Source organism: Neoarius graeffei, chromosome 11 (genome assembly GCF_027579695.1).
Source record: "Neoarius graeffei isolate fNeoGra1 chromosome 11, fNeoGra1.pri, whole genome shotgun sequence".
Classification (NCBI taxonomy): domain Eukaryota; kingdom Metazoa; phylum Chordata; class Actinopteri; order Siluriformes; family Ariidae; genus Neoarius; species Neoarius graeffei.
The window spans coordinates 48,855,791-48,927,879 of NC_083579.1; the positions used below are offsets into that span (position 1 = coordinate 48,855,791).

At 41.4% G+C, this 72,089-nt stretch overlaps 1 protein-coding gene across 2 annotated transcripts; it reads right to left on the reverse strand.

Moving 5' to 3' along the window:
• Positions 1 to 204: 204 nt before the first annotated feature.
• nhsl1a (NHS-like 1a) lies at positions 205 to 57,082 on the reverse strand. 2 transcript variants are annotated; one of them, XM_060934090.1, is made up of 8 exons: positions 57,023 to 57,082; positions 21,307 to 21,459; positions 11,829 to 11,959; positions 8,107 to 8,299; positions 7,786 to 7,917; positions 3,668 to 6,904; positions 3,000 to 3,126; positions 205 to 2,661 (listed from the first exon to the last, which is right to left on the reverse strand). In XM_060934090.1, the coding sequence occupies exons 1-8, from the start codon at positions 57,036 to 57,038 to the stop codon at positions 2,067 to 2,069; spliced, it is 4,584 nt and encodes a 1,527-aa protein (XP_060790073.1). In that variant the 5' UTR covers positions 57,039 to 57,082; the 3' UTR covers positions 205 to 2,066. The 2 variants fall into 2 exon arrangements, with proteins under 2 accessions (XP_060790073.1, XP_060790074.1); XM_060934091.1 differs by lacking the exons at positions 11,829 to 11,959; positions 21,307 to 21,459; positions 57,023 to 57,082 and adding an exon at positions 10,463 to 10,650.
• Positions 57,083 to 72,089: the final 15,007 nt, after the last annotated feature.

Genomic DNA, 72,089 nt, shown 5'->3' on the forward strand with positions numbered 1-72,089 from the left:
GGGTACATGGCATCATGGACTCCATGAAATACCAAGACGTTTTAAATCAAAATCTGGCTGCCTCTGCCAAGAAACTAAAACTGCGTCATCATAGGATCTTCCAGCAGAACAATGATCTGATGCATATATTCAAATCAACACAAAACGGGGCACTGCTATTCAAGTAAAACATCACAGGAAAATCAGTCAACAAACTTTATTGCAGTGAAAAGACGTAGTCATAAATTTCACCCCAACAATTTTAATTTCTCTACTCTGACTATTACAGTTAAGGTAAACTGTGTCCTTGAACTAGAACAAAATAGAATATACAAGGCTCTAATGTGAAAGCCCTGAAGTGCAAAATAAAGTAACAATGAAATACCACTGCATAAAACAGCGGTAAACAAATATTCAGGGGGAAAAAAACAGTCAGTTCTCAAATTATTAAAGCTAACTGAAGAGTAATCTCAGTGTAAAAGATTTGGGCATTTCTGTCAATGCACTTACTATACTGGTGCTTATTTCCTTCAAGTGGATTACTGTCTGTGTGGAGTTTCACTTGTGCTGTTTTTTTTTCATCCAGGAGTTTCAGTTTTCTCCCACCTCCTAAAAACACAGCCTAGTTGTGGATGTGACCAGAATAAAGAAGTTACTAAACTTGAATATGTGACAGCCATATGATCAAACAGTAGATCGGCGGTTACCAAAAAGTGCATTCCATCAGAAAGTGCCCAAATGATTTACTCTCATATTTAATCACTCATATTAATGCACACAAGTCAGCGATGAGCAAGTAAGCTTTATTTTTTATTTTCCCGTTGTTGTTTGGTTTGAGAACTCTTGAATTTGGTTTTCAGAATTGTTACTGGCGTCTTCTGATTTACTATCATGTTTTTAAATTTGCTTTTGTGGTTTTGAAAATGCTTTACAAACTTAACATTGTGAGGTTTTTTTTTTTTTTTCCACTTATGTTCCTGGATTTGCTGTTGGAGGATTCAATTTGTAGCGTTTTTGCATTCTGTATTGCTTTTGGAATTGTCTTTGTTGTTTCTTTTGCATTTGTGTTCTTTATGATCCTGTTATGGTTTTCGTCAATTTGTTTTGCACTTCAAGGTTTCCATACTACACAGTACCTCTGAAGCAATATTAATACAAAAGTGTATAAATTTTCACTGAGGTCCAGTACTAGCAATATATTTGTTTTAACCTCAGCAGTCTGAGTATGCACCATTTATGATATTGAGCTTTTAGCACCTGTATTCTTTTCATAGTGGTAAAATGCAGAAGATTAGTGTGCTTAGTGATATTTTACCTTTAATTTTTTTATTTTAAAAAAAAATTAAAGCATTTGTTGAACATGTGCCCATCTAAAACATTTTTTTTTAAATAAACTGAAAATTGTTGCACACAATAGAAATTAGCATCTGAAATGTAGTGCAAATCTACATCGTTGAATTCGGTCTTTCAAAATACCTCCGAAAACTCTTATTTTATCTGATCGCGCATATATACACTTCTCCATATACGTTCCTCAGCAACTTCACTATAACAGTTATTTGTGTTCTCATCTTAACATAGACTCTCCCAAATGTATCATTTCACTTTTGACCCAAGCCTCTTTAATTTGTAATTTGTGTTGGTAGGATGTGCTGCTATTTCTAGCACATGCTTGATTGGGTCAAGATAGGTGCACTAACCAAGAACAAGCCATTAAAAACCTCTCTCATTTCAGCTAAACCCTTCCATCTTATCATGCCAAAAGGAAACTTACATTTATCCTGCATTTCCTAACCTTCAAAAAAAAAAAAGACGACAGATGGACATATGGAAAAAGGGTAATCCTCAGGAAATATTTTGAGGCAGTATAAAATTTCATGTGAAATTTAAAATGCTTCCTATGGAGAATAATGAAAATAAAGTGGTAGAATCCACTTCCCCTTTCCCATATCTCTCTTCGGCTACAGCGGGCCAGTACAAGCGTGTGCAGTGAGCAAGAATTTAATGCTCTGAAGTTGATGAACAACCATTTGCTTTGGTTGTTAGTTGGTGAAAAGTATCTCTAGGTTGCTTCGAACAGCTTTGGTCTAAGTGCTGCCCTGAGCACACACTGTGCCACTAGAGGACAGTGAAACAGGGAAAGGAATGTTGCAGCAGTCTGATGACTCAGTGAGCTCACCTTCCTTCTCACATATCACAGTCATGGGCCCACTAGGGATGCGACTGCGGGAGTTATAGCGGCTGCTAGCAGCACAAGGTGGAGTACTGGAGCGCCCATATTTGGAGTGTGTTAGTGAGGGCGAAAAACGAGGCAAGACACCCTCTGTACGTGCCCACTCCTCGGATGCTCTCCTGCTTCTCCCTGGAGAGGTGCACTGAGCTGAAAAAGGAGATGAGGCCTCTGCATTGGATCTCTGTAGCCGAGGGTCAGTGCATTTTAACATCTCCATAGCAGACATGCGGAAACCAGGCTCTGAGCGGCTGCCCTTCTTCAGGAGCAGAGCTTTGAAGCTGTCATTGCTGGTGGTGGAATGGCGCAGCCTACGGTGGATGTGGCTGCTCTGACGGGGCATCCAAGTCATGCTGGGGCTGGAACTTGTGGGTGTGGTGGGCGGCGTGGTAATGAAACCACGGGAGCGTTCTTCCTCAGACTCACAACGCCCAAGAACCTTCCTCTTTGACCTGTGTGATGATAAAGAATTACAGCTTAACAGATAGGTATGACAGTGTGCCATTATCAGTTCTAAGTGGAATCCTTTTATGAAGCCAAGAACACTTGATAGCCCTCACTACAGTACCAAATGTCCAGAGGGTGGAGCCATGACTTTTGGCTCTGTAGTGAGGGGTGCTTGAGTTTTATAGGTATAATCCACAGCCCTAACCACACAATACAGGAAAACCACAAGTCATTAACAGTTATTTGCCAGTCTACGCAATTCAAAACCCATTAAAAGGCATAACCTAATGCTGTATCCAAATCATTTTTATCATAAAAAAAGACAATATAAGATTTGGGGTACCTGTGGATTGCTGCAAATAGGTCATCAGTAGTACGTGGACGTGCAGGCATCTGCAATTCCTCAGTATCTTCTCCGGTACTGCTGAAAGTTGGAGAGGAGCTATCTGTTCCAGAGTCAAATACAGCATCTAGGACATACAACACCAAAATATCCTGGTCACTTTTCTTTTACAATGAAATAAGACCAGTATGCCAAGTCTGAGTGAAATGCAGGATGGTCTAAAAATTCAAGACTACACTACCACAAATATTTCTATTTGCTATAACTATTCACATTCTACTGGTACTGCTTCTGCTTCACTGTATCTTCAATTTGACAAGATGTACAATGATTACAAGTGTTACACTTTAGGGCTGTATCCATTAACCCATTCTTCTCAATTTTATCCTTCCTAATATTATAGTCAAAAAGGGTTACTGATAACAGATGCATTAGGAATAATTAACTCTTTCAGTTGGATATCACATGAAAAGGCATCGGAAAATGGTGGAGGATGAAGGGAGTGATGAGAGTAATATACTGAATAAAAGTAGACAGACAGTGGGTTTGGGGGTAACTGAGGTCATTTATCGTTGCCATTATAAAGAGAAGCTTAGTTATGTTGTCAGTTAGGAGCACATTACTGAAACACAACAGAATTTCATTAAAAAAATATTTAAGAATCTCACCATTTTCATCATTTTCTTCCTCTTTGAAGATGACGGATCCTGAGCTGCTACTTAAACTATCATCTGTAATGCATTTATCATCACTTAGCACAAGGTCTTTATCACACAGTCCAAGATCTGTATCACACAATCCAATGTCTTGGTCACTGAGACTGAGGCCAGTGAGTTGAGGGTCAGTCAGACTGTCTGAGGAGATTTCACTGCTGAGTGAGTGTCTTCTTGGACTCACAGGAGTAGAATTCTGAGAATCACTTTCAAACTCAAACTCGAGTTGTAGTGGAATCTCATGTGGATTAACAGTGTCTGCCAGAGATGTACTGTTTTGGGTTTCTGGCTCAAAAGACATTGCTGAGTCAGTAACTTCAAGATGCTCAAGACCATTCAAAGCAGGTTGGTGCACAATGGGTGGCATATTCAGAGAGTGATTGGACTTTTTAGGTGATATTAGAGTCAGCTGATCTTGGAGTATACCATTAGATGTACATGGAGTAGCTGTGGAATGTAGAACATTGGAGGAGCCAGGAGTTGTAATTACAGGTCCAATGTCAAGTGAAAGCTCTAGAATGCTCTCACCAGAATGAGTATTGCTGGCCGGTTCAAGTAAAACAGAAGGTGGATTAGAGACCAGTGTAGTAGGTATGGACTCCTTTGATGGAAAATGTGGATTGACAGAGTCAGGTGTCAAAATATTTTTGACAGTCTCTGTTTCTACAGTTTTGTCTGTGCTAGTTCTGGGCTCCTTGTTATTTTCTTGGTTTTCTGGACCACACACTGTTGTAATGATATCTGTGAAAATATTTTCCAATTTCATAAGTTTTACTGGTCTGAGCTGTACCCTCTGAAGAGCTTGGGCAGTAATTACTGGCCTCTCATGTCTTGCAGGTTTGTCAGATTGCCTAGAGTTTAGTTCTTTTCTATTTTCCATTGTATCCAAAGATATCGGAGACTTTGATGCTTTTAAAATGGTTACTGCTTGATTGAGACCTGTCCCAGGAAAAGGTGGGGTAAGAGGCTGGGTGTGAACACTTAACGAAAGAAGTGGAGGAGGTGGTGGGAGTGGTAGAGGGCTCATTTTATTTTCATTCAGCATCAGAGGAGATGAGACTTCTGATGTAGGAGAAGGAGAGTCAGGAGAAAGGTGTATGGATGTTTTACATTCCTCTGGTATTGGGGATGACACTGGGGGAGAATTTTGCTTTTTCTCAGGAGTAGAGCTTATAGCCAGAAGAGACGATACTGGTGTGATAGGGGATATATTGGACATAACAAAACTGGGCATAGGGCTAGTTGAACTAGACTGAAGGCTTACTAAACCAGGCAATGTTTTAGGTAGAGGTGGAGGCATTGGAAGGCTCTTGACAGAATCTGATGTGTTTGAGGACAGAGGTGTAGAGTAAGAGGAAACAGAGGACAGAAGTGAGGACTTCCTCTCTGGAACTTTTGGTTTGGGCCTTCCTGCTGGAGATTTGGCTCTCAGAAGTGATATTACTGGGGTACCTGTAGTTGGGGTAATGGACTGACTTGAATAACCACTAGATGGTGAAGTCATAAGTTGGATTTTGTCTGGTGATGCAGCCATCTTGGAATTTATCCCAGTCTTGTTGCAAGCAGTTAATGGAATTCCATTACTGTCTGAGCCTCTTGAATTCTCTTTGATAAGTACAGGCCTCGTAATTTGAGAGGATGGTACATGTTCAGTGCAAGAGTGGGGAAAATTCATCTCAAAGTCCCATGACTCAGTGTATTCTGAGTGTTGACTGCTGCTATCACTGTGTGTGGGTGTGATTGGACACATGGCAGCTGGTGCGGACATTCCACTGCTTGCTACACTAACTGTGCTTTGGCTTCTAGGACCTAGTACCCAAGGGTCCTCTAATCCACTGAATGGCATCTGGCTGGAGAAAGAGGCACTGTGACTTTTCAGGGATTCATGGAGACTGGAGATCAGCTGCTCATTAAGGAGCTTATCATTGTGGTATGGTTTTTGCTGTGGTTTGCGTTGCAATGAGTCGGTCCTTTTGGGAGGTAGTGGGGGCTTTTTGGCTTTCCGCAGGGAAATGCTGCGGGTTAGAGAATGATTACTGTGCAGACTTGCACGGTCTTCATTACTGTGGTGCTCCTTGCACTCATAAAATTTATGTCTTGTATTACGTGCTTTGTTGATGCAACCATGACTGTATGATTTACAATCTGATGCTAAATGCATAGAGCTATTGCATCCCTCAGTATCAACAGAAAACAATGAGCTGGTGTCTGTCTTTTTGGGTGAATATTCCAGACTATTACAAGCATTATTTATAGGGGAGGAACAGCTTGAGGTACACTGGTCCATTGGAGCAAGTTTATACATCCAGTGGTCAGTGGTCAGTGTGCTGCAACTATGAATGCTGCTCTCTGACATGTCAGAGTCTTCATAGACAGCACTGGGACTGCAGTTCCTTCCATCAAGGGTACTACATTGAGACTTAGTCTCTGTAGCCATGTGGAAGGAGGCTGGAGACTGGCAGCAGGAGGAGCTAGCAGAACAAGAGGTACCGCTACTACTGAAAGGCTGGTCTGAGGGACAAGTTGACATAGAATGTAGTGGGGCCTCTTTTGTGTCAAAGCTTTGTGATGAGTGGACAGAACTAAAGTTTCTGGCATTTTGCAAAGTATTCAAGGAGGATGTGCTACTATTGTGAATGGAACCCATGGAGTCTGAAGTTGCCTTCTGGCATTCGTTCTGGAAACCATGAAATTCATCAGACCCGGAACTGATTGATGTATTTTTTCTTAAATCAGACATGAGCTGTGAGTCTGGGCTGGCATGTTGCATGGTAACCTGGTAGGGTAAGGAGCTTGTGGAGCCAGAGATCATCAGGTATGGAGAACTGCTGCAACTGGGTTCAAGTTTTTGAAGACAAATTCGAGCACCCTGACGAGGCAGACTATGAAAACCTTGGTCACTGGCATTAAGTGGACGAGTACAGATAGCACCATTGCAGTCACTCATGTTGGAGATACTACCAGAAGATGAGAGAGACATGTTTGCCATTTGAGTAGTAATGCCTTGGCCCTTCTGTGAACGGATTCTTCGCATTGAAGGGGGTACAATCTTTATGTCATCTGTCTGGCAGCCAGAGTCACGGGTGACTAAATGCTTGAGGGAAGAGTTAATGCTCCCTGCATGGCCAAGGGTGGAGTACTGGCCGGTGGTGGATACAGGCTGAGCTCTGATGCCAGTTTGTTCATTGTTTGCTGTAAGAAGAGTAGTAAAGACATGTCAGATTAGCTTGCAAAGTCTTTACTGTCTACTACAATTCAGCAAAATAAACAGAAGCTAGGTTTAAACATGCGCACACTCAGAAAACAAAGTACATCATTGTACCTTTAGAGGTACAATGGCTTGTTACTGGAGCAGTACCCTCTAAGGTACTTATTTGTACCTTTTATGTACTGATCGGGACCATATGTGTGCCTTTTTGACCCTAAAAAGGTACACATAGTTACCTTGAAGTCCAATAATGAGCCCTTGGGAGGTACATTAGTGTAGATTGTACCTTGGGGGACAGAAATGGACTCCTACTGTTCCCCTATTTCTGCCCCTGCAGCTTAATATATGGTAATGAATCTCCTATATCTAATGAAGGATTTCACATTTGTCTATATACCCAAATATTACTAAGGTTCTCACTGGCATTCTATCATAAAACAGAATACCAGACAGAATAAATAAGCTCACAATGTGCTAACAGCAATTTCTACTTAACAGTGAATATTTTGTGTGTAAAATCAACACTGGGATACACACAGCAAATACTGTTATTAAGTTGGTGTGAGAAATGTTAAGTGAGATTACCAAAGCAAACAAAATATATAGAGTTAATGGCTTTTAATAGACGAAAGACACTGGGAATAATTTCTTTCATTTCGTTATATGTAAAATACAGTTTTATGCATAGATGCAAATGTACCAGATTTACAGAACATCAAAAACATTACCAGTTAATGTTGATGCTTTTTAGGTCTACTTCCCACACTGTATGGCTTGTTAATCTTGGGAATTTGATTTGCTTACTGCATGGATGTCAACAGAATTAAAATAAAAACAAACAGAAGAATTTAATAGATTGCCATACCTAATTCTCTTTTGATGTTGTCTGGAACCCCTGTTATTGTCTTCCTTCGTTTCACCCTTTTTGACCTCCGTATTATAGTGTCAGTGTTAATTATGGTACGACGAAAACTTGCCTGCCGGTCAAAGTTTTCTCCTGTTATAAGGTGGCGAAAACAAGCAAGTTATGGTAAGTTAAAGCAAGTTATACTTGATGATTCATTTTTACAGTTACTGTACCCAAAGCCCTGGAGATTATTCAAAGATTAAATTATAGTATAGAATGAATACAAACCTCACAAAATTGGCAAAAATGTTTCAAGAATATTACACTGAAATACTCTACCTGTGATGTTGATGGGGATGATGTCAGTGGTCACAGACTGTGCTTGCTGCCTCATCTTCTCCTCTGGTGTTGGTAAGGGCAGACATTTACTCCAGCTGTTATGGTTGTTTATATCACTAATGTTATCCAGTAGAGGGGTCTGTGGCCTGAAGGAGTACACCAGCTTCTCTTCTTCAGCTGACGTCTCTGATGACTGAACACAACATATACATTCATACTTGCAGTTAATAGAACTCAGTGTTTGGTGACTGAGTCTGAGTCCAGAGAAGGAAATCGAATTATACTTGGTCATTTTCCAGATTTGGTCAATCGAAAGGCTAAAAAACAGGAGAAAAGGAACCGAAGCCACCCCTTGAACTCTGCTTGTGCGAGAGACTAAACTGTGAATTAAATATTTCTCAGTGCAGAAAGCTCTGGCATAGGCCTCTAAATTATTCATGCTAATTTGAGCTCAGTGTTACAATGGCTGCTTCACACTGAGTCTTCACGCTGGTTGTAATGGAGCAAAGTTACCCAATCAAAATATAAACCTTCTATTAATATGCTGACGTCATTGTTTCTAAGTGCACTTAGATTATACTCATCCAGAAATATAATCAGCTCTAGATCCTTGGTAAAGATGGGTCTTTGTGGGTAATTAGCTTAATCTCCCACTGAAAATTTCTTCTGGCCCTTTTTCCAAATAGCTTGTTGGAATGGAGTTGGTGTCTAACTGCAGGTTTGGACAACTCGTGACCCCAAAATGCAACCATCTTCTACAAATCTGGAAATGATTTTGAGTCTCTAACCATCCTCTTCACAGTGCATGGGGGCAAAACAGACTTGCATTCTCTTTCAGCATCTTAATTATTGCCCTAATAATAAATTTGGGCATTTTCAGGTGTGGCTTTTTGTAGTCATTGTCTGTTTTATGAAAATCAACACAGAACACTCATTTCATTTTTGTATTTCCCAATCTTCCCCATGTTTCCAAGGATGCCAATAATTGTGACGTGATTTTGATATACAGTACTGTGCAAAAGTCTTGGGCACCCTATTTTTTCATACAAACTTTGTTATAGATTTCGATTTTATGATGTCCACATTATCAAGTCAGTAAAAACATTTTAGAGTTCCAAACATTTGTTTTCCAGCACAAAATTAAATGTTACAGAAAAAAAAAAAAGTTTGTATCTGAGCAGCATATTACATAAGAGACCACTTTTAAGCTTAAAAAAGAAAACGTAATGAAGGCTGTTGGGTTTTGGTGCAAAATTAAGAAGCGAGTGTGACAGTCAAAGTGTCCAGAAGAACTGTGGCTGGTTCTGCAAGATGCTCAATAAAACCTACAGCTCATTTCCTTATAAAACTGCACTCATTGTACCTGACACTACTATTTTTATTGAAAGCAAAGGGTCGTCTCACACCAAATATTGACTTTGTTTCATTTATTATGGCTTACTGCAGTTTACAGTATTTTTTAATGTTGAAACATTTCATTTCAGTATTTTTAAGCCAATTTTGGTCTACAGCATTTCTTTACATGTGCCTAAGACTTTTGCACAGTGCTGTACATATTTTACTTTCTTAGAAAAATGTGTTTCATTTAAACGTTAGATTTCATACATATTTTGAGTGCATTATTAAGATAATTAACCATAGACATTTTTCATACACTTTTTACCCATCTTTAATGAGGGTGTCAATAATTCTGGAGCTGACTGTAAACATCCATCCATCCATCCATCCATCTTCTGTAGCTGCTTATCCTGTTCTACAGGGTCGCAGGCAAGCTGGAGCCTATCCCAGCTGACTACGGGCGAAAGGCGGGGTACACCCTGGACAAGTCGCCAGGTCATCACAGGGCTGACACATAGACACAGACAACCATTCACACTCACATTCACACCTACGGTCAATTTAGAGCCACCAGTTAACCTAACCTGCATGTCTTTGGACTGTGGGGGAAACCGGAGCACCCGGAGGAAACCCACGCGGACACGGGGAGAACATGCAAACTCCGCACAGAAAGGCCCTCGCCGGCCGCTGGGCTCAAACCCAGAACCTTCTTGCTGTGAGGTGACAGTGCTAACCACTACACCACCGTGCCGCCCCTGACTGTAAACAATAAATGGATAATAAAGTGTCTGAAGTGACATAGAATATGCACAATATAGACAAGGTAACAATGGTCATGTAACATGTGATTTTTTTCCGGCAAAAGTTTAAAACTACTGAATTATTTCTACACAAGTACTGGATGCTAGACTAGTGCACGAAGCAACTAGAAGGTTTTTTTTTTTTTAAGGATGATGAGCTAACTTTTGTCAGACATGAACACAGTGCTATAGGAGCCTAGAGCCAGCAATAACAGTACCTTTTTTCTGCAAGGTTGCAAGTGACAGCAGAAAGAGAGGCAAGAATCTAGCAAGCTGCCTAGTGTTCTAGACTGCTGATGAGAGGAAAACAAAGATAAATGTGACAAATATATTAAAAAAAAAACTAATATATACATAAAATAAAAATCTGGATTCAATTCTCAAATAGGGAACATATGACATAAGTATACTTTTATACTAAGGTTTACATATTACTGTCAATGCGTTCCAATATCAAATTTCCACTAGAGGGCAGTACACAATAATGTTTTACACAAAGGGTTCAAGTTTCAAAGGATGGTAGAAAGAATATTCTGTCAGGTGCATATGACTGTAATTCATGTACCCATGAGTAAACTGATTGTCAGATGTATTCCATACAGAATGAAAAGAATAAAACTGGGAATATCCACTACGGGCCAGAAACATAGAAGCGAGTTGTTTTACAACTGAGTCAACAACCAAGCTGCCAACGACCATTGTTTATTGGCATCTGCTGTAACATCAGGAGGCTCCTCCTCACCCTCAAAATATTTCATCTGTTTTACATTGACCAGTTATGAATTAGTTACAAATATCTAATTTAGCACATTCAATCCAGGCTTTACACTGCATCTGAAGCTATACATTTAGGAGCATTGGTCTGTCATGTACATGAAGAGTGAGAGTTAGTTGGAGGCAACTACAGCATTTAGCCATCCATCCATCCATCCATCCATCCATCCATCATTTGTAGCCGCTTATCCTGTTCTACAGGGTCGCAGGCAAGTTGGAGCCTATCCCAGCTGACTACGGGCGAAAGGCGGGGTACACCCTGGACAAGTCGCCAGCTCATCACAGGGCTGACACATAGACACAGACAACCATTCATACTCACATTCACACCTACGGTCAATTTAGAGTCACCAGTTAACCTAACCTGAATGTCTTTGGACTGTGGGGGAAACCGGAGCACCCGGAGGAAACCCACGCGGACACGGGGAGAACATGCAAACTCCACACAGAAAGGCCCTCGCCGGCCACGGGGCTCGAACCCGGACCTTCTTGCTGTGAGGCGACAGTGCTAACCACTACACCACCGTGCCGCCCTATTTAGCCAAACAGTGGTGTTTTATGTTAATAAATGTATTACCATCTGTTATATATTGAATAAAATGCATTTTTTTACAAAAGTAGTGTTTTGTCAAAGGTTTTGGCTTCTATGAATAGTTATAATGAGTACTATGAGTAGTTATTATTAGTAGTAATCAATCAGATCATATAAACTATTCCTAATATGTCCTTGTGTAGTTTTGACAGGTAGGTAGCATATTTGGTGCTGGATTTGGAGCGCCGAGTGGCTACAAGTGTACTTGAGAAGTTTACCTTTTTTTTCTTCTCCGTCTCATCATGGTCCAGTTGTCGATCAGCATCAGACAGCAGGGGTGAGGAGAATGTTGGGCCTTGAGAATAGTACTGGGAACTACGAAAGCCATCTTTCCTCAGCTTGTCACATTCTGAGGGGAAAGTAGCATATTAAGCTGTTGCCAGACTACAAAAAAAAAAGGAGTGTTCAATGACTGTAGAATCACAAACATATCAAACATTTCAGATTGCTGGCATTTCATAGCGATAAATTTAAGCCTTGTAACATGGACGCCAAAGTCAGCTAACAAGGCCTCATGCTGAAACGAATGAGGCATTGTTATTAGAAGTTCATTAGAACTCAAATATAAGATTATTTCACTTATATTTAGATGCTTTTACTCATTTCAAGCTTTAAAATGTCTTCTATTAGCAGATAATTTTGCCCATTTTGAGCATTTAATTCTAGAAAGAACCAAAATGATCTGCCAATAGAATAAGAAAATTTAAAGGAACAGTCCACCCTACTTCCATAATGAAATATGCTCTTATCTGAATTGAGACGAGCTGCTCCGTACCTCTCCGAGCTTTGCGCAACCTCCCAGTCAGTCAGACGCAGTCAGACGCGCTGTCACTCCTGTTAGCAATGTAGCTAGGCTCAGTATGGCCAATGGTATTTTTTGGGGCTGTAGTTAGATGCGACCAAACTCTTCCGCGTTTTTCCTGTTTACATAGGTTTATATGACCAGTGATATGAAACAAGTTCAGTTACACAAATTGAAACGTAGCGATTTTCTATGCTATGGAAAGTCCGCACTATAATGACAGGCATACTAACACCTTCTGTGCGCTTCGGCAGCGCATTGATACGGAGCTCAGATATCAATGCGCTGCCGAAGCGCGCAGAAGGTGTTAGTACGCCTGTCATTATAGTGCGGACTTTCCATAGCATAGAAAATCGCTACGTTTCAATTTGTGTAACTGAACTTGTTTCATATCACTGGTCATATAAACCTATGTAAACAGGAAAAACGTGGAAGAGTTTGGTCGCATCTAACTACAGCCCCAAAAAATACCATTGGCCATGCTGAGCCTAGCTACATTGCTAACAGGAGTGACAGCGTGTCTGACTGACTGGGAGGTCGCGCAAAGCTCGGAGAGGTACGGAGCAGCTCGTCTCAATTCAGATAAGAGCATATTTCATTATGGAAGTACGGTGGACTGTTCCTTTAAAGCATGAAATGAGTAAAAGTGTCTAAAAGTAAGCTAAATAATCTTAAATTTGAGCTCTAATTATCTTCTAATAAAAATTATTACATGAATTCACCCATATTAAAGATATTTTCTCTTAACAAGGTATTTTTTGCAGTGAAGGTTAAAATGGACCACAACAATGTTGCTTGTTCCCAATATCATTTGTACACTGTAATTTTAGGTCAAATATAAAAGATCTTAATAAAAGCCAAGGTGGTTTGAGTAACTATTAATAAAAATCTGTTTTAAAACGTTTAAGAAAGGCTTACTGGCCTGTGTGTGATATTTTGTTGTCACACACACAGAGAAAGGTTGTATGTGTGAAAGAAAGCCAGAGGTCTTTGGGGGAACACAAGCGTTCATGAAAAAATACGGCACTTCAGAAATATTTTACTCACTGAGACATAGTGCTGCATGCTTCAAATTGCTCCATGATCAAAAAAAGAACATTATCATCAAGGTATATACAGCATCTTTTGCTTTAAGATTTAACCTGATTATATGCTATATGAATGTTGTGTTATGAGTCTACAGACTGGGGTCCCTGTCTGCACCTCCACCCACTGACACTGACACAATGATTTATTTCAGATGATGATCTCAATTCACTGCTTGTCTAATAAAACATTTATTTCTCATATATAGTGGGGTCCAAAGCTCTGAGAGCACATTGAAAATCTGGGATTTTGTTTCCATTTAAAATTAAAATGAACAGAAGGTTTTTAGAATTTTGAAATATTTAAAACCAAGAAAGTAAATGTTCAATATCAAGAATATTTAATATTAAAGATTCTGCACTATTTCTAGGTCCCTATTTAAATGTAACTTAAGCAAACTTGAGATATTGACCATGTTAAGTCCTTTGTACAAAAGATTTTCCTCATACCTCGTCTCTTTTACTGAAGCATGTGTTCAGCCGACACTCTGATGGATCTGATCTAAAATGGATCATAAAGTTTTGCACAAACTTGTGGAGTCCATCCCAGCTCGAGTGCACAGTCTTTAAAGTGAAAATGGGATGTACCAAATACTAATAAACTCTAAAATTAATGTAAATATTTCAAGGATTCTACTTTTCACTCAAGTTGTTGCCAAAGATTTAATTTGTAATGAAATCTGTTAGGGCGACACAGTGGTGTAGTAGTTAGCGCTGTCGCCTCACAGCAAGAAGGTCCGGGTTCGAGCCCCGTGGCCGGCGAGGGCCTTTCTGTGTGGAGTTTGCATGTTCTCCCCGTGTCCGCGTGGGTTTCCTCCGGGTGCTCCGGTTTCCCCCCACAGTCCAAAGACATGCAGGTTAGGTTAACTGGTGACTCTAAATTGAGCGTAGGTGTGAATGTGAGTGTGAATGGTTGTCTATGTCTATGTGTCAGCCCTGTGATGACCTGGCGACTTGTCCAGGGTGTACCCCGCCTTTCACCCGTAGTCAGCTGGGATAGGCTCCAGCTTGCCTGCGACCCTGCAGGACAGGATAAAGCGGCTAGAGATAATGAGATGAGATGAGATGAAATCTGTTGTATTCAGTTCAAAAAGAATGCAAAATAGAAGCGATTTCTCGAGTGGTCTCAGACTTTTGGGCCCCACTCTACAGTACGATGTAACACTTTCATCTTCATACCGGTAACATCATTACATTACATTACACTACATCATTCATACATCATTACATTACACTACATTGCACAGCACTGTACAGGAAAGGTCAGAGCAGGCTGTATCTGCTGCGGAGTCTCAGGTCTTTTGTGCCCCTTTTCCACCAAAGCAGTTCCAGGGCTGGTTCGGGGCCAGTGCTTAGTTTGGAACCGGGTTTTCTGTTTCCACCGACAAAGAACTGGCTCTGGGGCCAGAAAAAACGGTTCCAGGCTAGCACCAACTCTCTGCTGGGCCAGGGGAAAGAACCGTTTACGTCAGTGGGGGGGCGGAGTTGTTAAGACCGACAACAATAACAAGACCACGAAAGATCGCCATTTTTAAGCGACGAGAAGCAGCAGCTGTACAAACGCGAAGTCATCCATTATTATTATTGTTGTTGTTGTTGCTGCTGCTTCTTCCGTGTTGTTTTTGCTTCGATATTTGCGCCAAGGTTTATGCAAACGTAGCGACGTAACTGACGTATACAGCGACGTAATGACGTGGCTTCCCTTAGCACCGCGAGCTATGGAAAAGCAAACTGGTTCTCAGCTGGCTCGCAAGTTGAACGAGTTGTGAATCAGCACCAGCACTGGCTCCAAACCAGCCCTGGAACTGATTTGGTGGAAAAGGGGTATTGGAGTGCAAGGGGCACTCCTGTAGACCTTTTTTGACACTGGGGTGGCGTCAGCCATCTTTCATGGCGTGGTTTGCTGGGAGAGCAGCATCTCCACAGCTGACAGGAAGAGACTGGACAAACTGATCAGGAGGGCCAGCTCTGTGCTGGGATGCCCCCTGGAGCCAGTGGAGGTAGTGGGTGGGAGGAGGAGGATGGCTAAGCTGTCATTTATGATGGAGAACAACTCCCACCCCCTATAGGACTTACTCACTGGACTGCAGAGCTCCTTCAGCGGGAGGTTGCTCCACCCTAAATGTGTGAAGGAGCGTTACCACAGATCATTCCTTCCTGCAGCTGTTAGACTGTACAACCAGCACTGCTCACAGTAGACTCACATCTGTATGTCTGTCAATAGTTGTTGCATTTTTTTTCTGTTTTATCTTTTGCAATTACGACCACTTGATATGTGTAATAAGTGCGTTTCATCTACTTCATAATTCCTCTAATTTAGTATTTATCTCAGGTATTTATTTTTAATGTGGATACTGTATATATCTCATCTCATCATCTCTAGCTGCTTTATCCTGTTCTACAGGGTCGCAGGCAAGCTGGAGCCTATCCGAGCTGACTACGGGCGAAAGGCGGGGCACACCCTGAACAAGTCGCAAGGCGGGGCACACCCTGGACAAGTGGCCAGGTCATCACAGGGCTGACACATAGACACAGACAACCATTCACACTCACATTCACACCTACGGTCAATTTAGAGTCACCAGTTAACCTAACCTGCATGTCTTTGGACTGTGGGGGAAACCGGAGCACCCGGAGGAAACCCACACGGACACGGGGAGAACATGCAAACTCCACACAGAAAGGCCCTCGCCGACCACGGGGCTCGAACTAGAGGTCTGTGCGGGTCGGATTTTTCAGTCCCGCTCCCGCCCGCATTGTGCAGTCCCACTCCCGCCCGCGCCCGCAAAGAATTATGATTTTCAGTCCCGCTCCCGTCCGCGCCCACAAAGAATTATGATTTTCAGTCCTGCTCCCGCCCGTGCCTGCCATATTTTGTCCCGCTCCCGCCCGCAAATCCCGCATGATACAGACGTTCGCATTATTTCTCAGGAAAGTTCTTGTCTTGACACAGCGTGATGGTGCCCCGCCCCCTACTTTGAGTGGATTTGAGCATAAATATCTACAGCTCACGTTCACGTTTATTATTTACCTTGTTTTTGAATTCAGCATGTAGTGTCTCTAATAATAATAATAATAATTAGTGCTGTCAAGCGATTAAAATATTTAATAGCGAATCGCACATTTTTGTCACATGAGAAACCATTGTAATTCTCTGATCAGCATAAAAAAGTGAATGGGCTTGCTTTGTACCAATGCTTTTTTTTTTTTATTGCAAAGCAGAGCTAGCAAGAGAACCATGAGTGAACAACTCTAATCAGAGAGACAGGTTACACAGTGACGGTAGGCTTGACTCAATGCTATCCCAGAAATCCTTCCTGTAATATGCAAATTTGGCCGCCTCTGATTGGACAGCCAAATTTGCATATTACAGGAAGGATTTCTAGGATAGCATTGAGTCAAGCCTACCGTCACTGTGTAACCTGTCTCTCTGATTAGAGTTGTAGACTAACTCAAGCAGTAAATCACTTCACTCATGGTTCCCTTGCTAGCTGGGTGTGAATGGCGAGTCATTAGAATGATCAAAGGATTCTCACTCAATCTGGCAATCTGACTCTCTCTGCAAATTTAGGCATCTTAAAATGTTTTTATTAATGCCAAATAAAATATCCAGCACAAATTATATATGATAGACATAAATTAATAATTTATAAATTTTATTTCAAACACGTTTTTAGTTAGCGGGACTGCAGCTTATCACCGCTCCCGCCCGCGCCGCATATGTGTACTCCTGCCCGCATATGTGCACTTCCGGTCCCGCCCGCGCCCGCAATGAGCTTTCAAAATTTGTCCCGCGCCGCACTGCTTTGCGGCGGGTCCCGCGAGTCCCGCGGGACTCCCGCGGGAGTGCAGGGCTCTAGCTCGAACCCGGACCTTCTTGATGTGAGGCGACAGCGCTAACCACTACACCACCGTGCCGCCCCATGTGTGTGTATATATATTTATTTTTGTGTGTGGCTTGATACATCCTTTTTTGCTGCTATCCACTGTGCTGCTGCAAACAGGAAATTTCTCCATTGTGGGATAATAAAGGTCTTCTTATCTTATCTTATTACGTCCCTTCATTACAATCAGCTCACTTCAGTTACTATCTTACACAATCTCTGTTATATAGGGCACTGCAGAAATGTTCCGGTGTTCTATTCAGCTATCCTACATAGGGTTTATAACAGCATTTCCAGCCTTGTCCTTGTGAAAAATAATATACTGTTGGAAAACATGAAGCTATTAATAGTTCGTTTTGACATGATAAATATGCGAGACGTGTAAATTGGTTTTAGCAGCATTTCTGGAGATCAACTAGTGTGGGACAAAGAAAAACAATTACTTTAGCAAGCCTGAACATAACCCAAGTGTGAGCTACATGGCCTACTTTCTGAACACATAGAACTTTGTATTTCATACACAGTTCCTGTGGGAATGAGGCAAATTCTCAAATATATTGAGAAAAAAGCAATTACAAAGTAGACACAAGCAAATGCTTTACAAAGCTTTGGTTTTGTCCCTTTATCTCCACATTTATCCCAATTCAGTTTGAATACAATTAATACTGCATGAGAGGTCCATTATATACAGGGCGTTTCAAAAAATTTCATATATCTTTTCACAATCTAATAACTTTGCCAATTCTCGTTCAACTGACCTCAAATTTTAACAGCATGTGTGGAAACAAGTCAAAATGTAATGTTTCATGTTTTTTGTTTTTATCTTTTTAGGTATAGAAATGCCATTCACTGGAAAAGAAAAGGCGTTGTGTGTTAGGGTACGCTCGAACACAGTCGAACAAAACTGTGTAGCGTGCATTTATGAGAGAATTCTCTAAAAATGCACCAACTGCAATGCAGATTTGGACACTGCACAAAAAGTTCAAAGAGGAAGGCTGTGTGTGTGTCTGTGTCTCAGGCGATGTGCATTTTGAAAGTTTGTGAAATCGTTCATGGAATCCACATACCTTTGAATTTCTCATTCAAATTTTGAGAAATAAATCTTATATTGCTCAACATTAAGCCTGTTCAGTTTCATTTGCCTCGACTATGTAGTTTCTGGGCGGCACGGTGGTGTAGTGGTTAGTGCTGTCGCCTCACAGCAAGAAGGTCCGAGTTCGAGCCCCGTGGCCGGCGAGGGCCTTTCTGTGCGGAGTTTGCATGTTCTCCCCGTGTCTGTGTGGGTTTCCTCTGGGTGCTCCGGTTTCCCCCCACAGTCCAAAGACATGCAGGTTAGGTTAACTGGTGACTCTAAATTGACCGTAGGTGTGAATGTGAGTGTGAATGGTTGTCTGTGTCTATGTGTCAGCCCTGTGATGACCTGGCGACTTGTCCAGGGTGTACCCCGCCTTTCGCCCATAGTCAGCTGGGATAGGCTGCAGCTTGCCTGCGACCCTGTAGAACAGGATAAAGCGACTAGAGATGATGAGATGTAGTTCCTGGGATATTTATCAAATTTTTTGAAACACCCTGTATATTATTTTGCTATTCATATTTTAAGCCCAAACCCTGCTTCCTTCTCTCAGCCAGACATTCTCGATATCACAAAAAGCCCCATCATCAGAATCATCAATATATACTGATCTCACTACGCATGTGCTGTGCCAGCACTGATGAGCTCAACCCTGCTATGCCTTGAATCATTTGATGCTGGAGCAATGTAAATGTCACATCCTATAGGATCATCATATACTGTGTATCCCCATAGATCACCTAGAGCTAGCTAGTAGTACTATAATAGCATATAGTATACTGTATTCCTAATATAATATATACGAATATATTGTATAATAAATAAGCAAATAGCACGATATTAAAACAGCATTTGCCTTCTGTTAATATTGCTAAGGTTAAAGAAAGAATAGCTAAAGCTGCAGGCTGTGTAACGTTTCCTGTTGTCTGTGACTGCAGTAGTAATCGATTGTGTTCAGTGGTCAGTGACTAACACAGGCCAATGAGAGAGAGAGAGAGAGAGAGAGAGAGAGAGCGCAAGGTTCTCCTATTAATTCCACAGCAGAAGAGGATTAAGAACTATTCTTATTATAACCTGGTATCTCTGTGAACACACTTACTGTTAAGAAGTAACACGCTCACACAATTTGTCTTACTACCCTTGTCAGGACCTTCCACTGACATAATCAGTTTTACCTCTTTTAGTTAAAACAAACAACAACAACAAAAAAAAAGATCCCAAAATAAATTCCTCATGGGGAGCTGCCAAATGTTCCCACAAGATCAAAACTGTCACATTTCACTCTCATTATGGGAACATTTGGTCCCCACCAAGATACAAACACATACAATATACACAGAATTTACAGGTCTACCACAAAGATGTCAGTGCTCACAAAAATGGGACAGAAACTATGCTCAAGTAGCCACCTGCTCCTCCTGCCTCTTGCTGAGACACTGACAGCACGTGCACGCACACACACACACACACACACACACACACACACACACACACACACACACACACACACGTCTCACTATCCTTGTGAGGACCATCCACTGACATAATTATTAATGCAATTAATTAATGCTGTTCCTGCACCTAAACCTAACCCTAACCTCAACCTTGGTAATGAAAAGGAAACTTTTTGGCTGTTATTTTTTTGTTTCTGTCAAACAAGAAGAAGAACGACAACAACAATTTCCTTGTGGCGACCATCCAACTGTCCCCACAAGAAGAAGAAGCCTTTATTTGTCACATGCACACTCAAGCACAGTGAAGTTTTCCTCTGCATTTAACCCATCTGAAGCAGTGAACACACACACACACACACACACACACACACACACACACACACACACACACACACAAGTGAGCAATGAGCGCACACACACATACCCAGAGCAGTGGGCAGCTATGCTAGAGCACTCAGGGAGCAGCTGGGGGTTAGGTGCCTTACTCAAGGGCACTTGAGCCCAAGGCCACCCAATGTTAACCTAACCGCATGTTTTTGGACTGTGGGGGAAACCAGAGCACCCAGAGGAAACCCACACAGACACGGGGAGAACATGCAAACTGCACACAGAAAGGCCCCGTTGGCCACTGGGCTCAAACCCAGAACCTTCTTGCTGTGAGGTGACAGTGCTAAGTGTTTAACTACACCACTGTGCCACAAGATTGTCAGATTTTACTGTCCTTGTGGGGACATTTGAGCCTCAGTAGTATATAAAATCAAAATCATATACATACACACATGCACATACACATCCCAGCAACTTAGACATCACGTTTACTATTACTACCAATAATTCCTGGAAAACATACTCATAAAAACACATTGCCAAAGGGATAGACTCAGAAGACAGGCCTCTACCTTTCTCTAAAGAGTCTGGTGCTTGCTGTCACTAAAACTGACCAAGAACCACCTCCTGTCATAGAAAGAGGCTGCTTGACTGACATTGCAAATGGCCAACTTAGCGTGCACACTTATACATGCATACGATGTAGAAATGTAACAGCAGAAATTTAACATTGAGACAGGACATATATTTAGCTTATACCATGACCATGAAAGAATCTTTATTTCTGTGCTCATTTAGTCATGAACAAGTCCTGTACATTTCAAGCTGCCTTCAAATTCCAGTTCTCTAGATCATTGTTTAAAGGTGTGTCTCTTATTATCATAGTCCTTATATACAGAATATGCCACAATAAACTATATTTTTCCCTAGTACCTTGTCTTACTTATAACTGCATTTACAAACTCTCGCATCTGGCTGCCTTTTCCTAACATTTCCCTTACTCTCTCGATAGCATACTGTTCTCGATCTCCTTCATCTCACTAACGTAATTCTCTGTGTGTATATGTCTGACCTCTGAGAACAGTCTTCAGGTTGACCTTGGCCTGGCAGTGTAGCTCCTCCACACAGGGTGGTCTGCTTCCGGGCAGGAACACATTCTCCTGCTGATGCCAGGGCGCTGTGTAATGTACTGACCACTTGCTTTCTTCATCTAAAGTAGACACAGCTAGAGGGCAGAAAGAGAAGATAATTCATACAGGTCACTGAATATAGAGTCAAAGATCAGTATGAAGAGGTTAGCCAATAGAATTCATTTATGGGAAGCACTGTAAATTGGTCAGAATTTATTGGAGTACAGTTTTATTATACAAGACTTGGACTCTCATAAAAGCAAGATATCATGTCATAACATTTTTTTTTCATTGAATCTCTGAAGCAAACTGATCGTCCATTGCTAATCCAGTTTATTCATTTTCATCCAGATACCGTGATAAGAGTATTTAAAGAAAATAAGCAATGTTAAGTACAGAGACAGGAACATGAGGATGATTTGGAAACTCCAGTCATGTGTCATGTCCAAAGCAGTCTATAGAGTACACCACCAGTCCAATAAAGCATTTCTAGGTCAATGCATCTGAACACAGTGGCTCTTTATGTCTCTGACTGGCCAAAGCAAACCCAAATCACACTATTAATTATGCCATAAGCCTCAGGGTGAGCAAAACCAAGTCAGACACATTATTATGATCGAAAGGGCATGTGGGTGTTTATTGATCCTTCCCCTTATAATCCCACTAGAACAGGACAGTTCTGGATGACGATAGAAAATTTTGAGAGAATGGTTTGTAAATATTTATTAAAAGATGCTGCAATCTAAACTAGATTATTCTATCTACATTCATTGGATATGAGCAATCGCACACACTGATTGGCTACTCTACTACTAGGCTATCAGCTCATATACCACGAGTAGAGAAAAATAAAATGGTGGAGCATGTTGCTGAACCAACCAAGGACGAAATAAACACTCTTCTCAAACACCCCCCCACACACTAAATAAATAAATAAATAAAAAGAAATAAAAGAAAAGCAACAAAATATGGAATAAAAGCATTCGATGGTAAGAACATCTCATTATCTCTAGCCGCTTTATCCTGTTCTACAGGGTCACAGGCAAGCTGGAGCCTATCCCAGCTGACTACGGGCAAAAGGCGGGGTACACCCTGGACAAGTCGCCAGGTCATCACAGGGTGACACATAGACACAGACAACCATTCACACCTACGGTCAATTTAGAGTCACCAGTTAACCTAACCTGCATGTCTTTGGACTGTGGGGGAAACCGGAGCACCCGGAGGAAACCCACATGGACATGGGGAGAACATGCAAACTCCGCACAGAAAGGCCCTCGCCGGCCACGGGGCTCGAACCTGGACCTTCTTGCTGTGAGGCGACAGCGCTAACCACTACACCACCGTGCCGCCCTGGTAAGAACGTATCTTTTTTTATTTTTCAAGAATTATTATTATAGCATTTTTCACAAATTGCTACTGTCATTTGTTTGATCTGTTTACATTCTAAGCAGAAATGATTTTGTTGGACGTTTTGTGTAAAGTTCTTATTGATCGAATTTGCAAAAAAATTAAAATAAAAATGCTCTGTTTCTCAAAATCCAGTGAATGTGGATAGAATAAAACAGTTATTCCGCTCAATCTTGTCATACATGACTTATAGCCAACTCGGTGCTACGTGCCTCATCGGCTATCGGCTTACGTATGACTCAATTTTGTGTAATAACTGTTAAGTATCTTTGGCAGCTTTCGTTATGTTTATTAAGAAGTTTATTCAAATAGTGGAAAATGTATGTACATTAGTGCATTTCATAAGTATTCACACCCCTTGAACAATTTTTGTAGTGTTAAAAATGGAGCTGAAATGGATTAAAAGGTAATATAGTCGATGCCTGGTGTGCAATTAAAGTGTCATATAATCTCAATACAAATACACCTGCCCATGGAAGGCTCCAGAGACTTACCTGATACCTAAAATGCTTTGTGACATCGTACACAGTGGACATCAACAAATTATGTGACATCTGATAGTAACTGTTCACACCAGAATTAATTTAGGGGTTTCACAGCAGCAGGGGAGGTAAAAACTTGTGCCAACCCCCAAACCCCTCCCCACTCACCCACCCACCCACCCACACACTTCAGTATGCTGAGCTATGTTGTGTAGATTCAAGACATACTGTAAAATTCCAATAAAACCCCCATTTCAAATTGTAAAACTATACAAAATACAAAGGTGATCTATATATGCGATGCAGTGTAACAGAGTGAAACAATAAAGCTGTCAGGTCATTTCTTAAAATATTTTGATAAATACGCTAATCTCCATAGCCACTGCAAATTGATTTCCCTTCCCTTTCCATTCCACCATTTAGAAACCTACTAATGTTCATTTTCAAAACTCTGACATCTCATAAAAGCTGTTTCAAGTTGATAAAACATCTGGTTCAAGCGTTTGTTCCTTCATTAAAATTATCCAGCTGCAGCAAATCCCTAATCAGTCATTGACTAATTAATTTTCCTTAATCTAACCTTTCTCACTAACAAACAATTTAATTAAAGTCTGGTGCTGACACGAGAGAGAAATATGATTAGCCATGCTTGCAGTATCACCGACTGGCAAGCAGAAATTGTTGTCTATGCTGGTCACTAAGCAACACTAATGAAAATGCAGCGTTCTCGGCGAGAATGTCCCACAGTCTCACAGCGTCATCTACAACAAAATATATTGAAGCATTAGCCCGCTTACAAACCATACATCACCTTTCACTAGTCTTCACAAGCAAGGTCACTTAGAAGCACATTCATTCTCCTACACAGTCACATCCATCTAACCCAGTATGGCAGCAATGAAACATCCCACACCCTAAAACACTGAAAACTATAGCTGACCTTGAGCCACTGCTCCCAAAGATATAAACCTGGCTGCAGAAGATGTCATTGCAAGAGAAGCTTACCCTTCTTCTTGAAGTACTTAATGACGGATTTGAGAGTTGTGCCAATGAACACCATCGTGGAACCTCAAAGCTGGCAACAAGGCTCCTCCAGAGAAACGTGTGTACCGTATGTGACAGTGTTAGTCTAGCATTAGTGGGAGTGTGTGTATGTGGGAATAGAGGCAAAATTGAGTGCAGGGAGGAAACGCGTCTCCGTGGTACTGCCCACTTTAGACACATTGTCTAGTCGTTTTATGCTGACAAGAAAAGCTACATTCAACCTCCCCCCTCCCCACTTTCTTCCCCCTCCACTCTCTCTCTCTCTCTCTCTGTGTGTGCTATCAGAGTTCTGCCTCTTTCAGACCCACCCTCCTTTCGCTCATGCATTGTGTTTCGTTTCCTTGTGTCTCTTGCCGCAGAGCAGTTCTGAGGCTTGTCTTTCTGCTTTGCTGGATCGAACATAAGTCCTCCCTCACCTTGTCTTTACTCGAAAGCTGAGCAGGTGTCCTGCAGTGGCAACTCTGCCAGTGTGCTATTCATCACCCACAATCAGCTCCTGTTTCTTTATCTAACACGAGTCTTCGCTCAGCCATTATGTTTCATCTAGAGATTTAAAGCAAAGTAAATGGAACTGGGAAAGGATTTCAAATGATGAGAGTTAGTTTTAGTCCTACTCTTGTTTAACACTGAAGTACTGCAGTGGCTCATCACCAAAGCAAGAACCATCTCTTTCTCTCTTTCACACTCACTTTACTTATCTCTCTCCTGTCTCCTTTGAAACATGAATGAAACACTCAGCGTTTTCACATGGGCCAGTCCACAGCTGTAGGTAGTTCAGTGCAGTAATTCACTCATCATTTATATTCTGCACACAAGATCCTGCATCATGATGATAATTAAATTGCAGACTGGGCTCTTCTTCTTTTTTAAAAACATGTGGCAGAGCCTGAGTAAGACATCTGCTCTTTTGTAAAGGACCATGGGTAAAGGGCTTTACAGTAGAGATGACATTTTAAAACAGGTACAAATACATTACCTCATTAAGTATTTATACTTAATTTGGACCAACTTGGACTATATTTTGACGTTCCTACATTTCGTAGCACTCAAACTGAGATTTTATGTCCAAAATAGTCTTGAATGTGTAAGTGGACAAAGAAAATATAAATTACAAAAATATAATAAAGTAAAACCAAACCAAACCAAACAAACAAACAAAAAAATAAACTTAATTGTGTCAAAAACCCTTAACCCTTAATTAGGTTAAGTATTCACCCCACCTTAGTGTCCAGGTACAGGGTCAAATTCAAACACTGAGTTTTGGTGGATGGCCTCTTATAGGAGTTGTGGTTGAGTCATATTCTTTCCATTTTTAATAATGGATTTAATGGCACTTTGAAGGAAATGATTTTATAACCCATCCCTCATTGGTCCTTGAGCTTGCTCCAGTACTTTCATTAATTTATTGATTGCTTCGCCCGCCCGCCTGCCTGCCTGCCCGCCCGCCCGCCCGCCTGCCTGCCTGCTTGCTTTTGGGGCTTAGAAATAGGAGTTAATTTGACTAATGATGTGACTGCAGTAGGTTGCACCAGACCTCACTTACGCCCCTTTTCCACCAAAGCAGTTCCAGGGCTGGTTCAGGGCCAGTGCTTAGTTTGGAACCGGGTTTTCTGTTTCCACTGACAAAGAACTGGCTCTGGGGCCAGAAAAAACGGTTCCAGGCTAGCACCAACTCTCTGCTGGGCCAGAGGAAAGAACCGCTTACGTCAGTGGGGGGGGGGCGGAGTTGTTAACACCAACAACAATAGCAAGACCGCGAAAGGTCGCCATATTTAAGTGACGAGAAGCAGCAGCTGTACAAACGCTTAGTTATCCATTATTGTTGTTGTTGCTGCTTCTTCTTCTCCGTGTTGTTGTTGCTTCGATGTTCGCGCCAAGTTTTATGCAAACGCAGCGACGTAACTGACGTATACAGCGACGTAACTGACGTGGCTCCCTTTAGCACCCTGAGCTATGGAAAAGCAAACTGGTTCTCAGCTGGCTCGCAAGTTGAACGAGTTGTGAGCCAGCACCAGCACTGGCCCCGAACCAGCCCTGGAACTGATTTGGTGGAAAAGGGGAATAGGGGCTTTACAGGGAAAGAGGTGAAGATTTTGTCCTTCTGTCAAGGCCATTTGTTGTTCATTACTATAAAAGGATTTACCATCTCCTAATATCTGTGGAAATATCTTACATGATTAAATAAAGCATATGAATCTCTGAATAGATGAGGAAATACTTGCCAGCTATGCAAAAGTCTTATTAGGGTTAGTACATTTAAGATTTCAAAGTAAACATAATTTCATAAAAATAAAAAGTAGCAATTTCAAGCAAGACAAAATGATTGTATTTTCAAACATTGCTGTTTATATATATATATATATATATATATATATATATATATATATATATATATATATATATATATATATATATATATGTCTGGAACTGTATAAGATCAACAGGAACCTAAGGACCTTCATCCAGAACTCAATGGAAATGTGGAAGACAACCCTAGAGGCCAACTCAAAACCCATTGCCCAAGTCAACATCAAGTGCGGCATATACCAAGGAGATGCGCTATCACCACTGCTGTTCTGCATAGGCCTGAACCCCCTCAGTCAGATCATCACGAAGAGCGGCTACGGGTACCGATTCCGTAGTGGGGCAACAATCAGCCACCTGCTCTACATGGATGACATCAAGCTGTATGCCAGGAACGAGCGAGAAATAGACTCGCTGATCCACACCACCCGGATCTACAGCGATGACATAGAGATGTCATTCGGATTGGACAAGTGTGGCCGGATGCTCTCAAAGAGAGGCAAGATGATCCGGACTGAGGGGATTGACCTACCAGAGGGCAACATAGGTGATATCCAAGACAGCTACAAGTACCTTGGCATCCCACAGGCTAATGGAAACCATGAAGAAGCCACAAGGAAGTCAACCACAGCCAAATACCTCCAGAGAGTAAGGCAGGTCCTGAAAAGTCAGCTGAATGGTAAGAACAAGGTCCGAGCCATCAACATGTACGCACTACCAGTCATCAGATACCCCGCTGGCATCATAAACTGGCCAAAGGAGGAGATAGAAGCCACAGATATCAAGACTAGAAAGCTCCTCACCATGCATGGAGGGTTCCACCCCAAGTCCAGCGCCCTGAGACTATACACTAAGCGGAAAGAGGGAGGCCGAGGGCTAGTGAGCATCAAGACCACGGTCCAGGATGAAACATCGAAAATCCGAGAATACATCAGAAAGATGGCCCCAAAGGATGAACTGCTAAGTGAATGTCTCAGGCAGCAGAACCCTGATGAGAGTGCAGAGGAGGAGGAGGAACAGACAACCTGGAGAGACAAACCCCTACATGGTATGTACCACCGTCAGATAGAGGAAGTGGCTGATATCAAGAAATCCTACCAGTGGCTGGATAATGCAGGACTGACAGACAGCACAGAGGCACTAATCATGGCAGCACAAGAACAGGCCATAAGCACAAGAGCCATAGAGGCCAGGATCTACCAGAGTAGATCAGACCCAAGATGCAGACTGTGCAAAGAAGCCCCTGAAACAGTCCAGCACATAGTAGCAGGGTGTAAGATGCTAGCTGGATCAGCGTACATGGAGAGGCACAACCAAGTGGCTGGGATAGTATACAGGAACATCTGCAACCAGTATGGAATAGAAGTACCCAAGTCCCAATGGGCCATACCACAGAAGGTGGCTGAGAACAACAGGGCCAAGGTTCTGTGGGACTTCAGCTTCCAGACTGACAAACAGATCCTGGCTAACCAACCGGACATAGTGGTGATGGACAAAGAGCAGAAGAGGGTGGTGGTGATAGATGTGGCGATCCCAGCTGACGCCAACATCAGGAAGAAGGAACATGAGAAACTTGAGAAGTATCAAGGGTTGAAAGAGCAGCTGGAACGGATGTGGAAGGTCAAGGGTTGCGTGGTCCCCATGGTAGTGGGGGCACTTGGGGCAGTAACCCCCAAACTGGGAGAGTGGCTCCAGCAAATCCCAGGAACAACATCTGAAGCCTCAGTCCAGAAGAGCGCAGTCCTAGGAACATCGAAGATACTGCGCAGAACCCTCAAACTCCCAGGCCTCTGGTAGAGGACCTGAGCTTGAGGATGACATGGATACCCCCCCCCCCCGGGGGGTGAGAAGGAGATTTATATATATATATATATATATATATATATATATATATATATATATATATATATATATATATATATGTGTGTGTGTGTGTGTGTGTGTGTGTGTGTGTGAGATTGTCAAACTTCTAGCCCTCATAGCCCTAACTTCCACAGTTAGTTCAATAGTTCGTTCACAGTTGGGAATCAATTCCTATTACTCAACTCATGCTATCCTAGACTCACACTGTGGTCCATGTTTCTGCCTTGCTGATCCTATTATGTGGTCTAGGTTGATTTGCAAAAGCAGATGGGTCTGTGGAGGCTCCTCTTCTCAGACAAGACATTCAATAAAGTGGCACATAAGCAGCTGGGGGCACACTGAACAAGCCTTTAATCCCCAGACTACCACCTCTGAGGCACCACCATGACAACGAGGGTGTGAAGAAACAGTGGGGTGGTAAGGATGTCTTCACTAATCAACTCAGCACCAGGAAACTGGAGTGAGATTTTTCTCATCAACACTGATTTATCACCACTATATTCTGCATGTGACTTTCAAAAATTCCTTCCCCACACTCCATGGCTGCATTAGGTTTGGCATGCAAAAATGGGATAGTTGCTTAATGACCCTTTTTTCTTCTCTTCAAAAAGCCTCTAAAGTTGGGTTTCTCAGCAGTCTATCGTGTGTGTGCTATTGTGAATAAACCAGAGAAAAGATATAAAAGGGGGAGATATAAAAAGGCCAAAATCTTCATATCTAATCTTATTAAGAAAATAATACTGATGAGTGACAAATTAAAGGGGAAAAAAAAAACAGCACCAAGTTAGTAAGGGGTTGGGGCACTACAGGCTGCCAGAACAGGTTCAAGTTTCAAATCACTGAAATGAAATAAAGCACGATGTTATCAGTAAAATACACAGAGATCATGTGTGTAGTAGCACTTCAATAAAATTTCAGTAATTCTTTTATTAAAGATAAGACTGTAAGCAATAATTACTACAGCACACCAATTTACACTCATCTGAGTTCAGTACTCACTCACTCACTCACTCACTCACTTTCAGTAACTGGTCTGGGACACTACCAACTGGCCTCTGTGCTGCCTTGAAATTACAACCCCAATTCCAAAAAAGTTGGGAATGCTGTGTAAACTGTAAATAAAAACAGAATGTGATAATTTGCAAATCATGGAAACCCTATATTTTATTAAAAATAGTACAAAGACAACATATCAAATGTTGAAACTGAGAAATTGTATTGTTTTTTGAAAAATATATGCTCATTTTGAATTTGATGTCAGCAACACGTTTCAGAAAAGTTGGGACAGGGGCGACAAAAGACTGAAAAAGTTGTCTAATGCTAAAAAACAAAACAAAAAAAACCTAATTTGGTTAATTGGTAATAGGTCAGTACCACGATTGGGTATAAAAAGAGCATCCCAGAGCGGCTGAGTCTCTCAGAAGTAAAGATGGGGAGGAGTTCATCATTCTGTGAAAGACTGTGTGGCCAAACAGTGCACCAATTTAAGAATAACATTCCTCGATGTAAAATTGCAAATAATTTGGGGATCACATCATTTATGGTACAGGATATCATTAGAAGATTCAGAGAATCTGGAGAAATCTCTGTATGCAAAGGACAAGGCTGAAAACTGACACTGGATGCCTGTGATCTTCAGGCCCTTGGGCGACACTGCATTAAAAGCAGACACGTGTCTGTAGTGGAAATCACTGTATGGGCTCAGGAACACTTCAGAAAACCATCATCTGTGAAAACAGTTCATTACTGCATCCACAAAAGCAAGTTAAAACCAGATATAAACAATATCCAGAAACACGGCCACCTTCTCTGGGCCCGAGCTCTTTTACGATGGACTGAGGCAAAGTGGAAAACTGTCCCGAGGTCTGACAAATCAAAAGTAGAAATTATTTTCAAAAATCATGGACACCGCATCCTCCAGGCTAAAGAGGAGAGGGACCATCCGGCTTGTTATCAGTGCACAGTTCAAAAGCCAGCATCTGCGATGGTATGAGGATGCATTAGTGCACATGACATGGGCATTTTGTACATCTGGGAAGGCATCATTAATGCTGAATGACATATACATGTTTCAGAGCAACATGTTGCCATCCAGATAAAATCTTTTTCAGGGAAGGCCTTCCTTCTTTCAACAAGACAATGCCAAACTGCTTTCTGCACAAATTAAAACCGCATGGTTCCATAGTAAGAGAGTCCAGGTGCTAAACTGGCCTGCCTGCAGTCCAGACCTGTCTCCCATTTAAAGCATTTGCCGCATTACAAAGTACAAAATATGACAAAGGAGACCCCGAACTGTTGAGCAACTGAAACTGTATATCAGGCAAGAATGAGGCAACATTTCTCTTTCAAAACTACAGCAATTGGTCTCCTCAGTTCCCAAACGTTTACAGAGTGTTGTTAAAAGAAGGGATGATGCAACACAGTGGTAAACATGCCCCTGTCACAACTTTTCTGAAACGTGTTGCTGACATCAAATTCAAAATGAGTATATTTTTTCAAAAAAATTTTTTTCTCACTTTCAACATTTGATATGTTGTCTTTGTACTATTTTTAATGAAATATTGGGTTTCCATGATTTGCAAATTATCGCAATCTGTTTTTATTTACAGTTTACACAGCATCCCAACTTTTCTGGAATTGGGGTTGCAGTCCTGAACAGAAATCAGTTTCTCTTTCGGGGTTATGGAAAAGATCTGTGAAATAAAAACTGGTCCTTTTTCAGTGTAAAAATACATATTCCCTGTTCCCTAATCATGACTATACCTGATATAAATGAATATTCTCAAAATCTGATTTGATATTCATATATTAACAGCTGCATTGCTGCATGAGGGAAGTCATCGTCTTCTTTCATGAAAGTAAAAAAAATAAATAAATAAATCCAGAGAAAATGCTTGCTTATGTAGGAAAAATCATTCGAAAGTCCAAACACAGTGTGGAGTCCCCTTAACAAGAGAGTAGGTACTCCTAGTAATGACAACAGTCAAGTGAGGCCTAACAATATCATCATGACAAGCTCTTATCATTTGTCCTTCAATGGGTAGCTCTGCACAATAGAGCTATTCAGGTCCAATGTCATCAGTCACTTACAGGTCAACAAACACTCATCAATCTAACTGCAAGCACACTGCCAAGGACAGCCACTTAAAGAAGACGCTATTTCTATTAAATCGTAAAAGCCACATGTGCATTCAAGATTGTGGGTTTGTGTTTGTGCTGACGGAAAGAACACAAATAGCAACAAATGCACCATATACAGTAGGTGTATGTTCTATGTATGCTGGAGACACAAATCTTCAAAAAAAACCCACCTCTTCAATTACTGTAGTGCCATCCGTGAGTCTATTCCTCAGGAAATGCTTTATGATTTTAAAACTGACAATTATAAAATGTGTGTGATGACGCAGAAACCTGGTATTTATAACTGCATATTAACTACTCACAAAATACTTTCAGCTAATTCCTGATCAATAAAGCATCCGTGATTTTAATATGGCAAATGTTTATATGGTCATATGTCAAAATGGACAGCAGAGGAACAAAAGTCTCCAAGCCAACCCACTCAGAAGCTTTATCTCCTTTCACGGCTATTACACATGACAAAAGACAACTGTTTCTCACTCCTAAATGATGCATGTAGACGTCATTACTATAGTAACCATGTTTTAGGGAGGAATGCCCACATTGTGACTAGTGATAGCCTGTGTAGCTCATCTCATCATCTCTAGCCGCTTTATCCTTCTACAGGGTCGCAGGCAAGCTGGAGCCTATCCCAGCTGACTACGGGCGAAAGGCGGGGTACACCCTGGACAAGTCGCCAGGTCATCACAGGGCTGACACATACTGTAGACACAGACAACCATTCATACTCACATTCACACCTACGGTCAATTTAGAGTCACCAGTTAACCTAACCTGCATGTCTTTGGACTGTGGGAGAAACCGGAGCACCCGGAGGAAACCCACACAGACACGGGGAGAACATGCAAACTCCGCACAGAAAGGCCCTCGCCGGCCACGGGGCTCGAACCCGGACCTTCTTGCTGTGAAGCGACAGCGCTAACCACTACACCACCGTGCCGCCCCCTGTGTAGCTCAATTTTAAATTAACAGGACACTTTCCAATGCACAGTCAACCCTTTTTGCCAAAGATAATAAAGGTGTGCATGACCAGAACGTTTCATTTTAACCTTACCTAACCAGGATTTCAATTGTAGTTTCAATGCTGTTTGGTGATGTTCAGGATCTGCAAGCATTACAAACAGCTACGTAGCTGCTATGGATTTGGTGTCTAATAGATAATTTAACCAAAATTAGTAATACAATTAATAAAATGATTACAATTTTCCCCCTTAATGTGTGACAAAGCAGTATACTCACTCACCCTCTTCCTGTTCCAAACATGTTTAAAAACATTTATAATGGTCCAGATGAATTGCGCTATGGCCAAGATCAATTGTTTATTAGCCAAGCATTTATTTTTTTAAATTCATTATATGATAGACAGCTCAAAGTTATAACTATTTGCCCCTTTTGTATTAAAAGTTTTGTTTTCCTATCATAATGTGTGACTAAGGTTTCACATATATACGACAACTTCATATTTCTAGGGAAACTGGAACTGGTCAGAGGCAACAGCGGAATACCGTGTGCTCATTTTGTAGGCTACTAATATACACTCATCATCCATTTTAATAGGAACACTTGTATACCTGCATATTCAGGGTAGTTTTTATCAGCCAATCACGTGGCAGCAGCACAATACATAAAATCATGCAGATACAGGTCAAGAGCTTCAGCTAATGTTCAAATCAAACATCAGAATGGGGACCAGCAGAGGACGCAATAACGTACAATAGCGATGTCACCTTAGGTGGAAATATCACAGCATGAATGCCATGGAAAACACACACACACACACACACACACACACACACACACACACAGAGCTAAAATGGAAAAGAGCTAATATACGATTGACTGTACAAATTGATTTAACAAGAAATCAGAACTCTCTTTTTTACAGACTTCATTTTTAATAAAAGGAATATTTTAGTAAATAGGCTACTTATTCCAACCTTTACAAATGTGGGTAAATAATTATTGTTGGCTATTAAGAAAATGGAACTAATGGAACTCTGGAACTTTTTTTTTCTTCAAAAATACTGTGGGAAAATAGAGTCATGAACCCAGTATCGTGAATCAAATCAAATCGTTATTCGGGTAAATTGTTACATGCCTAATTACCAGACTTGTCTGAGCTGAAAAGGAAGTCTATGGCTACATCCACACGACAACGGCAACGAGATTTTTTTTTTTTAAGTATCGCGTCCACATGGGCAACGGATCAGTAAAATATCAGGTTCATATGGCAACGCAACACTTGCTGAAAACGATGCAATACACATGCCACACCACTACGTGCGCTGTAAGACGGTCCCATCGGAGACACCAGAACAATAGAAGTAGACGCATGCGCATAACTCCGCATGCGCACAATGACTATCCCTGTCACTGTCACACGCACACACTTTCTCACTCCCTATCCTATGGATATAGTCCCTTTAAATCACGTGCTCATTGTTTGAATGGAGACGCGGAAAGAGGAATGAATGGGGGTAGATGGAAGCCGGTACGGCAACATTCTGATATCCTCCAGAATTCTTTAATGGTCCGGAATAAACATCTGAAGAGGTGAGATCGCTCCTTTTTTTTCCCCTATTTTTGCTGGCGGGATTGACTCTGCCCTAAGGGCTATTCTCTCACTTTCTCTCTCTCTCTCTCTCTCTCTCTCTCTCTCTCACTTTGCACCATTACACAATAAATATTCACAGTGAAAATATTTTGTAAGCGCGTTTCATGAACCAAGTTATAGGATTTGTTGACAACTCGCATCGAGTTCGTTACACTTCTACCCGGCGTGAAGCACATGTGGTTGTGACGTCATCGTAAACAAATCTGTTCTACTCATCCAGACGACTTCGCAACGGCTCCGTTGCCAGATTTTTTCACTCTGGAACCCATTCTCAAAAGATTTCGTTTTAGGGCACCCAAAACGCCAGTGTCGTGTGGACGCCAGGCCGAAACGATAAACAATTTTATCAGATTCACCTGAATCCGTTGCCGTGTGGACAGGGCCTATAGTAACTCAAATAAGCACCCTTTACAACTGTGGTGAACACAGCCTGTTTTAGCCCATCCACCCATGGTTCAAAGTTTTACACATGCTCAGATGTTTTTCTGCTCACCACAGTTGTAAAGAGTGATTATTTGAGTTGCTGTATCCATCATGACACCTTAAACCAATCTGTTCATTTTCCTCTGACCTCTCTTACCAACAGGGCATTTCCACCCACAGAAGTGTTACTCACTCATTTTCTTTTTTCAGCATTCTCAAATCTAGAAATTGTTGTGTGTGACATTCCCATAAGAGAGAAAGGACATCAGCCATGACCTCAAAGAAGCAGCTATTGCTGCTCATCAATTGGGGGACTAACTATTTGAAATTCACCATTCTACAGTGAACAGAACTGATTACAAATGGAGAACCTTGAAAACAATGGCCAATCTTCCTATTAGTGGGCATCCCAGCAAGTTCAGTCAAAGACCAGACTGTTTAATGCTCAGAGATATGAAGAAAAACCCAAGAGCTACATCATGTGGCCTACAGGCCTCTGTAAGCGCATTACATGTTTATGTTCATGACAGCACAATAACAAAAAAGATTAAACAAGCATGGCTTTCATAGAAGTGTGGCTAGGAAAAAGTCCCTTCTCTCCAAAATGAATATGACAGCACCACCTGGGTTTGCAAAATTGCATCTGAACAAACCACTAAAGTTTTGGAACAATATCCTTTGGATTGATGAGACCAAGGTGGAAATGTTTGGCCAAAATCACCACAAACACGTCATACCAACTGTCAAGCATGGTGGTTGAGTGGTGATGATTTGGGCTTGTTTTGCAGCCACAATACCAGAAAAACTTTCAGTCATTGACACAATGATGAACTCCATTTTATAGCATAATATTCTTGAGACAAATGTTCGGCCATCTGTCCTGCAGCTTAAGCTGGGCTGAATGTGAGTCATGCAACAGCACAGTGATCCCAAGCACACCACTAAATCGACATCTCAGTGGCTAAAGAAGGAAAAAAATCAAGGTGCTGGAAGGGCCAAGTTAAAGCCCAGACCTAAACAAATGCCCGCAACCATCAATAAACTGGCTGAACTTTCTCCAAAATGATGTGAGAGCCTGATAAACTTCTCCAGAAAATGTTTACTTCAAATTACTGTTGCTAATTGAGATTCTACATGCTACTGAATTATAAGGTGTACTTATTTATTTATCCCACCTCAGAGTTTTTTCTAGAAAAATTTAGTATGAGGGCGCTCACCATGGCGAGGGAGCAAAGCGGGGGGGGGGGGATGGTGCTGGTTGTCTGTCCCCCCCCCCGCCGTGCGAAGCCTTTGAAAAATTGAGGCTCCAATGGGACATTCTGAGGCTATCTGAGAGGGAAATTGTAACAAATTGTCTGTCAACATTGAAAAAGAAAGAAGTAATCTTCTTCTGCCCCGGACAGTCTTTGGCTTTCTTCCGTTTCGTGCCACGGGATGGCATCTTTAAATGCCCAAGTGTCAGCAAAAACAACTCGCGAACTACTTCTGTCAAAAGCTCCCGCGCCAGTGGGTGAAAGGTCATTCAGTCTCGAGAAATCTCGCTCTACAAGTCAGCTGACCTTGTACCGTATGTAACCCATGTCAAATCTCGCGAGAGCAGCCGCGACAAGTAAACAACCAAACAACATGGCGCCTCAGTCTGGAAAACGCCAATTCGGATTGTTTTTGCACCGTCTGGCGGTGTATCTACTATGATTGGAATATTTTTGGAGTAATTATAACGTATTTGATGATCAGACACATTGTCACGTGGTGTTGCTGGGATGTTTTCACGGAGAAAAGATCGTTTTGAGAAAGATTGCATGTTGTGCAGTAGCATATAAGTGCATGGCCTAAGTGTGACTTGGGGTTCAATCGGCATTTCGGTAAGGGGGCGCATGCCGAGAGTAAGAGGGCGCAGCGCCCCTGTTCCCCAGTTTAGACGAAAGCCTGTCACCTGGTTTCTGAATGTTGGTTTACTTTTTGAAAGAAAAAAAAAAGACTACATGTTAAACTCTTATGTTTTTGTTGTTGTCGTCACCTGAGGTTATTTGTTTGTTGGTGCGGACCAGACAATTGATATTTAGAACCTAACAAATACAAACATACAACTGAAGAAGACTGTACTTTCATTTTCCCATAACTATATATATCCATGGACCCAACCTGCCTTACAGTATGTCACTGGTTGACGTTGGTGGTGGTAATGTGTTGTTGTGGGGGATTTTTTCTTGGCACATATTTGGAATACCAGTCAAGCATCATTTGTATGACACAGCCTACCGGAGTATTGTTGCTGACAATTAGATCTCCTTACGCCTGGAGCACATGGGCGACTTCTCGTCGCAAGTGTATTGCGCTTTTTGGACGCAAGTTTCCCCTCTTAAGCTATCCCCTCTCACAGATAACGCGTAGCTGTGTGTGCACGTTATCTGTGAACAGTGGGCAATTTGGGGAGGGGGGAATGCAAGTCACGTGGAAATCATGTAACTACTTCGTAGGTGGGGATGCAAGTCACATGGAAATAACATGACTACTTCGTGGGCAGGGGTTGGCTTAGGAGGTGATCGCTTCGTTATCGCAAAGACACGCACACGCGACGATATCTCTGTAACAAGTCAGCGACTGGCGATTTTTTTGTCGCAGAATATCAAGCATGTTTGATACCTGCGATCTGTCGCAAGCAACAACAACAACAAAAAAATCGCCATTGCAAATATCCGCACACAAAGCAATTTTTCGCTTGCGTCAAAAAAAGTTGCACGACCAAGCGACGGAAAACCGCCCGTGTGCACCGGGCTTTATGGCCCAACAGAGGACCTTTGGGATCTGGTACAACAGGAGATTTGCACTGTGAATGTGATAAATCTGTAGCAATTATGTGATGCAATCATGTCAACGTGGACCATAATCTTACAGGAATGTCTTTAATACCTTGTGGAATCCATGTCATGAAGGCTGTTCTAAGGAGCCTACCCCTTTTAGTATGCTGTTTATAATAAAGTTGCTGGTGAGTGTAAAATAAAAAAATTAAAAAAATGCCCATTTTTGCAAATGTTTACAATAGGGTCATAAAAAGCAGCTATAAAAAGCATATGTTGCCATCTGACATATTTTTGAGTCAAAATCACCTAAACCACTGCAGAGCCACAACCACTCTTGCAGTTCCCAGCCAAGACACAGCTTTATTAACTCAATGCAGACAAAGCAGTAGAGGCAGCAGGCAGAACACCCTGCAGACCTGCCCTTCACACACTGCTGCTTAGTCACCATGTCTCCAATATATCACATAATACACAGCATAACAGCATGCAATGCAAGAAACACTGGTATGTCCTGCAAGGGATGTCGGAGTTCACACATCTACAGTTGGATTTTAATTATCTATACAATGGAGTGTAACCCAGCCTTTTGATAGTTACTATAAGCTCCTGTAGCTCTCATAATGACAATGTTATTACCCTATGTGTCTTTGCAAATTGATACCACAGAACACCGAAATATGCATTTGAGTCTTCTAAAAATAACTTTTCTGCATCCAAACCAATCGAGAATGATTCTGATTAGTGTTCTGTCAAATGAAAAAGAAAAAAAAAATCACATCCACATGGTCATGAATGGAAAGAGTATTTTTTATAGTGCAGGCCAATCTTATATCATGCCAAAAGCACATTTCATTACAAGGCTAAATAATCACACTATAATATTATATTATAGATTCTTCCTCTTTACATTAAAAAAAAAAAAACAGTATAACAGCTCACAGGAAATAAAACTGCAGTGGAACACACGTCTACAATATATTATACACGCCTTCCACATGTCCATATATACTAGGATGTAGAATTGATACATCACAGTAGATAAATCCTGAGACAGAACACATTAATAATAGAGAAACTAGCCTTTACTCTGTCTACATGAGCATATGTGGTTTATTGATTTGTGAAATGTCTACCTTGCCAGGAGACTGAAAAAGTGTGCCAATATCTGTGTCAGAAATCTGGGCCGGCTCCAGCTAAATGGGAAATTTGACCTCCTACAGTAAATCAGCAGAGAATACCAGAGCCTTTTAGGGATTACTGTTACACATCTACAAGATATTATATGAGCAAGGGTGGGGTACCGTGTGGATCTTGGATAAAACAAGACTATAGTGAAGTGAAGTGAAGGCAGCGAAGTGAACTTTCTTCAATATGAAGTCTAAATAATAATCAAGACCTAGCCAAGATCAAGTTGTCTTCAATACCAAACCTGAAACTGGGAGGTATTTAAATGCAGGCACAATTTCTTCTCGGCCTTTCTGTGTGGAGTTTGCATGTTCTCTAAGTGTCTGCGTGGGTTTCCTCCCACAGTCCAAAGATATGCAGGTTAGGTTAAATGATGGCTCTAAACTGACCGGGAGTGTGAATGGTTGTTTGTGTCTCTATGTGTGTGCCAGCCCTGCGATGAGCTGGCGACTTGTCCAGGGTGTACCCTGCCTCTCGTCCATGGTCAGCTGGGATAGGCTCCAGCTTGCCCCCCGCGACCCCACACGGGATAAGCGGTTACAGATACAACAACAACAATTTCTTCTCTAATTTGAGACTTAGCTTTCTGGATTCACTTTGGCTAATAACTTTAAGCATATAAAAACCTAGCGCCCGTGGTTGAGTGATGTATAGCTAAAAAACAATCTGTAAAACTTGCTTGCTATACATGTTATAAACAGTCATATGGAGCAATGTGATGAAGTAAAACAGACAATGTTTAAAAATATATACAGAAACTAAACTAAAATAACTCTCATTAGATCGCTAACAACAGTTATTAGCTAAGTAACTGTAGTTTAAATGTTCGTGGCCTAGATTAGATTTTCTTGCAATTTACTGCAACAAATGAGTCGTGCCCTGTTTTCTTAAAGTGCTCGGTGGACATTTTTCAATGCAATTTATTCAAAACAGTATTTAAACCAACAGAGTCTTTTAATGTAACCAGAATTACATTAGCAAGCGTGCTCAGAATAATTCGTTTCTGTAGATATTTTTCAGGATACTATTTTAGGTGCTATCTACAGTAGAATGTTTTGGGTTGTTGGTAAAGCCAGATAAAGTGAATTCAAGTACAGTTTCATTTTCATCTCATTATCTCTAGCCGCTTTATCCTGTTCTACAGGGTCGCAGGCAAGCTGGAGCCTATCCCAGCTGACTACGGGCAAAAGGCGGGGTACACCCTGGACAAGTCGACAGGTCATCACAGGGCTGACACATAGACACAGACAACCATTCACACTCACGGTCAATTTAGAGTCACCAGTTAACCTAACCTGCATGTCTTTGGACTGTGGGGGAAACCGGAGCACCCAGAGGAAACCCACGCGGACACGAGAGAACATGCAAACTCCACACAGAAAGGCCCTCGCCAGCTACGGGGCTCAAACCCAGGACCTTCTTGCTGTGAGGCGACAGCGCTAACCACTACACCACCGTGCCGCCCCAGTTTCATTTTAAAAAGGAAAATGTATCTATTCATATCACTTCTCTTCAGGTTTTTTCTAAATAAAAATAAGCACAAATTACAGGCTTTTAATGCACGCTCTTGTCCAGAGCAACATACAAGATACCCAGAGCAGCCTGGGTGATATGTGCCTTGCTCAAGGGCATTTCAGCCATTCCTGCTGGTCTAGGGAATCAAACTGGCAACCTTTTGGTCCCAACCATGCTTCTCTAACCATTAGGCCATGGCTTCCCTATACTATAAAATTACAGTAGTCTATGTTTTGCTCAGTAGGGTAGTAGTAGTAGGGAGCAAATTTAGTGAAACCAATAATCAAGACTGAGATTGCCTAAATTTTCCTAATGTTTTGTTATTCCATGTGTGAAATCAGAACATGCTGATAAAATATGTAAAGGTTTGGCTGTGTATTTAGATAACTGTTTCACACGCAATTTTCATGACTTAAAAAGTGCAAGCATACTGCAAACAGATAAGTTTAATATGCAGATTCCCAATATGTAAGCCATTTCTGATTCACAGAGCCCCTGCGCTTTAGGCAGACTGCTCATTGGCTGAAGCAGAACATGACAACAGGAGAGAAAAAAGCATCCAATCACACTGGCTTCTCATTCCCCAGTGCTTATTAATCATCGTTCATTGGTGCATTTTCTCAATTAACAGACCTGAATCACAGTAATTAATCATCAATTCCTAAGACTCGTGACTGCATTTCCTCTGATGTTGGACACCTAATTGTGCATTCTGGGATGTATAACAAATAATCACTGTGTGTAAGAAATACAGTCGTACTGCCTTAATGTTTAATATATTTACGCAAGAGAAAGGTCTCACTATTTAGCGGAAAGTATTTGATGAAAGGCCAGCTGTTATGTGACAACATGCCATATCATTCTTGCTTGCTTTTTTAGTACTTGCATCCATCTAGAACGGTGTTCAAAATCCCTTGCTGATTTATTTATTCACCCTGGGGAATGCTCTTTTCCTATGAAAATACTGCATGAATAGCATCCAAATGGCATTAAAATTAGCCTGAATACTGGGTGACATCCTGATTCCTGTGAATCAAATTAACTAGTATTTTGCCTTCAAAAAACCTCAGCCTACCCCTAAACCATGCTACCCATGTGCAGACCTCTAAGACCTCATCTCATCTGACATCCATCCATCCATTATCTGTAGCCGCTTATCCTGTACAAGGTCGCAGGCAAGCTGGAGCCTATCCCAGCTGACTACAGGCGAGAGGCGGGGTACACCCTGGACAAGTCGCCAGGTTATCGCAGGGCTGACACATAGACACAGACAACCATTCACACTCACATTCACACCTACGGTCAATTTAGAGTCACCAGTTAACCTAACCTGCATGTCTTTGGACTGTGGGGGAAACCGGAGCTCCCGGAGGAAACCCACGCGGACACGGGGAGAACATGCAAACTCCGCACAGAAAGGCCCTCGCCGGCCACGGGGCTTGAACCCGGACCTTCTTGCTGTGAGGCAACAGTGCTAACCACTACCTCATCTGACATTGAAAGAGCAATTTTATCATGCCAGCACTTTCTACTGCTATTATTTATTGTATAGTGTGAATGACAAGATGTGATCAATTTGGTGAATTTGATTGTGATTTTAAACAGAAGTTGTGCCATCTGGTGGAAGGAATTAAGAAATCTCCTTCATAAGAGATGGAAAGGTTGCAAACGAAATGCAAATAAGTTTCCCCCCCCCATGCATCCCATGGTTACCTCTTTTTTTATTTTTACGAATTTACCCTAAGCATCTGAAAAGGTCCAGTACACCAAGATAGACTACTGGTCAGCAGGACTGTATAGAAAATTATACAACCTCTGCCTGCCACTAAGGCTACATCCACACAACAACGGCAACGAGATGTTATTTAAAAATATATCGCGTCCAAATGGGCAACGATCAGTAAAATATCAGGTCCATATGGCAACGCAACGCTTGCTGAAAACGATGCAATACACATGCCACACCTCTAGGGGCGCTGTAAGACGGTCCCTTCGGAGACACCAGAACAATAGAAGAAGTAAGGACGCATGCGCATAAACTATTATGCGCGAGACTTCATATTAGCCACAAAGTCAGGAAAATCTGTTTGTAAAATTACATTATAATGACCAAATACAATGAAAAGTATTTTTCCAGTCTCACCTGTGAAAGGTAATCCCATGTGATCTCGTTTGGACGGCAAACCTGTTGGTACAGTTAAACGCAGCTAATCTTTATTCTCCGCTTTGACCTATCCAAAATGGCAGCGAGGATGACGTATGATTCTACGCGGAAGGCGGCGTCTTTAATGGTCCGGAATAAATTGAATGCTACACGTTGATGGATTAATTTGTTGTTTCTCACCTGTGAAAGGTAATCCCATATGATCTCGTTTGGACGGTAAACCTGTTGGTACAGTTAAACGCAGCACATGAATCTTTATTCTCCGCTTTGACCTATCCAATATGGCGACGAGGATGACGTATGATTCTACACGGAAGGCGGCGTCTTTAATGGTCCGGAATAAATTGAATGATACATGTTGATGGATTAATTTGTTGTTCTACGCCCTTTTTGAGGAATGTATTGTAGGACTTAAACCCACATCTGAAGAGGTGAGATCGCTCCTTTTTTTCCCTATTTTTGCTGGCGGGATTGACTCTGCCCTAAGGGCAGAGTCTCTCTCACTTTGCACCATTACACAATAAATATTCACAGTGAAAATATTTTGTAAGCGCGTTTCATGAACCAAGTTATAGGATTTGTTGACAACTCGCATTGAGTTCGTTACACTTCTACCCGGCGTGAAGCACTCACAGTCATGTGGTTGTGACGTCATCGTAAACAAATCCGTTCTACTCATCCAGACGACTTCACAACGGCAACGTTGCCAGATCTTTCCACTCTGGAACCCGTTCTCAAAAAGATTGCGTTTTGGGCACCCAAAACGCCGGTGCCGTGTGGACGCCAGGCCTAAACGATAAACAATTGTATCGGAGTCACCTGAATCCGTTGCCGTGTGGACAGGGCCTAAGAGTGTAGCGCACTCTGGAGAACATCTCTATAGCCTATAAACCCTACAACACACACACACACACACACACACACACACACACAATGTGTGGAATGAAACGACCGCTGTGGCTTCTGTTTGATTGCACAACAAACCAAACTTAATGCACTCTTAAGGCTCAGTACAGCACAGCCCTTGAGAGACATCTGTCTCCATATTGCCAGGTGGGATGAGCCGTTAACTCAAAGTGATTGTCTCTGATACTTGCTAAGAACCTGGAGTTTCCTGGTTTAAAACTAGATCAGCCCGTCCAAACTCTGAACAGGTGCACAGATTTTAAACGACAGGCCTGATTCAATGACAGCAAAATTCAACATATATAGTAGCCTGATGTCTAAGCAACACCTGCTTTAATTATATTTAAAATGCCAACCTGCCTGAAGGATCCAAAGAAATTCGCATCTGCTTCTGCTGACAGAAATTTCATGAAAATCTGTCACGGAAGCACAGTCTCCATGTGGCAGTTACAATATGATGCATATTTTAATTACAAAATTCACTGACTCATTAAATTAAGTCAAGTCATTAATATTCATTCTGACACCATCACAGAGCAGCCTACAATATGTTCTTTTATATTAAAGGACTTTTATTTTTTTTTTCAAGCACCCACATAAAGCATACAGAAAAAATGGAATGTTTCATTTTCTGCTTGTCCTAAATATGGAATTATATGTTTCTACAAAATAGTGAATGGTTGTGAATCCACATGCAAAAGGTTACCAAAAGATTTAAACATGTTATGACTGAACAGGTAAGATAAGAGAAGAATGCCGTACTAAGCTCCATGATTTATTCAGCAAGTATATCTAAATAAACTCACTTCTATGTTTCATACGAACAGCACCTGTCGTTGACTGCCTGGGGAGGTTACTTGTCTTGGCCTGTCCAAGACTGTACAGATTTCAATTTCTAATAACTAGCCTAGGCACCAAAATATACACTGGTCTGAACACCACCCTTAAACCCTGTACGCATTCCAAAAAAACTTCTGAAAAACCTTCACAGTTCCAGAGCCTGCTCATCCTGTTTGAACACCTACTAATTCCATCTGATAACAGAAATCATAGCCTCGGAGGAAAAAAAATTGTCTCGGCCTCAATTTAGGATTAAAAGTCGGAATTTAGGATTAGCTGAAACATTACTTATGATGAATAAAAGATCTTGCAGTGAATGAGCTTCAGATGACGCAGTGTCTGGAAGCTCTACCTGTAAAGTCCTCTTGCATGGGGTTGAAAGTGCTGCTGTGCTGCTTCTGAAGTGGTTGAGTGCTCGTACGTTTGAGAGATCCATCCCAGTCTCTGGAACGCCAAAGTCTATCCTGCTGCTGGTGGATCTTGGAGGTGAGGAGCCTGCGACGGAGACTGCCTCCATTCTTGGACTGGATGTTGTTTGACTTGTGGATATAGAGAGGAAGGAGCTCATCCTCATCTTCATAGAAGGTGCCGTTCCAGCATTTCCCTACTGGTTGGGGAGAGATGCAGTCTACATATGCGATCATCTTCCACTTCACACTGGTCCCTCAAATTCAGAATTCCAATATAGCTGCATGCACCATGTGACCCATGCGATTTCCTGTTCACCACTGACCCTAACTTCCTTTTCGTCTCAGGATCGACTGAAAAGCCATCAAAATGTGAAAAACAAGCAAGTTCAGAACGTCCACAGAACTGACCTTCACAAGAAAGCTAGGGACTCTAAAGTAAAATAAGACGTAAATCGAAAGATTTCACATGCTCAAAAAGAGAATGTGATGAAAAGGAAGAAATAAAAGTTAATAAGATCAGTAATATTGCTCAACTCCCAGAGTCTAGATTGAAAGGATGCATTATTCAGCTTGCCTACTTTGTTACTGCAGCTAATCTGTAAAACTGGATTATCTGTCTCCATCCAAGTGCTAATAATGAGAAGCTCCCATGCTGCAGATGGTCAGCTTGGAGTAAGCGATTACTGCTACTGGTCTGACAAAAAGTCTTATACATCAGTCACCCTCCCTCAGTTTGCCTGCACTTGTGTCAATGTTAAGCTTCCATGGTGAAAGTTATGATGCTAAACTAATACCTGTGGATTACACACAAGCACATCCTCAAATACATAGAGGTGAGACAGGGCTTGACACGTGAAACAGTTACTTTTGCAAGATTTTATAAAGGGCTGTTGGTGCTGGAAAGTGAAGGTGTACAAGAAATGTAGATATACAAGAAAAGAATGAGCATGTACTCCACCTACTGGTGATCACTAAGTAGTGCAGCAACTTTTTCAACATGCCAAAACTGGACACCCCTAAGCCTAAACACAAATTAAGGTCAATATTCCAATTACTGGTGTGTACACCAAATTATTATTTTTTAATATGTACGAAATATGTATGTTGTACAATCATTCTTCTCCAGAAAAAGAACAGGTCAAAGAAATCCCTGAAAGGTCAATATTGCCATGACATTTATGTACATGATGAGTCTTCAAAACTATACATTATTTGTATTACATTATATGTATAATTATATATACACACACACACACACACACACACTGGCCACTTTATTAGGAACACCCATCCACCTGCTGTTTTATGCCGTTATCTAATCAGCCAATCCCTGGACAGCAGCACAATTCATAAAAATCATGCAGATACAAATCAAGAGCTTCAGTTAATGTTCACTTCAAACATCAGAATGTGAAAAATTGTGATCTCTGTGACTTTCACTGTGGCATGGGTGTTGGTGCCAGATGGACTGGTTTGAGTATTTCAGAAACTGCTGATCTCCTGGGGTTTTCACACACAACAGTCTCTAGAGTTTACACAGAATGGTGCAAAAAAAAAAAAACACTGAGTGAGTGACAGTTCTGTGGGTGGAAACAAACGCCTTGTTAAGAGAGGTCAGAGGTAAATGGCCAGATTGGTTTGAGCTGCCAGGAAGGATATAGTAACTCATATCATCACTCTTTACAACTGTGGTGAACAGGAAAGCATCTCAGTATGCAACAGCAGAAGACCACCTTGGGTTCCACTCCTGCCAGCCACGAACAGGGATCTTCGAATCAAGAACAAGTTCCCATTAAAGTGGCCAGTGAGAGAGAGAGAGAGAGAGAGAGAGAGAGAGAGAGAGAGTGTATGTATGTGTGTGTATATATATATATATATATATATATATATATATATATATATATATAGAGAGAGAGAGAGAGAGAGAGAGAGAGAGAGAGAGAGAGAGGATATTACAAAGTTATGAAGTTTCTTTGAGTGTTGAATATATATCACAAGTGAGCGAAGCCTGAAGTGCTTTTTCATTATTTTAGACAGACACTTTAGCTTGTGGTAGCTCTCTTAAAGAGAGCTGTTAATTTAAAAACCGCCAATAATGCTAATGCCAGTGGGAGGGAGTGAAATGGGGAGTGGCATTAACTGACCAAAAAGATTTACTGAATTACTTTTTCCCCCAGGGAAAACATTGCAAAAAAGTGGACAAGTTAAAACTGTACACCCTGAAAACCGGACTGTCCGGTGAAAACTGGATGCGTGGCAACTCCAAGGATCTTGGATCAACAGCAGAGAACACACCACACACACACACACACACACACACACACACACACACACACACACACACACACAGAGAAAGAGAGAGAGAGAGAGAGAGAAAATGCATAATGGTTGTGGTCAGAATCAAAAACAGAACACAAACTAAATTTCATGGCGCTTGAGTGATGGCTTGAGAATTGCTGACAGTGAGCTGTGGTTCAGAGGGGGATCACTCATACAACAGAACAATACGAACAAATCTATAACATGCATATTACATCACTTTATTTGTACATCTTGGCCAGAAATATTGCAATCAGCCATTTCATCACACTCACAGTTGATTACGGTCCATCTTGGGTCTGATCCAAACCCCAAACTCAGCTCCATGGAAGTCTGCCATGGTGAAATTGGAGTGCTCCACCTAGCACTAACACGCCAAAAACATGGGGAGGGAAATCCTAATTTCAGCCCTGATGCCAAACTCAAAACCACTCATGTCCTCTCCACTCCACAGAGCAAATAAAGCGATCACATTATTGCTGAACACCAACAAATCTAAGCATGTTTAGTAAGAATAATACTTATAATATCTGGCTGCTTTAGGTACCGTATGTGCTTGTTCTCTCACTGTGTTCATTTTGAGGAGTATCAAGCAGCACTAGCATAGTTATAATCATGTCAAAAGGCTTCATTAAAGCTATCTTTTTGATATGTGGCTACATGGCTACTCTACAAATAGTGTCACTAAATTAAAGCCAGACAAACTATTTCTTCTCATATTGTTTTATTGTAGAAAACATCATTTCAATACTGACTCCCTTGAAGCAAGTTTGAAAGACCAAAGTGGCAAGACTTCCAGGTTAACTGGACGAGGTGAAATCATATGGAATCAATTTTGTGCCAAAATGTTCATACAATACTTTTGAAATATCAAACAAAAACGATAAATCAAAATTTAAAAAAAAGTCAATTTTTTTTAGACTGGCAAACAAATTATTCATGTAATCGTGCAAAATATCAGTCTATTACTCTTCAGAAACCTTTTATTTTTGTTCCGCGTCTTTCTCAGTTTTGTTTGACGTAATTTATTTTGGTTGCGATTCCAGCTTTCTCGTTTGCGCTCCCTGACTTTTTGCTTGCAGTTTTGGCACAAACTTCACGTGTGGGCGGGCTGTCCAGGAATACATTCCCATTGGCTAACTTGTGTTTGACTGACAGCTACGCTCAGCGATCCCCCGGAGGCTGTTGCGGCCATTTCCTACTCGGATTCTGGCGGACTGTTTGACGAGTGACCGATCCATTGACGGTAAACAAGGATCGAGTGGACTTCAGTGGCGACTATGATATTGAATTAATTCAACAAAGTGTAAGTGCGGGACAAATGTGTTGTATGTGTTGCAGTAGTGCACATTCCGCAGGTGTTTTGTGGCAAGTCAAATGTTAGCCTTAGCTCCACTATCCAATATAATAGCTGTCTTGCTAACGTTAAACACGCCTGCATAATGTGTATTACTGCAACACATACAACACATTTGTCCCGCACTTACACTTTGTTGAATTAATTCAATATCATAGTCGCCACTGAAGTCCACTCGATCCTTGTTTACCGTCAATGGATCGGTCACTCGTCAAACAGTCCGCCAGAATCCGAGTAGGAAATGGCCGCAACAGCCTCCGGGGGAATCGCTGAGCGTAGCTGTCAGTCAAACACAAGTTAGCCAATGGGAATGAATTCCTGGACAGCCCACCCACATGTGAAGTTTGTGCCAAAACTGCAAGCAAAAAGTCAGGGAGCGCAAACGAGAAAGCTGGAATCGCAACCAAAATAAATTACGTCAAACAAAACTGAGAAAGACGCGGAACAAAAATAAAAGGTTTCTGAAGAGTCATAGACTGATATTTTGCACAATTACATGAATAATTTGTTTGCCAGTCTAAATTTTTTTTTTTAATTTTGATTTATCGTTTTTGTTTGATATTTCAAAAGTATTGTATGAACATTTTGGCACAAAATTGATTCCATAAAATCAGTGATAAAGTTCTAGGTATTAAAATGACTGTAAAATATTGTTACTTTGGTGACGCAACTACCCAAAACGGGTCCAAGCACAGTCTGTGGCTGTAACGTAATGTGACTGTGGTTGTGCCTGTAGTGTGATTTCACAAGTGTCATTCAGTAATGTTTTTTGTTTGTTTGTTTTTGTTCAGAGGAAGAAAGCTTTTCCAGGTTTCCCCTTTCCTCCCCACATGAACCCAGAGCCATCTCTTCATAAGCAAAAGCTATCATATAGCTCTATTCCCAGCAGTGACCCTCTAACACCACTGGGTATTTAACAGTTTAGGATCTTTACTAAGAAACCCATTGTAGTGCCCAGTTAATCTTGAAGCCATTTATCTGGCTGACAATTTCAGCCTTTAACAACCTGACTGCTGCAGAGATATTAGCTTTCACAGCTGCTGCACACTTTACCATGGATACAATAGTGCATCGTTAAACAAGAGTTTCACGTTGATTCTAATGTCAACACTTGTTAATCCTTAATGTTTTCTTTGATTTTAATGCCTTGACAGCCAAAGAATGCAGGAGGCAGATCAACAAGTTAGATACGTGCTCTGTAAAATCCCTAAAATTTTGAAAAATACCAGGTGGTACTGCTGGAACAGAGCACACTGGGTTTAAGGTGAAACCTTACTCACTTTCGAGTTAGCATTTAGAATTTATAAAGGGCTGAAGAATTTTTGGTCAGCTGTAGATAACAAACCAAGCTGAAGACCTCACGAAATAACAATAACACAACCCAGTGACTCTGAATAGAGATTAGACTCAAACACAAGGTGCACCAGGAGCACAATGCCTCCCAAGGCCATGCTAGCCAGACTCAGTTGGCTGTAGTTTGAACATATTGTAGTGAGTCAACCATGTCATCAGGATGGAAGGACTGGGAGTAAGCAACAATGGTTGCTATAGACCCAGAGGCTTCATTCCTACAAAAAAAACCTGCAGGACTAAACACAGTGGTCAGCTGGGTCATAGTGCCTATGGGGTTCATTACTGCTTTCACTCATTCATGATTCGCCTTCTGTTTTATATTCTGTCAAAAAAATTTAAAGCATGGGCCGCCCATGCTTAAAAGTGATTGGATGTATTGGTGCATTGGTGAGATTTTACTGTTTCCTAACACCAAATTAATTTGCCGCCCATGATGGGCGGCAAATTAATTTGGTGTTAGGAAACAGTAAAATCTCACCAATGCACCAATACATCCAATCACTTGCCATTAATAATGTGCCTTATTAGTTTTATAAGTTTTATTCAAATTCAAATTGGTGTCAAATTGGTGTCAGTAACTGGGCTATTCATAAGACTACAGTAGATGGGTTAAACTGTGATTACACTTTTGACATTTGCTATCCTTCACAGCAGAATTGACGACTATGACTGAAAACCTTGTTTGTCTGTAGCAGCCCAGTATACTGGATGTACTTTTTACCATTAATGGCTTCATAGTGCTTTTGAATATTAAATTCTTTGGGCACAACCACTTCCTGGGAGGAAATTAAACAAGTGGGTTTCTGGTTTATTTCCCTAAAGAAATATATGTTGTCAGTTTCTCCTGGAACACTCTGCATTCAGAATCCATGTGTCATTGACAACAACTTTTTCAAGACCGTGTCCAGTGCTAACCTGTCTGTGCACATTAACCTGTACATGCTACTGAGATTGGGAAACAGTGCCAAATAATGCCAAACGACCTCCAGTGAATAACTGATTAACAGCATCTGGGCATCGATAAAAGCAAGAACATGAAAACTGGTAGATAAATCAGAAGTTGCAATGAGTTTTTCCCCATATTTGGCTCATCACCCCATATGCCGGACCAAACTATCAGAAGGGCTGTATGCATATGATTTGCACCCCTGTTCTAATCTGTAATTCACAACGAAACCAATGTGCATTGGCAAAATTAAGATTAGCATACACACATATACCATGGATGGCATGGTGGTGTAGTGGTTAGCACTGTCGCCTCACAGCAAGAAGGTTCTGGGTTCGAGCCCAGCGGATGACGGGGGCCTTTCTGTGTGGAGTTTACATGTTCTCCCCATGTCTGTGTGGGTTTCCTCTGTGTGCTCCAGTTTCCCCCAAAGACATGCAGAACTAAATTGAGTGTGAATGGTTGTTCGCCTCTCGCCCATAGTCAGCTGGGATAGGCTCCAGCTTGCCCGTGACCCTGCACAGGATAAGTGGTTATGGATAATGGATGGATGGATATATACCATGCCAAAATATATTTTATATATGAGTGATTCCACGCTTATGGGTACTGAAATGGGGACATGAACTTATTTTTAAAAATTCACCTAAAACCATTTCTTTTTTTTACCATCAGGTCACAAAACATGTAATCTTTAATGAATGATATGTTAAAAGATAACTTTAATTTTCTGAGATGTAATAAAAACATATTTATATGCCAAAGTCAGAACGTAACAGAAGTGTTGTGGACATATATATTCTCAATTTTAACAATGTAGAATTACTTTTTGAAACATAGGAAGGTGATGTTTTAGCAAATATAATTAATAAACATGTGTAGTAGAATAAACATACACATTTTTTCAATAAGATTAACATGGTATATAGCTAGATTGTAATTAATTTGTAACAGACGCGAGATGGACAATCGTAACAGAAGTAATGTAACAGACATCATTTTGGAACTCATAGGCTTGACTTTGGCATATAAATATGTTTTTATTACATCTCAGAAAATTAAAGTTATCTTTTAACATATCATTCATTAAAGATTACATGTTTTGTGACCTGATGGTAAAAAAAGAAATGGTTTTAGGTGAATAAGTTCATGTCCCCATTTCAGTACCCATAAGCGTGGAATCACTCATATAGCCACTCAAGCCAATGTTGGTGCCATAGTGGTGGAATGACATGCTGTTTAATAAGGCTTATTATAGCAATGGAATTTAATATTCAAGCCAAAAATTGCATTCTTTGAATTCCAATGCTAAAACATAAATCACTAGTAGTTTTATTAGATGACTAGAAAAGTAGGAAAGAACAATGATCTGTGGCTCAGCAGACACTGATGCATATCTGTGGTTTGCCAAAGGGAACTTTACAGTGAAGCAATGGTGGCATTTAAGCACTAGCTCAAAAGATAAGGTTGTGGTATACTTGAGAAATCTTTGGGAACAGTATAGAAATAGCTGCCCTGACCCAAATGTGGACAGCAGCCTTAGATGTGGAAAAAGGCACATATTAAAGGATACGAAAGTGAAGCAATAAGATTAATATATTACTGGAATACTCACTAAGACTGAGAATATATTTAAAATTCTTACCATCATAGTATAGAAAAAAAAACAAGAATAAAATCTCAATCAGCCAGCGTAACCAAGCTTTAACTAGCCATTCCCATCTGTGAATTAGTCAATAAATAGCCTACATTCCTAACGTGACAGGCTTAATCACTCCTACTAAGGTTTTCATCTTGGACCATTGCCTTCTTTTTCTTCTTTTTTCCAAAAGAAGAATGACTGTCCTTTGTTTTCTATCTGATCTCTGGGAATGTGTGAAAGTCAAGCTCAATGTCTGAACCTCAGTATTACCACTGGGGTCATACGCAAAATTCCATTAATGCTAGGGAGGGTCTGTACACACCAGACAGCTGTGAAGGGTGTGTCTGTGCGTGGTTTTGTATGACTGCATGTTCATGAGGCTCTGACTCTAAACCAGTATACTGTATCTACAGACATTTCAAAAAACCTTTAATTCCAGAAGTGTGGTAACAGTTCAAGACAATGGGCCAATATATAATTATATCATACTGTATTGCATGATATTACACCCAATAATTTGAATGTTTGACTCAAGCTTTTGGAGAAACTATTTCATCTACTTTTATCTCCCAAACTGGATGGATGGTCCTCTGGTAACCTCAAGAGTTTGACTTCTCCACTCACATCTGTATTGCAACGTGCCTTTCCAGATGGTAGTAGGTACCATTTTTATGATGGTCTTTGGTATGACCTGACCGCGAGTAGAACTCAGGATCTCCCAGTCGAGAGGTGGACATGCTAACCACTAGGCCAACTCGCAGTCAAATCTGAGCTTGTACAGTACATACAATTCTTGTAAATCCTTTTTGTCATCACCATGGGGAAAAATAAAATACCTTTCAACACATGAGATGGATATTACTTTTACAAGTCAGGTTACATGCATAAAAACTACATAAGCAGTTAAGAAAAACCAAGAGAAAAACAGGACATACTGTATGAGCACACTTTCCTATGCACCCAAAGACCACGATTTCATTGACTTCCAGGTGCTAGAATACTTTAGCCTGGAATTTGGGCCATAAATTGTGGCCATAAATCGACCTTTGAACAAGATATGACCATATACCCTAAATGAGTATAAAAATGGTTGAGAGGACAAAATCAATGTTTTGCAGTGGCGGTCTCATTCTCCAGATATGAATCCTATTGAAAATCTGTGATCTGAATGGAAGAGGGCTGCCCACATGGGAAAACATTTATATACTGGATGTATATAGGAACTTATAATATTCTGCATGGTAAGGAGTCCAAGACTCACTTGTGTCTCCAACTTTGTTACACATTATAGGAAAAGAGTAGCGACTATCATTCTGTATAGAGGAAGCTTTAACAAATACTAATTATTATTCTACATGCAGGACGCTTTTTTCGATGGAATAAAAACATGTGTTCTATTCGCTTCTAGCAGGTTTCATTCATTTGGTTTGACAGCATGCAATATTGTTAGCATATCGCTTATCCTACGTGTATTACGTCACTCTACCCAATGGAGAATGAGCATCGAATATGGTTTACGATATTGCATGGTTGTCAAGACAACATGTCATCACACGTCAGAGACATAAAACTTTCACGCTAGCGAGTGACTGTGACAATTTGTGAATTTGTGAAACATGGCCACCAGGTTTGCTTCGTTAAATACGGAAGATTTTGAGGGAATTTTGAAAGAGACAGACGCGTTGAACACCTGAAAGGAATGTGTATGTGTAATAATAATAATAATAATAATAATAATAATAATAGGGTGGCACGGTGGTGTAGTGGTTAGCGCTGTCACCTCACAGCAAGAAGGTCCGGGTTCGAGCCCCGTGGCCGGCGAGGGCCTTTCTGTGCGGAGTTTGCATGTTCTCCCCGTGTCCGCGTGGGTTTCCTCCGGGTGCTCCGGTTTCCCCCACAGTCCAAAGACATGCAGGTTAGGTTAACTGGTGACTCTAAATTGACCGTAGGTGTGAATGTGAGTGTGAATGGTTGTCTGTGTCTATGTGTCAGCCCTGTGATGACCTGGCGACTTGTCCAGGGTGTACCCCGCCTTTCGCCCGTAGTCAGCTGGGATAGGCTCCAGCTTGCCTGTGACCCTGTAGAAGGATAAAGCGGCTAGAGATAATGAGATGAGATGAGATAATAATAATAATGGCTGACTTTTTTCATGGTATTTCAGATGTATTCCATTCAGCTAGCATGATATCATGCTAGCTGAATGGAATATATTTGATATACCACTCAACACCAGCCAATGTCATTTAAATATTAATTAGTGGGATAAACTAAAAAGCTGTGTTTTGCAAATTACATCCTAAAGTATCAATCGTTGCATGCATTATTAATTTGTGCTCATTTTAATGAAAGGTGCCAATAATTCTTAACTGTTAAACTATTCTATTAGGAATTATTTCCCAGTTATTGCACCTTCACACCCAGGAAAGCTGAAATGTCTGGAATACGTCTGGTTAAGAAGAAAGAGGTGATACAAAGTAATTAAGGAATAGCCTGCTGGAATGAATCAAAACTGTTTTTCCCCCCAGTCAGCTGGGTTTGGTGTGTGTGTGTCTTGACTTTTCTAGGGCTTTCAAACTTCCTTTATTAAGAAATCTTTAAACACATTTCACTCTCTGCCTCCCACAAGAACTATGTCTACTCCTGGCTGAAGCCACACTATGGCTCGGTCTGCTGCAGAAAAAAACATCAGTGAAAAACAGATGCATTTTTCTGTTCATTAAAGATCTGTTCGACCTTGACTCTCCCCCACTAACCATGCAGCAGCTTCCTAAGGTGCAATTCAAGTTCAAGTCAGGGGGCTTCTGCACATTTACACACATAGTGAGTGCCTCACTGACAACAAGGATCATTCTCAAAACAAGCTTTATGGAAATAGCCATCTGCACTAATGCCTTCATTACTGTTTTTTTTTTTTTTTTCCTCCCTGGCTTGTCTGAGTATTATAGGTATGTTGACATGAGCATCTCGAAGCCACGCTATTTTTAGTAAAGGAGGTGTGGTGGTGATGGTGATGGTTAGGAAGGAGGGGCCTTATGATCGACGTATTTGGAAGCATCTCTTTAAAACCTGTTCTAACCTGTACAGCTGCGTCTTTGTAACATCCAAGCACCCTTCACTTCTAAACGCTAATATTTGCTACACTTGAATTCAGGACTTACAGTAACATATATATCACTGTATCTGTGCACCATACAGAAATCTGTAGCTGAATTGTGAATATACTGAGCACATAAGGCACAGATAAGGCAGGTTTTATTGAGTACTCTGGGATTTTAAAGCTCTGTGCATAACATGACAGATGAAACTCTGGGTGCAAGCATGTAATCTGTGTTTTAATGTTTTCTTTGAAACATATCAGGGTTACAGTTTAGGGACTGGCGATGCCATGTTCAGTTTTGGGAACTGCAGCAAATAAGTCTTTTTATGTAATGGAGCTATTCAGTTTTAAGGGCTTAAAAGTGTATAGTGAGTCGAATACTACTGTGATATTGCCTTACATACAAAATGTAAACATGTGGTTAACACATGAGCTAACACCAGCACAAGCATCTATTCATACACTTTCAGTTCAGTAGTTCTCAAAGTGGGGGACAGGGGTCTATGAAGCATACTCTTTTCCCCTTTTTCTTATTAGTTACAGCAAAAAGCACAACCCACCATTATCAAAATTATTATGTTTATTATCAAGTCTTTATTGTTGTTTACTGGTTTTAATCTCATCTCATTATCTCTAGCCGCTTTATCCTGTTCTACAGGGTCGCAGGCAAGCTGGAGCCTATCCCAGCTGACTATGGGCGAAAGGCGGGGTACACCCTGGACAAGTCGCCAGGTCATCACAGGGCTGACACATAGACACAGACAACCATTCATACTCACATTCACACCTACGGTCAATTTAGAGTCACCAGTTAACCTAACCTGCATGTCTTTGGACTGTGGGGGAAACCGGAGCACCCGGAGGAAACCCACGCGGACACGGGGAGAACATGCAAACTCTGCACAGAAAGGCCCTCGCTGGCCACGGGGCTCGAACCCGGACCTTCTTGCTGTGAGGCGACAGCGCTAACCACTACACCACCGTGCTGCCCAAGTTCAGGAATATAAGGCTCTATTACTCTATTAAATAGATACAATATTATTATAAATATTTAAATAAGGTTCATAACAAAATATTTATACTAGTCAATCTATGGAATTTTATTTTATGGATAAAGGGCAGCCTGGCTTCAAAACTTTGCACTAGTCAATGAGAGAGGTGACTGAGCTCAGGAATCCAGGTCATGGTGCTGAGCAGATTACTTGTACCTGACATCATGAGGGACTATACCGTGCATGGTGAGAAGGTCACATGATTTCAGGGGCAGAGAGAGAGAGAGAGAGAGAGAATACAGACTAATGTCAAAATGCCACCTGAGCTCATCACCTAAAACTTAAGCTGAACCCCTACATAAATTTAATCAAGAAAAGAATAGAAAAAAAAATGCACTGCAATGTCATATACCATAAAATCTATATTAAAAAATAACCTTATAACCTTTGCCATTCTTTGGCTTTCTTGCAAGCTGCAAGAATAACAGCAACAGCATGCACTGTGATTGAAGTTGTATGAAACTCCGGGAAACGCTCACACAAAGGACAACAATCTCTTTTCCCTTTAAACAGCTGAAGACTCTTCTGTCCTGGCAAAACTTTGGCTAAACTCCTGTCACTTATTCCTCCATCTCTCCCTTAGTAGCCTGTTAGCTTGGTTTCCTCCCGAGAAAACAAAGGAAGCAGAGGAGAACGAAGCAGGGAGCACTTTGAAACCGAACACTGCAGCCCAACTACAGCTGAGCGCTGCTCTCTTTTGTCCTCCTCCCTCAGCTTTCTGCTGCAAGTTCAGCAGTCCATCTCCAACTTCCTTTTTCTCTCTTACTTCTAAAAGAACGAGTCTTACCTCTCAGACAGAACATGGTCTCCTCGCCAGCTCAGTGTGGGTGTATGAGTGTTTTCACAGTGTGTCAGAGTTTTTCAGAGAGTGCTGCCCTCATACAGCCTGCTGTCCCACTTGAAGTAACTCCCTCTCTCGTCCCAGCGCACACTCACACAAGTTAACAGATACAGGCTCTAACCCCCTCCCTGGTCTTCTTCTGCACACACACACACACACACACACACACACACACACACACACACACACACACACACACACACTGCTGCTCACTCCTGTGGAAGTCCGCCAAATCTGCTAAGCGTTATGGTAGTGTTATTCAAGCTTGTCATACATACTACTGTACTTGCACAGCACTGACTCCTATAAAAGCACAAAAGAAGAGAGAAAGACAGTGGTGGAGAAAGAAAGAAAAAAGGAAAGAGAAAGACAGAGTCCAACAGAAATGTGGTCAGAGTTCGCCTTTGCTTAACTTTATCCCCAGCTGCAGCTCAAGTGATTGTTCTTGGCTTGGCAGTGAGAAGTCATCTGACAAAAATAGGCAAATCTGCAGGACTCAATTGTTATCGAAAAGCTGACCTGAAGAGAACTATCCCAGTCTATCACCACTCACAGTAAAATAAACCCACAAATATATCTGTGAAGATACTCAGTCGTCCAGGTACATAGTAATCTGTGGTTGGTAGAAGAGAGCAACTGGACTTGCTTGAAAAGTCTTGAAGACGTTTCGCCTCTCGTCCAAAAGGCATCCTCAGTTCTGTCTGTCTCAGGATGCCTTTCGGACGAGAGGCGAAACGTCTTCAAGACTTTTCAAGCAAGTCCAGTTGCTCTCTTCTACCAACCACAGAAACCCACAAATAGAATTAAATGCAACATGCAGAGGGTGACATTTTAATGCTGCTAATTCAGATAACGCTTGACCTCAAACACTTATTTTCACTTACAGTGAGGTAGTGAGATAGCACAATTTTGTTCTATAAATGATTTCATAGGGCTGAAAATCCCACTAAAAACCTGCTTACAAGGCCTTTAACATGAATTCATTATAACATACTGTATGAAACAGTATATCATTTAACACCAAACCTATAATATTATGACAGATAGCTGTGTAAAGTAATGTTTGTTGAAAATGATCAATAATATAGTCCTGATAAAGTGGCACGGTGGTGTAGTGGTTAGCACTGTCGCTTCACAGCAAGAAGGTTCTGGGTTCGAGCCCAGCAGCTGACAAGGGCCTTTCTGTGTGGAGTTTGCATGTTCTCCCCGTGTCTGTGTGGGTTTCCTCCGGGTGCTCCGGTTTCCCCCACAGTCCAAAGACATGCAGGTTAGGCTAACTGGTGGCTCGAAATTGACCGTAGATGTAAGTGTGAATAGTTGTTTGTCTCTGTGCCCATGTTTACATTAGACCGTATCAGCGGATCATCAGATTAACGTTTTTAAAACGATTAGTGTGCACACAGCAACACCAATACACGATTTGCGTGCACACAGCAATACCAGTACACGGATACGCTCGGCTCCGCAGGCATCCTGCACTCCAAATCACTCCGCCCTGAACAGCGAGTGCCCTCTGGAGGGTGCGCACTCCGGCCTTGCGCAGCTCACAGAGCACGCGAGTGAAGTGAACAAGCTGTGATTCGGGACTGAGCCGCTGTGTGTGTGATCCCAGCGCACATCACTTACCACTTGCAAGTGGAAGGATGGCAAGCCTAAAGACAATCATAACTACACAATGGGCAGTATTTGCATCAGTATTTGCAGTATTTTCATACTTTTATACTCTTTAATGAAAGGTGATACAAGGCGGAAGTCCGCGCCGTTTTTCAGCAGTCGCGTCACATGACCAACACCAGCGAATCAGGAAGGTGGATGTCACAGTGACGTTGTCCAATGAGACGCCAGCTAGAGCTCAGCACAGTGTATCCGCGTATTCTGAATGTTTACACAGCACCGGAGCTGACACGATCTGGATTGAATACGTGGACGCTGGCGGATTCCCGTTTCCCGGCGTTTCCAGGCGGTTTAATGTAAACGGACAGTGCATCCGCGAAGAAAACGAGACAGATACGGTCTAATGTAAACGTAGCCTGTGTGTCAGCCCTGCAATAACCTGGCGACTTGTCCAGGGTGTACCCCGCCTCTCGCCCATAGTCAGCTGGGATAGGCTCCAGCTTGCCTGCGACCCTGTAGAACAGGATAAACGGCTACAGATAATGGATGGATGGATAGTCCTGATAATTAATAGATTTGATAATATAGCATAAAAGGACTGTATAAGGGGTCACATCTTGCTACTACAGAGGTTTAAATTCCAGTTGTTGCATTTCTATATATGAGTTTGTATGTTCTCTGCATGGGTTTCCTCCGGGTGTTCCACTTTCCCCCACAGTCCAAAGACATGCGCTTAGGTTAACTGGCTACTCTAAATTGCCCATAGGTGTGAATGTGAGTGTGAATGGTTGTTTCCCAAACCCAGAAATGGGAGGGCTATGGCAGGAAAGGCATCCGGCATAAAACTATGCTCCAATTAATATGACATGTGGATTAATAGGATCTACATGGACCCCCGACCTGGCAACAGTGCTGGACAAGGAAGAAGATGATGATGATGCATTTCTATAAAGGAAGCTGATTAGTTTTTCTTTTTTTTCCCCTTTTGGTGTACAGTTGAGTGTAAAAAGTTTGAATGCAAAAAAAGAGAGAAAACTTTACACATATTTTACCATTTATCTATTTTACTCAATAAAGTTAAAAGTTAAATGCACTGTGTGTGTAGTTTGTCATGATTATTTTAGTCTTCAGACCTGATTTGAAGAAGACAGTTTATGACATCTGTTATAGCAGTTATAAAAAGTTGTAACAGATGTGTCATGAAAAATGTGTAGGCGGGTATGCGAAGGGGGTGGTGAATATTCTAACAGAGAGGATTAAAAAAAAAAAAAAAGTTTTGTAGAGGTTACAAAATTGCTTAGATGCAGTTGGAAAGATAAAAGTTGGGTACAGGTTATGAGGAAAAAAAAACATATTCAAGACCTTTGAATTGATCTAATTTTGTTTTTACAAATGATATATTAACCTACACTACTTGACCCTTCTGCTACTTGTAAAAAGGAATAAAATAAACATCTGTTAACCGAATACACACAAAATGTTCTTGCTAGAAATAAATTACTTAAAACTAAATGTACTAGCTGGCGGCACAGAGGTGCAGTGTTTAGCAGTAACCGCACAGCAAGAAGGTACTGGGTTCGAACCTGGGCCTTTCTGTATGGAGTTTAAACATGTCCTCACCCTTACAGCAATTAACAATATACTGCACAATGATAAATCGTGATACAAATTTATGACGATTTGAATAAATGAAATAAAAAAAAAACACGAATTATGATTATTATCTGGCTGATTTAGTTCTTCCCAGCAGTAATTATGTTGTTTAGACAGCAGAGGGCGCAATAATGTGGAATGTTATGTAAAATAGCGGCAATGCACAAGACTTCACCTTTGGCAGATGTAACACAGCTCTAAGGCCACATAAACACACAAAAACATCTAAATGGGAAAAGAGCTGTTGCGCAACTGACTACAAATTAGATTTAACAAGAAATCAGAGTTCTCTTTTTAGAGACTGCTGAAAGATAAAAAAAAGAGATTAAATAAATAAATGTTTATTAAGAAAAGGTCTATTTGTTATTAACTTTTTTTCATTTTTAATAAAAGGAATATTTTAGTTAATATGCTATTACAGGATATTTTACTCTGGCATTTACAAATGTGGGGAAATAATTATTGTTGGTTATTAAGAAAATGAAAAGTTTTTCTTTTTAATTTCACAAAAGTAATATTTATGATGATAAAGAATAGGAAAATAAATGTTGTACTTTGGGTAAATAAAATTTTTCTTCATTTAATTTTTTTTAATATCATGGGAAAATCAAATTGTGAACCCAATATTATGAATCGAATCATGAATTGGGTGAACTGTTACATGCTTAGTCCCAGTGCCTGCATCGGTTTCTTCCATGTGCTCCAGTTTCCTCCCACAATCCAAAAACAATGGGATTAGTTCAACTGACTACTCTAAGGCCCTGTCCACACGGCAACGGATTCAGGTGACTCCGATACAATTGCTTATCGTTTAGGCCTGGCGTCCACACGGCACCGGCGTTTTGGGTGCCCAAAACGCAATCTTTTTGAGAACGGGTTCCAGAGTGGAAAGATCTGGCAACGTTGCCGTTGTGAAGTCGTCTGGATGAGTAAAACGGATTTGTTTACGATGACGTCACAACCACATGACTGTGAGTGCTTCACGCCGGGTAGAAGTGTAACGAATATCACCAGGAAAAAGCCTTACAGAGCACTAGTGAGAGTGAAACACGAGCTTGGATATTATTATTATTATTATTATTATGTTCAGTGTTAGTTCACAGTAGTAATGCAAGAAGCAGAATAGTGACAGTAATAGTGAAGCAAAAACATGCAATTGTACAAACACTGCAACTCTACAGCAAAATATTCATTTATGAAATGGTCTGATTCTTAACACCAGTAGTGCCAATGATCTTCTCATTGCGATGCGAGTTGTCAAAAAATCCTATAACTTGGTTCATGAAATGCGCTTACAAAATATTTTCACTGTGAATATTTATTGTGTAATGGTGCAATCCCGCCAGCAAAAATAGGGGAAAAAAGGAGCGATCTCACCTCTTCAGATGTTGATTTAAGTCCGACAATACATTCCTTAAAAAGGGCGTAGAGGAGCAAATTAATCCAATTTATTCCGGACCATTAAAGACGCCGCCTTCCGCGTAGAATCATACGTCATCCTCGCCGCCATATTGGAGAGGTCAAAGTGGAGAATAAAGATTAGCTGCGTTTAACTGTACCAACAGGTTTACCGTCCAAACGAGATCATATGGGATTACCTTTCACATGTGAGAAACAACAAATTAATTCCATCAACGTGTATCATTCACTTTATTCCGGACCATTGAAGATGCCACCTTCCGCGTAGAATCAAACGTCATCCTCGCTGCCATTTTGGAAAGGTCAAAGCGGAGAATAAAGATTAGCTGCGTTTAACTGTACCAACAGGTTTTCTGTCCAAACGAGATCACATGGGATTACCTTTCACAGGTGAGACTGGAAAAATACTTTTCATTGTATTTGGTCATTATAATGTAATTTTACAAACAGATTTTCCTGACTTTGTGGCTAATATGGTCTTGCGCATAATAGTTTATGTGCATGCGTCGTTACTTCTTCTATTGTTCTGGTGTCTCCGAAGGGACCGTCTTACAGCGCCCCTAGAGGTGTGGCATGTGTATTGCATCGTTTTCAGCAAGCGTTGCGTTGCCATATGGACCTGATATTTTACTGATTGTTGCCCATTTGGACGCGATATATTTTTAAATAACATCTCGTTGCCGTTGTCGTGTGGATGTAGCCTAAATTGCCCATAGTGTGAATGTGAGTGTGAATGATTGTTCATTTCTGTGTTAGCCCTGTGATAGATTGGCGACCTGCCCAGGGTGGACCCCGCTTCTTGCACAATGTCCACTGGGATTGGCTCCAGCTTCCCCACGACCCTGATGGATAAGTGGTATAGATAACAGATGGCTGGATGGATGAATGGATATTAGCATACACAGATGTGACATTATACATTTGCACAATCTTCCATGTATGTATCTTATATCATCTCGCACCCATTACATATTTTAGTTATGTTTCTATTTCTCCATTTATGTATACTGTGCAAAGTGTCCAAAACCCATTATCTGTGACAGAACAGTGTGCTTTATTTGACATTTAGTTGATTGATGGTTAAATCTTGTCTTGCCTGAGTAAAAAAAAAAAAAAAAAAAAAAAGGCCTAGAATATTCTATACTACGACTATGACAAAAGTCAGATGTCCTTCTTACCAGGGGTATGTATACCCACTCATCAAAATCCTGTTGAGGACTCAGTTGGTCATCGCTACTCAACTGCTTACACTGCTTTGTCCAAAGTACTGGGACAGTAAGGACATGTCAAGAAAACCATAGGCTTGGGGAGATGGAAGGAGCCTTCACATTGGCCCTGCAGAAATTCACTGAACTTGATTTTCTTCTTAGTGCCCAAACACTTCTATTTACCTTTAAGATTTCTTCAAAAAGCTCAAAGTTCAGTCTGTCAGGTGTTCTGCTAAGACTCCATAAGGCTTATATATGAATACATAATTCACAACAACACAAAGAATGAGTTAGAAGATAGATTATAGAAATCTTTCAGTTCCCTCCATGATTACTGGCACCCCTTGTAAAGATTTGTAAAAAGAGTAAATAAACTTGGGCCCACTTCCAGACAAATTTGTAACAATTCCGGTTGGTGTCCACTTTTTTATTATTGTCCTAACAGTAGAAATGGACATTTTCAGGCGAGTAACCTTTTTTTTTTTTTAATAACCATTCCCTGACTTCTGAAAATCAACACACTTCTCCCTCATTTGGTTTGTGTGTTTTCTTATCTTCCCTGTGCTGATGGATGACTAAGGGAATTTGGCCTCCATGTCACCTCATATTTGTCCCTCAATTGATCAGGAAGTCATGGATTACAGCTTGAAAGTTCCTACACACTCCAATCAACTCAATTTAAATGGAAAACACGCTTCAGTTACATTGTGTTTGCTATAATTTCTGTGGTGCCAATAATAGTGCAATAATTTTCATTATGGGCGGCACGGTGGTGTAGTGGTTAGCACTGTCGCCTCACATCAAGAAGGTCCTGGGTCCGAGCCCAGTGGCTGGCGTGGGCTTTTCTGTGTGGAGTTTGCATGTTCTCCCCGTGTCTGTGTGGGTTTCCTCTGGGTGCTCCGGTTTCCCCCACAGTCCAAAGACATGCAGGTTAGGCTAATTGGTGGCTCTAAATTGACCGTAGGTGTGAATGTGAATGGTTGTTTGTCTCTGTTACCCCTTTTCCACCAAATCAGTTCCAGGGCTGGTTCGGAGCCAGTGCTGGTTCACAACTCGTTCAACTTGCGAGCCAGCTGAGAACCAGTTTGCTTTTCCATAGCTCGCAGTGCTAACGGAAGACACATCATTACGTCGCTGTATACGTCAGTTACGTCGCTACGTTTGCATAAACCTTGGCGCGAATATCGAAGCAAAAACAACACGGAAGAAGCAGCAACAACAACAATAATAATAATGGATGACTTCGCGTTTGTAAAGCTGCTGCTTCTCGTTGCTTAAAAATGGCGATCTTTCGCGGTCTTGTTATTGTTGTTGGTCTTAACTCCGCCCCCCCACTGACATAAGCAGTTCTTTCATCTGGCCCAGCAGAGAGTTGGTGCTAGCCTGGAACCGGTTTTTCTGGCCCCAGAGCCAGTTCTTTGTCAGTGGAAACAGAAAACCCGGTTCCAAACTAAGCACTGGCTCCGAACCAGCCCTGGAACTGCTTTGGTGGAAAAGAGGCAAGAGTCAGCCCTGTGATGACCTGACGACTTGTCCAGGGTGTACCCCGCCTCTTGCCCATAGTCAGCTGGGATAGGCTCCAGCTTGCCTGTGACCCTGTAGAACAGGATAAGCAGCTACAGATAATGGATGGGATGGATATTCATTATGTTGAAAATAATTATTTCTTGATGAGGGATTTGTTTTTCTCTGAATACATTTATTTCAATTAAAGGTTGGATTTTTCTCATTTTTTTTCAGTGTGAGATGAAGTGATTTCACCAAAAGGTGGATTTTTTCTAACCCGTTTCACTAATCTTTACATGGGGTACCAGTATGCATGTGTTCATGTCCTTTCTCTCCCAACAGGTGTCCGCATGACAATGGAGACAGAGAAACTTGGGAAGACTACGCCCTTCCTTACACTTTCCAGCCAATCAGTGTTCATAACTGATCATACGACTTCATCTAGACAGGAAGCACATAGTCAAAAAAAGGGGGGAAAGGGTTGAGGCAACACAGTGTGCAACACAACAAACAACTTTCTCTGCCTTAGTCTCTCGCCCTCTCTCTAATCTTCAAAAGGTTATACGTCACCACAGCCCCAGTACATGCTATAAATAGATTAAGTGCTTTAGTGTGAATTAAAGATGACTGAGACAAAGGCACACAGGCTTACTGCACTTATTGTTAAGCTTTTTGCTCGATTAAAAGTATTCTTCATTCACTTATTATTGATAATATTCCATTTATTTAAAAAAAAAACAGGTCTAAAGCTCAGTTTTCCATATAGAAACAGTGACAGTTGGTCATGATATTAGTCAGGAGAGCTAAAGTCTAATTTCTATAAATAGCACAACAATGAAATTAGTAGTACTGAATAATGCACAATGTCGGGCAAACTATTATACACATTAAAGATGGATAAACAGTTGAATTCATGATTTTGATTTTTTTCCCCTCAAGTGTTTCAAGTCCTGTAATGCCCAATTGGGATAATGCTGCATTTCCTCTGAATTTCAGATATAGTAAACAAGAACGTTTTAATCCTTTTCTTTAAATTAAAAAAAAGTAAACTTACAGTTCTGTCATTTGTCCTTTTGTAGGATCTGTACTTTGTGTACTTTGACTATGTATGCTTAATGTTCCTAATTTAAAATTTCCCTCTAAAGGCATGGGGGGGGGAAGGCAGAATAAATAACCCACCTCATTCACATTCATTACATCCACAACTCTGTGTGTGTGTGTGTGTGTGTGTGTGTGTGTGTGTGTGTGTGTGTCTGCCTTCTCAATCACTACTGTTGGTGGGTTACAGATGTGTCAGTGAAGTGGACTGAAAACTATTAACCCAAATGAAGTTCAAATATAGCAGTTATTTCACTCTGTGTAATCGACTGCCACAACTGCCACTGATAAGCTGGATGATTCTACAGCCTGGGTTAGAAAGAAATCAGCCCCAAGTGTGCTTCTTCATACCATTCAGGAGTGGGTTTCCCAAAAGCTTCTTAACGCTAAGAGCATCTTAACTAGGAGAGAGAGAGTGTGTTCATTGTGATGCTTGCTCTACCATTTAACAATTATCTTTGTGCTACGATGCTTTTGGGAAACCCACCCCAGTGTATTTTTCTTCCAAGCACTGCTGGTGCTGTTGTGCTTGTTTCCACAAAAGTCCAGAATAATCCACTTTAAGACATTTGCTAGCAGCAAATAATCTGTTGTGGATGACAAAAATGAAATCCTATCCTTTTTATCGTTGAAAGATTTATGTTTCTGAATAGTAAATTGCTAAAATAGTATCTCATCTCATCTCATCTCATCTCATTATCTCTAGCCGCTTTATCCTGTACTACAGGGTCGCAGGCAAGCTGGAGCCTATCCCAGCTGACTACGGGCGAAAGGCGGGGTACACCCTGGACAAGTCGCCAGGTCATCACAGGGCCGACACATAGACACAGACAACCATTCACACTCACGGTCAATTTAGAGTCACCAGTTAACCTAGCCTGCATGTCTTTGGACCGTGGGGGAAACCGGAGCACCCGGAGGAAACCCACGCGGACACGGGGAGAACATGCAAACTCTGCACAGAAAGGCCCTCGTCGGCCACGGGGCTCGAACCCAGACCTTCTTGCTGTGAGGCGACAGCGCTAACCACTACACCACCGTGCCGCCCCGCTAAAATAGTATAATACATGAATTGAGAACACATAAGTCAACGTAACACATAAGTCAACGTAAGTTTTTCAGTACGTCTCATTAAGTATCTTAGTCTGGACAAGAGTGATTAAAATTTATTAACTTTGTTCATAAAGCCATCTGTATAGTTAGAACCTTGATCAGGTACACACTGATCAGCCATAACATTACAAACCCTGATAGGTCAAGAGAATAACATTGATTACCTTGTTAAAATACCACCTATCAAGCAGTAGGATATATTAAGCAGCAAGTGAACAGTCAGGTCTTGAAGTTGAGGTGTTGGAAGCAGGAAAAATGGGCAAGTGTAAGGATCTTTTACAAGGGCTTTGACAAGGGCCAAACTGTGATGGGTAGATGACTGGGTCTGAGCATCTCCAAAATGGCACATCTTGTGGGGTGTTCCCAGTATGCAGTGGTTAGTACCGACCAAAAGTGGTCCAAGGAAGAACAACCAGTGACCCAGAGGCAGAGTCATGGGCACCCAAGACTCATTGCTGCGTGTGGGGCCTGAAGGCTAGTCCATCTGGTCCGGTCAGACAGATGAGCTACTGTAGCACAAATTGATGTAAAAGTTAATGCTGGCTGTGATAGAAAAGTGTCAGAATACACAGTGCATAGCAGCTTAGCAGCACATCCACAGACCACTGAGTGCTCATGCTGACCCCTGTCCACTGCTGAAAGCACCTACAATGGGCACGTGAGCATCAGAACCGGACTATGGTGCAATGGAAGAAGGTGTCTGGTCTGATGAATTACATTTTCTTTGATATCATGTGGACGGCCAGGTGCGTGCGTGTCGCTGACCTGTGGAAGAAGGCAAGCTGACAGAGGCAGTGTGATGCTCTGTGCAATGTTCTGTGGGGAAACTTTGGGTCCTGACATTCATGCAGATGTTACCTTGACACATACCACCTCCCTAAACATTGCTGCAGACCAACTACACCCCTTCATGGCAACCGTATTCCCTATTGACAGTGGCCTCTTTCACCAGGATAATGCACCCTGTCACACTGCAAAAAATTGTTCAGGAATGGTTTGAAGAACATGACAAAGAATTCAAGGTATTGACTTGGCCTCCAGATTCCCTAGATCTGATCCCTGGAGGCCCCACCTTGCTATTTACAGGACTGCTGCCGGATACCACAGCACACCTTCAGAGGTCTTGTGAAGTCCATGCCTTGACGGGTCAGAGTTGTTTTCATGGCACAAGGGGAACTTATGCAATATCATGCAGGTGGTTTTAATGTTATGGTTGATCAGTGTATAATTCAGAGCAGATCTGGAGCAGATTGGATCAGACTGCTGATCTGGGATCAGGCTTCCAGCTGTGTCATCTTAGTCACTATGGGGTAAAGAATTCTCACTCCAGGGGAACTTTTCAAATAAAATGTCAGGAAGTTTAATATTTCATAAAACAGTCCTACTGGCCAAGGACATCTGGGACAGTAAACTTGGTTTTAAATTCCCAGTATGACTTTTCATCTTAATTACTTTTGCACATACACAAAATCCTTTTGCATGTGTACACAGGTGTAAGTGTAAATATAAAAGACAGCAGAAAGGTAAGAGGTTTTAAATCATCTTTTAAGTTATATTTCCAAAGTAATTTTTTTAAACGCTTCTTTCACATTGTCAAACTGATAAGTGAAATGTGATCTCTGAGATCTAACTGTACTTTTTACTTGATTTACATTTTCATTAAATATGCTGATTCCACTATAGTATTTATAATTAGTCAGTAAGATTACAAAAGAGTCGAAGCCTTATTTTAAGTAACCAAAAATTATTCTGGTCAGTATTTTTAAGTGTGCAATTCATAACAGTTTTATCCACAAGATGGCAGTGTAGAACCAAACATACTGTTAGAAAGAATATGGAAATTCCTAACATTCCTACAAATAATTTAAAAACAAATGCAATTTTATTTGTATTTTATGAACTGTCTATATTTATTTTCTTTGTAGCTGAAGGAACTTTAACAATAATCAGCAACCGTATGAAATGATGAGTAAGTGAGTGTGAGAGCTAATGAAAACAAGCAAACAAACAACAATAATAATCTCATCTCATTATCTCTAGTCACTTTATCCTGTACTACAGGGTCGCAGGCAAGCTGGAGCCTATCCCAGCTGACTACAGGCAAAAGGCGGCGTACACCCTGGACAAGTCGCCAGGTCATCACAGGGCTGACACATAGACACAGACAACCATTCACACTCACATTCACACCTACGGTCAATTTAGAGTCACCAGTTAACCTAACCTGCATGTCTTTGGACTGTGGGGGAAACCGGAGCACCCGGAGGAAACCCACGCGGACACGGGGAGAACATGCAAACTCCACACAGAAAGGCCCTCGCCGGCCACGGGGCTCGAACCCGGACCTTCTTGCTGTGAGGCGACAGCGCTAACCACTACACCACTGTGCCACCCCAATAATAATAATAATAATAATAACTAGAAGAGCACTTAGTAAAGTGTATACCTCTGCCAAGCCACATATTTGGATTTGCATCAAAATCTAATCAACTGTTCCATGTTCCACCTTTCCTCAAAATTTCATCAAAATCCGTTCACTAATTTCTGAGTTATGCAAGGAAAAGCCAAACAAACAAACAATAATAATAACAACAACTAGAAGGGCACTTAGTAAAGTGTATACCTCTGCCAAGCCATATATTCAGATTTGCATCAAAATCTAATCAATTGTTCCATGTACCTTTCCTCAAAATTTCATCAACATCCATTCACTACTTTCTGAGTTATGCCAGGAAAAGCCAAACAAACAAACAAACAAACAAACAAACAGACAGACAGAGGTGAAAACATCACCTCCTCCAACAAAGTTGGCCGAGGTAATAATAATAATAATAATAATAATAATAATAATAACAACCTTATCAGACACATTTAATTACCTTACTATTTATTTCTGCAATAATGGACTATTTTCTCAATGGTTTGTGTTGCTTGCATTCTTTATGGATAAGAAGTGAAACCCCTGAATTTCCTGCAGTGAAGCTCATGCCTTATGGAGGAAATTAAACAGCAATCATTTTAGATGACATGTTTGGGTTTTCATGTCTCTCAGACGAATCCCAAAGGAGAAAGGGGCTGTTTAGATTAAATACAATTTCTAATCACAACAAAGACTAATTGCCAAGGGGAACCACCACACAGTAATCCACAATACATTTCAATTTTACATTTTATCATTTTCAACTGTGTAAAAAAGTCTAAACCTGTTTTAATCTCATCTCATTATCTGTAGCCGCTTTATCCTTCTACAGGGTCGCAGGCAAGCTGCAGCCTATCCCAGCTGACTACGGGCGAAAGGCGGGGTACACCCTGGACAAGTCGCCAGGTCATCACAGGGCTGACACATAGACACAGACAACCATTCACACTCACATTCACACCTACGGTCAATTTAGAGTCACCAGTTAACCTAACCTGCATGTCTTTGGACTGTGGGGGAAACCGGAGCACCCGGAGGAAACCCACGCGGACACGGGGAGAACATGCAAACTCCACACAGAAGGGCCCTCGCCGGCCCCGGGGCTCGAACCCAGGACCTTCTTGCTGTGAGGCGACAGCGCTAACCACTACACCACCGTGCCACCCCTGTTTTAATCTAAAAACATCAAATCTGGCTAGATATAATTTTGGATGACTCTGACAGTCCTTTTGCTGTTACGAAACTCCACAGACAAATAAATTTGAAAAAAAAAAAATCTATGCACTATTGGAAATACAATATTCAGTAAAAGCACAAACCATGCTTTAGCCATGTGCTAAATCAAACCCAACCAAATAAACAAGTGTTGCCAGGTAAAACAAACCTCGCCTGGTAGCACTTCTGATGAATATGAAGGAAGATATTACAGAAAAAAATGATTTTAACCTTTTTGGCGACTTTAACCTTGACCTTGATTTTGACCTTGTGTGTGAACATACTTGGCCAATAAACATGGTTCTAATTCTGATTCTCTGCCGCTCTCAGCCAATCTGAACACACCGTACTGCTCTCAGCCAATCAGAACACACCGTACTGCTCTCAGCCAATCAGAACACACCGTACTGCTCTCAGCCAATCTGAACACACCGTACTGCTCTCAGCCAATCTGAACACACCGTACTGCTCTCAGCCAATCAGAACACACCGTACTGCTCTCAGCCAATCAGAACACACCGTACTGCTCTCAGCCAATCAGAACACACCGTACTGCTCTCAGCCAATCAGAACACACCGTGCTGCGAGATTGTTACACTCTTGCATTCTTAGGCAGCTGGGCCATAGAAGGTTCACGCTGCATGCTGCATGCTACACGTTCACGTGAAGAACCGGACCCTGGGCCATTAAACTTCAATTTTTCTCGGTAGTCGTCCATTTTATCTCCCTAGACCCGTTCTGATTGGCTGGCGCAGCGGTGACCTTGGGGTCGTGCATGCATTGACTGGAATTTCCATCTTCACGCCTAGAAAAAAGTGTGCATGTTCATTTCTCGCTTCACGCGTGACGTGTGCAGCGTGCAACGTGAACGCCGTTCTATGGCCCAGAGCAAGTCATGCTACGTTTGTCCACTTTTCTTTACACGCGTGTAGCGTGCAGCATGCAGCGTGAACCTTCTATGGCCCAACTGCCTTACAGAATGATGACATGGTAGCTACCACGTCTATATGAAGCAGTAGCCACAAAAACTTTGACCTTGACCTGATGACCCACAAAATGTTGGAGGCTCTATTTGAGACCAATGCCCATCTATCCTGAAAGTTTCATGAAGATTGGTCCAGCCGTTTTCCCGTAATATCATTAACAAAAAAATAAACAAAGAAACCCCACCGAAAACAATACCTCAGCCCGCTTACTCCGTAGCGGGCGAGGTAATAAGAAGACAAAAATCATTATTCCTTCTCACTTACTCGCATTTCAAACAATTATTGTAGGTGGTTCTGTATCATCTCTGATCACACAGTCACAATTACAAACACTTCTTGATCACTGTACTTTCAGATTTTTAATTTTTTAATTAGAATTTAAACAGGCAGCACGGTGGTGTAGTGGTTAGCGCTGTCACCTCACAGCAAGAAGGTCCGGGTTCGAGCCCCGTGGCCGGCGAGGGCCTTTCTGTGCGGAGTTTGCATGTTCTCCCCGTGTCCACGTGGGTTTCCTCCGGGTGCTCCGGTTTCCCCCACAGTCCAAAGACATGCAGGTTAGGTTAACTGGTGACTAAATTGACCGTAGGTGTGAATGTGAGTGTGAATGGTTGTCTGTGTCTATGTGTCAGCCCTGTGATGACCTGGCGACTTGTCCAGGGTGTACCCCGCCTTTCGCCCGTAGTCAGCTGGGATAGGCTCCAGCTTGCCTGCGACCCTGTAGAACAGGATAAAGCGGCTAGAGATAATGAGATGAGATGAGAATTTAAACAGGAACACAAATG

What these genes read in the sequence shown, in the direction of transcription:
- nhsl1a (XM_060934090.1), bottom strand. An exon ending in CATCCCCATCAACATCACAG is followed by an intron (nt 7,918 to 8,106) that starts GTAGAGTATTTC and finishes ACCTTATAACAG; the next exon opens with GAGAAAACTTTGACCGGCAG. An exon ending in CTATTTGCAGCAATCCACAG is followed by an intron (nt 2,662 to 2,999) that starts GTACCCCAAATC and finishes ATCATCACACAG; the next exon opens with GTCAAAGAGGAAGGTTCTTG.